Raw genomic sequence first — 60,948 nt, 5'->3', positions numbered from 1 at the left:
TACAACACAGCAGTCCCGGCCGTCTCCTAACTCAACTACTACTGGGCCTCCTCCCCGTCTCTACTCTGAGGCTGTCAGGCCTTGTGCTCCCACCGGTGCCCCCCCACAACCCCCCGTCATTGACATGACACAGATCATATCCCTCTTCCAAGAATTTACCAACCGTATTGAAAAACTCTTCGCTACACTCTGTACCACCATCTCCCACCTACTCCTGCCCTCTGTTGCCACCCAGTCACTCCTCTCTGCTGGTTTGACACAAGCTGTTGGTTCCCCTGTGAGCCCCCCCTGCTCACGGCCTACTCCACCGCCGGCGGCCTTCACTACTGGTGTAGCGCCTACCGGGCCTGCCCTGGTGTGTCCTGCTGCCCCCGAGCGAAGTCCTGCCCCATCCTCACAACACTTGGTGCCTCAACCTGTCCACCACCCACCGAAAGCCGCGCCCGTGTCTGAGCTGTTTCCACCAGGGCGACCTGGACCTGAGGACACCACCCCCGGCTACCTGTACCCCACCGACATGTCGCAATAACACTAAAAGGTGTGTCCCTCAATGTTGTCAATGCCTATGTGCCTCCTTCCACCCCTACTGTACCTGTCCCACCACACCATATCACCTCCACCCCCACTGTACTTCGCCACGCCTAGTACATTGGCAACCCTGAGCCTGGCCGCACTGTTTGTAAACTTTGTGGTCAACAGACTCTCACACCCTTTCACCACATCCTCATTTGCCCTATGACCTCCCCCTACAAGGGTGGCACCTCTACCCTCCCTGACCAGATATCCCTCCTCCTAGTGACAGGCCTGGCACTTGACATTATTAGTGACTTGCCACACTTTGCCATAAACAGATAAATTGTACCGGGAACTTTCCCCCCCACACACTCATCATAGTCACTTTATGTAACTTGCTGACAAAACCCATGACCCTTCAGGCCTTTTACGCCCTTAATGCATGAGTCATAAAGGCAAGCATGAACTCCGCATGCTTCCCAGTTGGGCACTGTAAACGCTTCTGCGCTTCACCTTGCACAGGATGTAAGGGGGGTGCCCAATAAACTAGCCCCCTCCGGGGCAATCTGTAAAAAAATCCAACCAGCTCTCTCTACATCATGCTTGTAACCACGCTGCCACTTCCCAGCACCAAGCTGCATTGTACATCCAATATAACATGTATACAGAGAGCACATTGTGAGTTTCCTTTCTCCAACCATCCTGAGTGTGAACCAAACATCCCATACCCCACAATAGAATATGGTGCAGTGTAAAGGCAATACAATAAATTTTTTATTTGTTGAAAACAATTTTAAAATATAACAGGACTATGTAATATTGATCTTTATATAAAAAGCATATTATGTAAAATATGAAAATTCCGTAAGTCTGTAGTGGACTTCTCCCCTACAAACGCTGTTTGTCGCTGAGTAGCCGACCCCACGAATTCCCCAGTGTATGCCTCGTGGTCTGGGTCAACCAGCGCCGCCATACATCACGGAGGTCAACTACTAAGCCACGCCTACCCCCCGCTATTTAAGACCTGACCTCGTGGTGACCTGCCCTCTTTCTACCTACACCAACCAGCCAGCAACACCTCCTCCGCCTGCCTGGCGGTCCTCTTCCTCCTCCTCCACCTGCCTGGCGGTCCTCGCTCCTGCCGGCGAGCATGGCGACCCACAAGCTGTCCTCCTGTGAGCATCCTCACCAACCAGCTCTCTCTACATCACGCTTGTAACCATGCTGCCTTCCCAGCACCAAGCTGCATTGTACATCCAATACAACATGTATATAGAGAGCACATTGTGAGTTTCCTTTCTCCATTCCATCCTGAGTGTGAACCCAAACATCTTGAACCCCACAAATGGTGACCCCCGGAGATTTGCACTCTCACAGGATGGAGGAGAAACTGATCACGCTCCCAGTCTTCAAGCAACATGGAAGACTGGCTTATCCAACCAGAAGAAGCTCTCATCAGCTCTACAGCTACTGCCTCTACACCGCAGGTTAGACACCCTAGTGCAGCTCTGCTACTCTAAGCAGACAAATTTTTCGAATGGTCTGAAAAATGGCAGATGAAATTCAACGTCGACAAATGTAAAGTACTCAGTATAGGAGATGTAAACAGGGAAACCAGATACCAGATGAACAACGATGCCATAGAGAAATCCGACTGTGAGAGAGATTTAGGAGTAATGATAAGTAGGAACCTTAAGCCAAGTAAACAATGTGTTTTTGCTCGTAACAAGGCTAATAAAGTACTTGGGTTCATACAAAGGAGTGTTAGTTACAAGACTAGCGAGGTCATCCTAAAACTGTATCTTCCTCTTGTGAGACCACACCTGGATTACGCAGTTCAGTTCTGGTCACCGTATTACAGAATGGACATAGAATCCTTGGAAAGAATTCAGAGGAGAATGACAAGACTAATCCCGGGCATTAGGAATCTTGAGTATAGAGACAGGTTAAAGCATCTTAATTTGCACTCCCTTGAGAGACGTAGAGCGAGGGGCGACCTGATAGATGTGTATAAGTGGAAGGCAGGGCTAAACAAAGGGGACATTACAAAGGTACTCAAACTATCCAACCAGGAGCGAACTCATAACAATGATTTTAAATTAGACAAATTTAGATTTAGGCGTAAAATAGGTAAACACTGGTTTGAAAACAGAGTAGTGGATGAATGGAACAAGTTACCAAATATCATCATTAACTCGAATACACTGAATTGCTTCAAACATAGGTTGGATGCTCATATGAGCAATAGGGGTTGGGTGTAAACGGGACTGCCCAGTATGGGCCAATAGGCCCACTGCAGTTTCCTCCATTCTTATGCTCCTCTTCCGACCCCAGCACACCCGTCCTGCCTCAGACGCCGACCCTGGCCCAACAGTAACCCCTGCCGCCCCTGATGCGGCCTCTGTTCCTGAGTGCGGACCCACACACCCCTCTTTTCTCCCTCAGGTACTCCCTGCTAATGTCCTGCACCCTGCTGCTGTCGTGGACCCAGCTGCTGTCACGAGCCCTCATCCGCTTCTGCTGACGCAGCCCCTGCTCCTGACCCAGGCCCACACACCCCAGCAGGCGCATCTGAAGACTCTGTACCTGCCATGAGGGAAGCACAACATTCATTGCCTCCACACACCCTTTTTCTCCCTCTCTTCTCCCACAGATAGTGTGTATCTAGACAGTTGTATCCAGCGACCGGCTCATCCACGCCATCGCCGTTGTCTCACATGAGGCATGAACCGCCCGTTCTGCCTCACATGTGCTATGCAACCCTGCAGACAACAAGTCTCCGACACCGCCTGGAGGGAAGGGGGAGTATTGTAGTGGATTTCTCCCCTACAAACGCTGTTTGTCGCTGAGTAGCCGACCCCACCAATTCCCCAGTGTATGCCTCGTGGTCTAGGTCAACCAGCGCCGCCATACATCACGGAGCGGGGTTCAACTACTAAGCCACGCCTACCCCCCGCTATTTAAGACCTGACCTCGTGGTGACCTGCCCTCTTTCTACCTACACCAACCAGCCAGCAACACCTCCTCCTCCTCCTCCGCCTGCCTGGCGGTACTCGCTCCTCCCGGCGAGCATGGCGACCCACAAGCTGTCCTCCTGTGAGCATCCTCACCAACCAGCTCTCTCTACGTCACGCTTGTAACCATGCTGCCTTCCCAGCACCAAGCTGCATTGTACATCCAATACAACATGTATACAGAGAGCACATTGTGAGTTTCCTTTCTCCAACCATCCTGAGTGTGAACCAAAACATCTTGAACCCCACAAGTCTACATTAAAAAAAGAAATGAGCGCTTAAGAACAATATTGATTTATATTTTAAGTACTGTACTGCCCAATATACATTATACATCATCAAGTCATTAAAGTTTATAATTTATAAGATAAATTAGACTCTATATTCAAGGGAGAAGAAAATGAGGTTTTATGTAAGAGTTGAGGTGGTATGGCAACAAGAGGCGGCTGTCTGGCTGGTGGTCGCAGACTCGCAGTGGCTGGCAGTGTTTATCATGGGTCAGCTGACAGTGGTGGTGGCCGCCTGATGCCTCACACAACACCATCATGGAACACAACTCTGTAGATGCCTGTATAGAAGAGTGGGAGACACTTAGTAATGAGTATCGGGCATTAGAGGTGAGTGAACTTAACGTTTCTTAACATTAGTAATTTCCTCACGATTTTACCTTAACAGTAGTGCAGTGGATACTCTTGGCTACAGTAGAACCTTGACCTTGTGTTGTCCCACCTTATAACCACATGTTATTGTCTCACCTTAACTACATCTTTACCATTATTATTATTATTATTATTATTATTATTATTATTATTATTATTATTATTATAACCGTATGGTATTGTCTTACGGGTACACCCCATTTTGTCGCCAATCCACATCGTCACCGACCCGATTCGTCACCAAAACCTCAATTCACCACCAATACCAATTCCGTTTCATCATCACTAACAGTCGTTGGTGCAGTGACAAATTGTAAGTTATTATTTTACATGAATAGAAATTACACATTCATACAGACGACTCGATAATTATTGCATTATTATCATACATGAATATTAATTGTTTAATAAAGAAAACGAATTAAAATTGGTAAATAAACAAAATACAGAGCAAATGAAGGTGATTTGGCACCAGCGCATCAACCACCGAGCAGTGAGATGATTGTAGGCTATTATCAATGTTTTTACTTTATATTTGCGTCTTTAATAAATTGTCTATGTTTTTCTATTTTTTTATATCCCAAGCAACAGTTATTTTTGTGTTCATATTGGTGGGAATGAATAGGGTGACGAAATGAGTAAAACAGTGGTTACAACTATAATAAGGCAGTGGTTATTTGTCCAGTGTAGCAACACCCCCAGTCTGAGTGTTCTTGCTATTGTTATTTACATGTGCGGAATCTCTGAGACCGTTGTATATGTGGCCTGAGAGCTCCTCCAGTTTGGTTAGGTTGTGGGGTACGTGATATTTGGTTCATACTCAGGATGGGATGGAGAAAGGAAACTCACAATGTGCTCTCTGTATACATATTGTATTGGATGTACAGTGCAGCTTGGTGCTGGGAAGTGGCAGCGTGGTTACAAGCGTCATGTAGAGAGAGCTGGTTGGTGAGGGTGCTCAGAGGAGGACCAGCTTGTGGGTCGCCATGCTCGCCGGCGGGAGCGAGGACCGCCAGGCAGGAGTGGAGGATGAGGTGTTACTTGCTGCCGCTGTAGGTAGAAAGAGACAGGTCACCACGAGGTCAGGTCTTATATAGCGGAGGTAGGCGTGGCCTAATAGTTGACCTCCGTCATGTAAGGCGGCGCTGGTTGACCTAGACCACGAGGCATACACTGGGGAATTCGCGGGGTCGGCTACTCAGCGACAAGCGTTTGTAGGGGAGGAATCCACTACAAGGTTATGTCAGGTCAGGATAGTGATGAAAAATATGTTTTTCCTCTGTGTTTTGAATGAATTTGATCTTCAAAACTGGCATAAGTCACACGTTATTTTAGTTTCCCCCCCACCCAAAAACCCCAGTTCTCACGGGGTCCCCCATTATTGTGACAGTTTTGAAGGTCAAATTCATTAAAAACACAGCAAAATACATAGGAAAAATATATTTTTGAGTCATTAGAAGATTCTAGGACTAAACGTAACATTACCCATAGGTCTTAAGGGCTTAAGTGCATGCAGAGGAGCGCACTGATTGGGGGAGTAGATAGACCGTGACACCGGTCATGGATCTTTCCATAATTCGGTAAAGATTTGTTTTATGACCAACTTTTTTTTTTTAATTACTAAATCGTTGTTTTCTTATGAATTTTGTCATTTTGACGAATGTGATCTTTATTTTTGGAATTAATACTTATTTAGTGAGCTATGACCCCATTAACACTAGTTATGACAATGAATCCTTCCAAACTGGGCCGGGCTTTGAAGATGAGGGAAAATGCATGATTAAAGCCAAAAAGCTACACCAATATAATCTTTGAGAACCCTACCTAACCTTTCCGTATGTTATGTTATTTGATATATGAAAATTCACCTAACAAATGGTTTTCAAGGAATCCAACCCATTCATAAAGGGAGGGATACCTGTATTATTATTATTGTTGTTGTTAATAATAGGATGAAAACATTAGAAAACCAAAAGTAGGAAATTTTCAATTACTCTACCCATTTATTCTTTATATTCATGAGGTAAGAAACAAGTTTTCTTTTATACAGTACAGTATAAAATTTTCCTAGAGTAATTCATTCCCATATAATGTAAGTCAGATGTGGATCAAGGAAAAAGACTTACTTTGAATTTAAGTTACCAAGTGTCAAGTTAGACTGAGTACCTGGGATCACTGTGAGAGGAGTACTGTACAGTATAATATTATGTTCATGATACCATGGTTCTTCACACACACACTTCTTAAATAGATTGAAATTTGTTTTTTATTTTCCACTGGAGTTGCATTTATGCATTAGCTATAGCAATTATTTTGGTGAAAGATCTGAAGGGAGATGTCATTGTGTTGAGTCTAAAAGACAGCTTCATTATACAGTAGTAAACCCTGACATTGTGTTATTTCTCACCTTGATGACACCTTCACCATCTTTAGTTAGTCATGTGCACTCAGATGGAATACTACCATGTATGGGCTGGAAGCAGTGTTAAGGCATTTTGCCTCCTCGGTTTATACAAAAAAAAGAACAACAAACAATAAGTCTTTATTCAAATACTTCCATTTGCACATCGTGAGAGATATCTCATCTCATCACTTTTTCTGGCAAGAGGATCCCTTGGTGACTAAATAATTATGACATTGACATTTATCTTTCTGTACATTTTTTAAAATTTAATGAATATGTGCCTTGAGTTTATGTTATCTTATCATAAATGCTGCACACCATCTCCATTATAGTACACTTTGACCTAGTGTTATCTTATAGTACAGTACTGTACAGTACAGTAACTGCACCTTCACCCCTCTGGCTAAATACAGTACAGTGGGTAAGTTTACAAATGCTTCACAGCTGCAGGGTTGAGTAAGCTTGGTCAGGTGTAAGGAACACATTCAAGAGGATCTAAACAAAATAGCAGAATGGTCAGAAACTTGGCAGACAAAATATAACACAGATATACAGTATACACATGTCTGCTGCAAATCCAAAACACAGATGTTTGATAGGCCATTAGACATTGTTACAAGAAAATGGTTTGGGTGTTATGATTGCTGATAGTTTCTAATCTGGTAGACATTGCCTAGGAACAAGTACAGTAACAAAGAAAACAATGTGTTAGGAATTTAGAGACAAAAAATTTTAGTCCAAGACCTAAGAAAATTTTGGCACGAAGCAATATCTTTTTTAGGGCTCAGAAGATGCAATTCAGTTCTGGTTGTCTTTGGAAAGATGTTGACAGGATAGACAGTGTATAATGATGTGTAACCAAACTCTTGCCTAGCTTGAGAAATAAGTCTTATGAAGACAGACTAGTTGAATTAAACTTATTCTTAGAGGAATGACATACGTACAGTGCAGGCATGCCCCAATCTGCAAAAGGATTCCATTTTTTTATGGGATTAGCCCACCAGGGCACAGGTCAATGACCCACATCAGGGCCTGGGGGCAAAAATGTAATAATAGTAATAATAATAATTAATAATAATAAAAATTAATAAAAAAATATTAAATAAAAAATATAATAATAATAATAATAATAATAATAATAATAATGATAATGATAATAATAACAATAATAAAGGACCATAAATAAAAAAGAAAAGAAAAAAGATCAATAGTGAGAAATGATATACTGTATGTTGTGTTGTCAAAATAAGAGAAACAATTGAAACCCTGCAAATGTGTGTAAATGAGGCAGAAAGTCAGATCAGCAACCTTGGATTTGGTCACAATTTTGGTAAAGCCATATGACATGTTCCTACAAAAAAAAGGCCTTCGCCAAAACATCTTAAATTGCGATAAAACATGTTTTTAATGAAATTTGTTTGTATACACACTGATTATAAAACCCAACCAAGTCATGTAATTTTAATGTGGTAATGACCCACCAACAGTAAGTCTTATACATACACTGTAAGTAAACACTGTATACATCTTGAGATGTTTTGCTTAATTCTTAACATACACCAAACAGAATAATTTTTTTATAATACAGTATAATAGTATCAGTACAGTAACTGTACAAGTACTGTTATGTTCCACACCCAACATGAATGTAAGCTTATGCAAGTAGATAAACTCAATGTAAATAAACTACAGATGGGGGAGGGGCCTCATGATCATAAATAATTTATGACTGTCTAAGACATAAATCAGCCAAAACTTGTTCCTCCAAATATTAAGACAAGTTTATTTTGTAAGCTTATGTTGATTTGTTTCATGTGCTGCTTTATCCTTTTGAAGTGAGAATGGATAATACTATGAAATAGGAGATACATAGTTAAACAGTAATAGTTACCTGAGAGGTATTGTTACTTATTAAAGTGAACAGGGTTTTGTTAGGGTTAGGGTCAGGAAGACTAGGAGTTGGGAGAGAAGGTTTGATTAAATATGAAGAGATAACAAAGTTGATAAGGAAAGTATTTGTGATAAATCTGGTGGAGTTAACTTTGGTATTATAAGGTGAGGTACCATACATGATACATTATATGACAGCCTTGGATTAGGTGACCACAGTTTCCCCTCGGAAATCTTAAGTACTCTGCCCTTCTGCGAGGAGCAGAGGAAAAGAAAATGTTGAAGATTTGTGAATTTGTTGCTGTTGTACTGCTACTTGCAGCTAGAGAGTTATGTTTAAGGCCACTAAATCAGATATATCATAATGCATTTGTCTTGATCAAGATGTTTGGTACCATCACCTCTGATGTGAAGCTTTACTAAATGGTCATTACAGGTACTATACAGAGTTATTATTATTATCGTTATCATTACTATTTTATTATATATTTTTTTTATTAAAAATTTTATTTACTATGAATTATTATTATTATTATTATTATTATTATTACTATTACATTTTTGCCCCGATGTGGGTCAGTGACTTGTGCCCGGGTGGGTTAATCCCCGTTAAAAAAAAAATCATCGATATGTGCGAAGACCCTATTCCTACCAGGAAATCAATTAATGCGAGCAAAATTTAGCCTTATGCAAGATGTCATACTCCCTGATTGGATTCCAACCCTGATGACTCTGCAGATGTCACTCCAACGCCATCAACCACTATGTAAAACCTCTACCACCACCATCTCGTCTACCAAAGTTGATGTACTCTATCTGCTTTTGTTGTTAAGTTCAGTAAACCCTTGATAACCCAGCACATATGGGGCTCTAGCCTTGCCACTTATCCCAAATTCCAACTTGTCGAGGCACTTCCCCCCTCCTACAAAAATACAATAAAAAATTATTGACCCATATATGTGTACATGTAATTACTAAATGTAAAAAAGTAACACTTACCAGCACTGCAGACGAAGAATGATGCATCATAGTAGGTGACACAGAGGCATGGTAGGTGACACAGAGGCATGGTAGGTGACACAGAGGCATGGTAGGTGACACAGGGTATCGTAGGTGACACAGAGGTATAGGTAGGTGACACAGAGGTATAGTAGGTGACACAGGTATAGTAGGTGATACATATAGTAGGTGACACAGAGGCATGGTAGGTGATACAGAGGCATGGTAGGTGACACAGAGGTATCGTAGGTGACACAGAGGTATAGTAGGTGACACAGAGGTATAGTAGGTGACACAGAGGTATGTAGGTGACACAGAGGTATAGTAGGTGACACAGAGGCATGGTAGGTGACACAGAGGCATGGTAGGTGATACAGGGGCATGGTAGGTGATACAGAGGCATAGTAGGTGATACAGAGGCATGGTAGGTGACACAGAGGTATAGTAGGTGATACAGAGGTATAGTAGGTGACACAGAGGCATGGTAGGTGATACAGAGGCATGGTAGGTGATACAGAGGTATAGTAGGTGACACAGAGGTATAGTAGGTGACACAGAGGTATCGTAGGTGACACAGAGGTATAGTAGGTGACACAGAGGTATAGTAGGTGACACAGAGGTATAGTAGGTGACACAGAGGCATGGTAGGTGATACAGAGGCATGGTAGGTGACACAGAGGTATAGTAGGTGACACAGAGGTATCGTAGGTGAACACAGAGGTGTAGTAGGTGACACAGAGGTATAGTAGGTGACACAGAGGTATAGTAGGTGACACAGAGGCATGGTAGGTGATACAGAGGCATGGTAGGTGACACAGAGGTATAGTAGGTGACACAGAGGTATAGTAGGTGATACAGAGGTATAGTAGGTGATACAGAGGCATGGTAGGTGACACAGAGGTATAGTAGGTGACACAGAGGTATAGTAGGTGACACAGAGGCATGGTAGGTGATACAGACTCATGGTAGGTGACACAGAGGTATAGTAGGTGACACAGAGGCATGGTAGGTGATACAGAGGTATAGTAGGTGATACAGAGGCATGGTAGGTGATACAGAGGTATGGTAGGTGATACAGAGGTATGGTAGGTGACACAGAGGTATAGTAGGTGACACAGACGTATAGTAGGTGACACAGAGGCATGGTAGGTGACACAGAGGTATAGTAGGTGACACAGGCATGGTACGTGATACAGAGGCATGGTAGGTGATACAGAGGTATAGTAGATGACACAGAGGCATGGTAGGTGATACAGAGACATGGTAGGTGATACAGAGGCATGGTAGGTGATACAGAGGTATAGTAGGTGACACAGAGGCATGGTAGGTGATACAGAGGCATGGTAGGTGATACAGAGGCATGGTAGGTGATACAGAGGCATGGGAGGTGATACAGAGGTATAGTAGGTGACACAGAGGCATGGTAGGTGATACAGAGGCATGGTAGGTGACACAGAGGCATGGTAGGTGACACAGAGGCATGGTAGGTGATACAGAGGCATGGTAGGTGACACAGAGGTATCGTAGGTGACACAGAGGCATGGTAGGTGATACAGAGGCATGGTAGGTGACACAGAGGTATCGTAGGTGACACAGAGGTATAGTAGGTGACACAGAGGTATAGTAGGTGACACAGGTATAGTAGGTGATACAGAGGTATAGTAGGTGACACAGAGGCATGGTAGGTGATACAGAGGCATGGTAGGTGACACAGAGGTATCGTAGGTGACACAGAGGTATAGTAGGTGACACAGAGGTATAGTAGGTGACACAGAGGTATAGTAGGTGACACAGAGGTATAGTAGGTGACACAGAGGCATGGTAGGTGACACAGAGGCATGGTAGGTGATACAGGGGCACGGTAGGTGATGCAGGTGGCCAGATTTTCCCAGATAATTTTACATATCTCGGCATTACCCAAGTTATACTTCTACATTCTGAGGCCATATCCATGCTGAGTTATATGAAATTCCAAGTTATCAAATGCCAAGGTATCAAGGGTTTACTGTATAGTACACTTGCTTTATCTATTATTTCAAAATAATATTGTATTGATTTGTTTTATAGTTTATTTGTCTTGAAAATGAGCCGAGAACATTTTCATTTTGAGTTTTGGAATGCAACCTATTTTTTCCACTTACCCCCGGTAACTAAGTATTCGATATGTGCAAGGGTTATCAGAAATGCATCCCTCGCATATATTGAGGACTTGCTATACTATACTGTGCTACACTATACTAAAAGACCTCCTGTCTCATGAAGGTAATTGTTACACTTGATCTCTATTATGGTACTGAAATAATACTGTTGGGTTAATGGAAAATGAAGTGTGATTGGTTTACCCATTTGGGTTATAATAACTCTGACTGAATAACTGGGAATTGTCTGAGGACATAAAACACCCCAATTTGCAACCTTTACTTTATTCTGAGAAGCTGCCTGACTATGGGCATTGTAAGTCGGGAAATTAATTTATATTATGTGAACAAAAGTAGAGGATATGAGGAAGTGTTCTCTTTCTACTCATTGTTTCAGCCTTTCCTGTTATTTCAATGCTTATCTTGTTTTACTTTCCTCTACATATTTATGTTTCTTAGATGTCTTTGTATCCCTTATTTCACCCAACACAGAAGTGAGAGAGGAGTAAAAGTAAGAATTTCATTGTTCCAGCAAAATTTTGGTAACAATATTTTGAGAAATAGTAAAATTATTTAATAATATTTTAATGTTCCTAATTCATTGCTCACACTTTGTTTATCTTTTCTTCAGAAAATCCATAAGGAGTATCGACAGAAATTGGAAGAATTGACACAACTTCAACAGAAATGCATCAAAGGGATTGCACACCAACGCTATCGCATAACTGTAATCAAGCGGTCCCTTAAAAAGTTAGTTTAACACATTTATGATTATCTTTTGAAATTTTGAGTACGAGATGTTATATATTGTACTGTACTGTATACTGTAACTCTAGATAGGCTTTTGAGAAAGGAAGTTGCATCACATAAAATTTCCTTGTACTTGTAAGAGGCATCTCCTTGATTTTTACCCAACTGTACAGTATATACTGCTGACTTGTTTATAAGTATGTATGTACAGTAATAATTTTAATTAAGATAGTCCATTATATTAATGAAGAAATTTGTTGACAGGTTAGACCACAGGGATGACCCAGACAATAATGAAAGGAATGAACTTCTGCAAACTGACCTCATTCGCCGTAAAGCTCAGCTCTATGACATGGAGAACAACATTCCAAAGCAGAGTGGCCTTTACCTTAAGATCATCCTTGGCAATATTAATGTTTCGATTCTAAATAAAGATGAGAAGTAAGTGCTGTAAATGTTATTATCAAAGGTATGAGGGATGCATCCCTTCTCAAATGGCTTCAAGTTGGGGAAATATCAAATGAGATTTAAAAATTTTAATTATTTTTCTAAAGGAAAATATTGAAATGGATTACTGTAATTTAGATGAAAGGTAAGACTGAGATATTTTTTAACATAATCATGTTCTGTACTGTACACAAGTTGGCCAGTTAAACATTAATAATTATCCACAGGCCGTATTTTACTGGGAAAGGCACTATAACAACCTCACGGCTCCTGCCAACACCTCTGCAAGCCCCTATTTGTCCACATTTTAGCTATGGTTATCAGTGTTGCCCAATCAAGGCAACTTTTTAGCAGTGTTTTCTTATTATGCAAATGGTGTCGCATACCTAAGCTGTCAAAAGACCTGTAATGTATAATAAAAATGTGGAGATTATTAGAAGGGTGGGAGAGGGGCAAACCTCACATATCCCTTAGATATTTTATACTGGAAACACTACATTCAGTAAAGTCAGTCGAACAAATACCTGCAGAACGAGAACTTGGTTTATTGATCGTAGTGTTTTAGGATGTGGAGATTCAAAGAACGAATTTGCATGTGATTTAGCGAGAAAGATTGATTGATCTAGCTTTCATTATCATTCATGGAGTCATTCTTTGGCACAGGGCTCAGCAGCCAGTCAGGTGAGTGCATTCAGAGATGCAGTCAATGACAGGCTATCCTAGTTTATCTAGCCATTGAGTCTAGACAACTTGGTGACATTTGTTTTCTGATCACATCACAGGCCAGTATCACCTGTGCACTTGTGCTGTCAACAGCTTGCTTTTATTACTCAGAAAGCTTTGTGGAGTATAAACAGGTGTGCTGCCCTTAAACTCTCAAAACAAATGCAAGAGTGATAGTACTGAATGCAGTAGTGCAAAAAGAAAATGTAAAGTGGTTGATATTTAAAGATCTTAAGATCCTTTGCCTCCTATATGATTGTATCTGCATATGCCTGCCAGCTGACTTGGCCTCCACTTATTCACCAATAAATGTTACTGTACTATATTTAAAAGTTGTGCTGATAAGCAAAGTCTTTCTTAGTACTGGTTAGTAGAGGCAGACTCTGATTTACAAAAGGGTTCTGTTCCTGTGAGAACCCTTTTGTAAATTGGATCCCATTATACAACCAATAGTTAAATGTCTGTGGGCACTGTACTGAATTGATGACTCACCTGGATTGCTTCTTCATCCCTCCCAGTTATAAAAAGTTGCTTCCTTTTTTTTTTCAGGAATAACTTTCATATCCATTAAACCAGTCTTTTTGTAATTGTACTCATGTGTTTAATATTTTCTGTCTTCAGGTACCGATACAAAGATGAATATGAGAAGTTTAAACTTGTCATTAATCTGGTAGCTTTTGCCATCTCTACTTTCAACATACTCACCAATATAAGGTAATACAGGGAACTGTAATGAGAGAGATTTATAATGGAACCCATAGCTGTTGTACCTGATTGACACATGGACAATCTTGGCTGTAGTTCACAGGGGGGCGCCACCACCACTCACCAGTGACATGATACAAGAATTTTTTCTCGTTAATGCTCATAATAGTAGCTAATCTTTTGTCACTCCGGTTATCAATACATAATGTGTAGATATATAATTATCTTAAATTTTAAATGTATTATTTATACTGTTATTTTAATGTTATATTACAATTTCATTTATTGGATTCAGACAAAATGACTGAATTTACTGACCAAATTCTGACACTGGATAAAATTTGAACCCTTTGGATAGCTCAAGTAGGTTAGAGACTTGCAGATGTTGAGTTAAAGGAATTCAATTGTGCTTATTTGTAAGTTTCTGTGTTGGTATGATAGAGATGTTTAACTAATTTTTGTTTATTTATTATTTATTGTTATTATTATTATTATTATTTTTTTTTTTTTGCAGGACTGCTGATCTTGTTCACATGTTTCTTTTGGTGTGGTACTACTGCACTTTAACCATCAGAGAAAGTATTCTTAAGGTTTGTATTCTGAGTGTGGTAATACTGCATCTTGGAACAGCACCAGGATATGTCCAGATGATGATTAATTTTAAATAGCAGAATGTTCCCAGATTATTTACACAGTTATAAACACAAGAAAATCTTCACAACCAAAAGACAATTAGCTTTTACCAGTTTTTACTAAAAAGAAATAAGAGTAGCTTAATATTCTATCATCTTATAACTTAAGAAGGCTGAATTGATACAGCACTGTACTTGCCTCTAGTTTTAAGGTGGCACTCCTACTTCACCCAGCTGTAAATAGATACCAACATTTACAAGTACGGGAAGTGAAGGAAGCCGAGTGTAATGCTGGACACGCTGCCTCCTTGTAGATCTTACAGGGATGCAGCAGTAGGTCATCTGGCCTTCATACATTATTCATAGCAAGATAGATCTTAAACCAATCACCATTTTATCATGAAAATATATAGCACTGGATAGACACATACATACATTCTTACATACAGGTATCCTTCGTTTAGCATTAATTTTTTTTACCCTTTCTCACTTAATGTTAGGTCAAAATTCAGTTTAGTGATAGCATGACTCTTTGTAATGTCAACCACACTATATCTGCAATTCATCCTTCTTTTACTTCTATTATTCCTCCATTTTGTCTCTGCCTCCTCTTCCTTATTCTTCTTACTCCTCCTCTTCATTTTTCCTGTTTTTTGGTTCTTCAATTCTTCAGACTTGCTTTTTCTTTTTTCTCAAAGTTAACATCTGAAACTGTTTTACAGAACAGTTTTAAAACAGCAAGCTGGCACAAGATGACTGTTTGTGAGGTTAATTAACTTGTAGTTATTGATTGTAAAAATTTTGTAATTTATGGCATTCCTGAGCATTCATTTTCCTCCATCTCCTTGTTCTAGTTAGCCTTTGCAAATTGATAACCATTTATGAACATTTGTAATCATGAATGGGGGATTGAATTCTGAAACCCAATTTCATAATTAATAAGTGAACTAATGACTTATGTTTCCACTCTTCTTCCTAAGATTTAATGTGATTTGGTACTGTACTGGGTCCTGTTTACAGTGAACAGGAGGGGAGAATTTGTAGGGATAATTTCAGTTATCGAATGACATTATCTTAAATTGCAACATTCTTATCAAGGCAGCAATCTTTTCTTTTGAAACTGAGAAATTCAGGTATGGTTTGGAGTAGTAGCTGTGTAAAAAGTTTTTCATTTTATTTCTGGAGTATGGCATCATGGCTCTGTTGTATGGATCAAATGAATTTCATATATTACATATCACATGCGAGTGAAAGTGGATCCCATAGGCATGCCTGCCTGTTAGAGACAGTACAGTATACTATATTAAGCCTTCAGTATGGATGTAGGCAAAGCTGCCAGCACTATACTCAACTACCTTCTCTTCCTCAGCTAGTAAAGTTTGGTACCCATTTACATCTAGGTGGACTGGGAGCATTCCAGGATTGAACCACTGGCCCTTGGGACAGGATGCAAGTGTTATATCCACTTGACTACTGTATCCCTTTATATTACTGTACGGTGTTAACCTTACAATAGATATTAACTGAGTTCTTGGAGATAAATGCTCTCAATTAATCCATTTTAAGATAAATATATTGGAAGTTTATGATGCTTTACAGGTGAATGGTTCAAGAATCAAAGGCTGGTGGAGAGCACATCACTTCATATCAACAGTATTGTCTGGTATCTTACTGATATGGCCAAATGGGGAAACTTACTATGCATTCCGCAAACAGTTTATGTTCTTCAATATGTATATTAGTAAGTACATTAAATATAATGGTTTCATCTTCTTAAGATAAAAAATCTGTTCCATGATATATTGAAGTTTAAATTGAGCCTGCAAGAAATATATCACAATACAGCCATCATCAATGGAATTTAGCTGTTGGGACGGGGGTCATCATCAGTTGATGTTTCATGTTCTTGTGTTCACTTTTTGTGCATATGGGGGCAGAGCAAGGAAGATTTAGTGGCCAGTTAAGAGTTAATAAATACTGTATGCAAGTGATATCTCCATTAGCCAGAACAATTGGTGCAGAGCACTTCCAGGAATGAGAGATTTTGGGTAACGAGATGACTCAAAGCCGGAAAGAAATCCCTCATCCCCGGACTTTTTTGGGTAACAGAAAAATTTTCTTGGAAGTTCAAGAAATTGCACATAATCGTCTCTCGAACCCAGAAAATTATCCCCCATCCCTGGAATTTTCTGGGTACCAGAACATTTTTCTTGGAAATTCTTGAAAATGTGCCCGATTTTCATCTCTCAAACCTGGGGGGAAAAAGCTCACCCCATCAGCGGAATTTTCCGAGTACAGGTACTGGGAAAATTTTCTTGGAATTTTAAAAAAAATTGGCTCCTCGGAAAATCTTTCCCAAAGCTGTAATTTTCCGGACAATTCTGGCTTTCTGAACGATTTTCTGAGAAAATTTCAATTCCGCCTATCGGAAAGTTCCAGTTAAGCAGGAGTCCAGCTAACGGAGATATTACTGTACAGGTAACTCGCATTTGATTTAAGCGTTAATGGAATAACGCAATTGTTCGATTAATACCAAAAGCTAATTTACGCTCACCTATATTTGAAATGATGCGCTCAAGACAGTTTAAATTTGCCATGCGTATTCGCCTGGTCGCCTGGCAGTGGAATCGCGTGTGATACCTGGTGAGGTGCTTGTGAGTTATTACTATAAAGTCGCAGTCATATCAACATCAACGATTTTAATATTATTATTAATAATTAGTATACTAATGTAATTATAAAGATTATTACTACTAATGATGAAGATAATGATGATAATGAAGTATTCTGTACAACAACTGTGATGACGTCCAACAAGCTTCCCATGTATCACTTTCTCAGTTCACACCAGCACTACCTTTTCTCTGTGCTCTCATTTGCATTGTGTGTTTATCACGTACCCTTTTAGTGTTAAACGCTGTTTTCCCCATTGAGCATGTCTGGAAAACGTCCATCTGCCTTCTCTGGGGCGCCTAAAGCTAAAAAGGCACGAAAAACAATCGCAATGGACGTGAATTAAATGTGATCACCCACCTTCAGAGAGGAGAGTGTGTGTCGGAGGTTGGCCTCATGCTTGGTTTAAGTGAGAGCATTGTTCGTACCCTGTGCGGTATATGATGGTTCCCCTAACCTGTACTATTTACATGTATTCTTATGGGAAAATTTATTAATTTACGCGTTTTTGAATTAAGCAGTGATTTTCAAGAACGTAACCCCCACGTAAAACGAGAGGTGGGTGGGTACAGAAAACCTATATTGCTAGGCTGTATACTTATCACATAAATATTGTAGTGTTAAATGTACCTGGGCTGTCTACAGTGTAACTGGAGAGGGTTGTGAACTAAACCTGAACTCTGAAACTTTGGGTTGTGATAGAATGTTTTTGGTCAGGGAGGTTCTTGGTGTGGAAGGGATACACCGGCGTTTTACTTGAGCCTCGTGTTAGCAGTTTATTCGGGTACTTTACTGCTGCTATTTGGTAAAATAGTAATACTGTATTGTGATATTTATAGGTCAGGCCTTCATCCTACCCCAACCATAAAGTAGGATTTCACTCGGTCATTGCAGTGTCTCCAGGCATATGCTCATGTATTCAGTGCTGAAAGTGTTGTTTTTTTCTGTTGTAGGTTTTGTACAGTACCTGTTGTTCATGTACCAGCGTGGCTGCCTCTATCGTCTCAAAGCTCTAGGGGAACGACACAATATGGATATTACTGTTGAAGGCTTCCACCATTGGATGTGGCGAGGTCTTGGCTTCATCATCCCATTTCTGTTAATAGGATATATATGGGAGCTATATAATGCCTACACTCTGTACCTCCTGTCCTTCTCTGATAATGCAGAGTGGCATGTAAGTAATTTAACAGGAAAGTTTAATTTATAGTTGGCATATTATGTTTCGTCATATTTTCATGGGAATACTGTATTAGCTTACTAACCATTCAGGCGGTTGGTCTATGCTTTATTACTTTGTTAGTACAGGAGAAAACTGGAGTACAGTACATGGAGGTCACACTGGATAGCACCCTTACGAAGAAAAACTTTAAAAAATTTAACCATTTACATACAGTAATGCTTTATAATTAATAGTACAGTACATGCTAGTAAGTTTAGACGTATTGTATTCTATGGTTTTGTATAATGTGTACAGGTATTGCACTTCACAAATGTAACTACAGTACTTTGATATGTGAGGGAGGTTAGAGTGTACTGGCTTGAAGTGAGAGGTGGCACAAATGCTTAGTTAAGCAAACATTTGGGTTTAATTGTGGGACTGTTGCACCTACTGCAGCACCATATACGATAGAGTACAGTAGTATAACTTCATGTCCCTATATTAAAATAAAAAGATTGAAATACTGTACAGTAGCAGGAAAAAAAATATTCACTCTTATTGTTACTATATTAATACAGAGTCTAGAATACTTTGTCCTAAGACATGTGGCACCACTGTGCTGCCTCCCTACCACCCAATGCTCTCCCCATTGCAAGATGCTGCTCACAGATGCCTCAAATACCTGTGTCAGCATCTTGGCAACTTTTGATTTTACAAATATAAACTTTGTAAAGGTAGGATTATTATTTTTTTCTTTAAAGAGTGAACCTTGGGAAACAGAGGCTTCATAAACCAAGGTATACCTGTACTTTGCAACTGCAATATGTATTTTGTTGACACTTTGTCTGTATTTTAATTTAATTTCAGGTTTCAACTCTGGCTATTCTGTTTTTCCTCCTGTTTTTGGGAAACACCCTCACAACCCTGTCAGTCATACCTCAGAAGCTCAAGGAACGTATGAAATTTAAGTATCGTTTCACTCGCCTTGATAAGTATATCTGGACACACAAAAAAAGACGAGTTTCTTTCAGGTATGTTGTTCCAACTGTATCCTTTAATTTTTTTTAATATTAGAAATATCACCATTAACTTTTAGACAGCATATCTGTGTACAGTATAGTGGAACTTGGCTGGAACATGAGTTTCTGCATCATAATTGGCTAAATTTTTTCTGTTTCATTGGGGCGATATAGTACTGTACAGTATTTCTGTCATGATTTACATAGATGCCTTGAAAGCTGTAGAAGAGGCTCCAGCACAAAGAACAATACCAATCAGTGGTCTGTTTTTGTATGACTTAAAGAAAATGTATTGTATATGGAAAATTTTGTTTTAATCTTATTTGAACATGAAATAGAAGCTGTAGAGCCAGTACAGTGATTGAAAGAGTGTGTGAATAAAGTTATTGACATACGAAATGAAGATTGGAAAGGCTGCTGGTAGTTCTGGAATAGTTGCCAAAATGTTGAAAGCTTGAGACAATGGTGATGGTAATGGAATTGACTAATGTAATTATGATGGAATGTATTGCCCCAGTTGAGACTGAAGAGCACAATTGTAAATCTGTACAAGGGTAAATATGGAAGCTTCAGTGCCTCAAGCTGTTAGATTGGGTTAGGAAAGTTTTTAAAGTGTGATTGAAAAATTTATTTGGGTTTGTATGAGGTTGGGGTACAACAGAGGCAATATTTACGGCCTAGAAACTACAAGAGAAATATCTCGGAAAGGAAAGAAAATTGTACTTTGTACATGTAGACTTAAAGAAGGTCATATCTAGTCAGGTTCATCCAGTCACTGGAGCACAAATAAATGCTCTGGTAGTCCAGATAGACCTAGGACCAAGAAGCAGTGTGTGATATTTTATCAACTTGTATTACGAGCTTGGAAACAGAAATTTTAACACAATAGTTACTACCGGTAAGTGTTTTGGAAAAAGAAATTATGTTATTAACACCCCCTCTAGGTGCTTTGTGAAGTGTAGGCAAGTGTACGTTGAATATACTGTACCACTATTTGTTTAGGATATTAGCTACTTTTAGGAAAGTTTACTAATTATTTAGATTAATCCAAACCATTAATGTCAATTCACCTGAGTCATAGACTGTTGGCTTAGTGTGCAGAGCACACTACTGTACGTACATTACTGTACATGGAATTAATGAGTAAGGAATAACCTACCAAATTTTATGTAATTGTATATTGTTTCTGACAGGAACCCTGAGTCTCCCCAGCGACGTACCCCAGCTGCTCGAGCTGCTTCTTTCTCAAAAAAGAGACCAGAAGTGAAGGAAGAAGATGAGGTTCTTACCATGAACCTTCTAATACAGGTACTTGGTGACTTCATAAACAGTGTACAGTGTGAACTTGAGTCTCGGTAGCATGAGTGAGAGTATCAGTACTCATTTTTAAAAGTGAATGATATGTGTTAAGAATGATAAGGAGTTCAATGACCAGTGTCGTCGTCTTTGATACATTCAGTGCCTAACTAACATGCATGGGTTGTGGGTGTTGGAAATACAAAATTAGCTAATTGGTACACAAAAAGTGTACAGAAATGGAAGATGGGTAAATTGCAGTAACTTCCTGTTCATTGAGAAGCACAAAGGAGAATGATGTTGTAATTAAAAATTTCTGTAAGGTGGAGTAAAGCAGGTTATCTCAGGTAAAGGATTATGCACCTGTGTGTCAACCATGACATGCCATTTGGACTACAGTCTTCCACTATACCTTAATCTATGGATTGTGTTGTGGTCATATTAGGTGTGTCGAGCTGGAGCCAGGTCTTGCTGCAGTCCAACTCTTTCTTCTGTTTAGGACACAACTAGAATAAATTCTTTCTGGAATTGGAAAACTAAAATATTATAAAGTTGTTAGACACAGTGGTGGGCTGGATAGAATCATTTGGTGTGCCAGATATAACCTTTGGGCTGTATTTTGCCTGCCTCTGGTATAGATAAATGATGCCGGGTGGTCAGTTGACAAACAGCTGTAGGATGCTCATTATGGACACTCTGTAACAATAATTTACCCTATAATTGCTGCAAACTGCTTAAAATTGTCTTTGTATATTATGATTGTGTTTCATGAAATATTGATAGTTCTCTAAAAATATTAATATTTTTCATATTTTGAAATACTGTACATAGGTAGGTAGTCCCTTTGATTACTTCAGAGAGTTGTAACACTGCTTTGCTAGCCTGTTCCCACCCTGTGGGTTGGCATTATCTATGGCCTGGTTGTCATCTTGACCCAGGTCCAGGTTTATTTAGATTCATTCCAACTGGGTTGAACTCACTTGGTTTTATGAATGGATGAGCCAATCATCATTACAATCAAGTGCTCAGTTGAGAGGTCATAGTTCTAAATAATGCTAATGTTTATCAAATGAATCACTGTGTCATGTTCTCTCACTTGAGCCCGATAGCAGAGGAACAAAGTTAAGTTATCATTGCCCAGTGTTATAAGATTTGCATATCAAGAGGGAATTTAGGATCATTCCTACAATTTTTTTTCATAATTTCTGTATCTTTTTTCTTTCATTTTTTCTCCAGGGAGAATCATTTAACATATCATGTAAAGAATATCAATAATACAGTACTGTACAGTAATGGGGGGCTTCATTGAAGTTTAGGAAAATAATTTATTTTTGTTTTGTTTTTTCTTCTCAGGGTGACTCACTGGGTAGTGGAACTAATGCTTTGGCAGTTGATCAGGAAATAAGTTCTGAAGAAATGCAGTTTAATGAGATGCTAGACGATGTCACCAAGGATATTGACTTTGAGAAGATTGACAAAGAAAATGATATAAAGTCTAACATGGAAGAAGTGAGTCGAGATGGCGTGGAAGACAAAGACATTAATGAAGAAGCAACTGAACTTGAAGACACTTTTCCTGTTGAAACAAAGAAAGAAATATAAGAATTAGTTGAGAAGAAGCACTTGAATATCAAATGTTCTTAGGTGACTTACAGCCTTACAGCTGTCAGTACAGTACTGTGAAAGAGATTTACTTTTAATGAGTGCAGCATAATTTTGATTTATATAAAAAGGATTTGAGATTATTTTCCTGAAGTTATTCCCAAGAATTTTTTTAAGATCAGATTTTATTCTTTTACTGTTGAGCAATTTCTGGTTCAAGAAGGATATTGGCAGGAAGTGAAAGGGTATTGTGAAATATTTTTTTTTACTGTAAACATGGTATTCAACTGATGTAATTATCAATGAATATATTAACTAATTTTCTTCCTGATACTGGAGGGAGATAAACTACAATCACACTACCCCTTCCAATGCCTTTCCATCTGGCCTCACATACAGTAGCTCAAAATACATCATAACCACACCCAGTAACAAAAGAGTGTGTGTGGACTTGCCACTTCGTTTTGTTTTCCGTACAATCCTCAGGTAATCATCTTAGTGGTTCCTTTTGTCTACTTGCCTATCTGGTTTACAGTAGAACTCCAGTTATTCTCTGTGATTTGGGGTGTGAAAGTGTGTCAATTTTTTGTTTTATCCTTATTTCTCTTTAAGTAGCTAGTAAGAGTTTTCCTTCTCTGGGTATTTCAAATATTATTCAAAGGGGCCAAATTTTCAGGAATGTTGTAATGCATCTGTGTAATATGTAATGTTGGTTTTGTACATTGAAAAGACTTCATCTTGGGAAAGCTCTCTCACGAAATTTCTTTTATCTGATGCTTTTTGCTTCAAGGGTCAAACTGATACAATGTGTGTAGATGTGTGTGCATATATTTTTCAGCGAGAGCTGCATTATTATTTGAAAGATTGTTAGCAAGAGTAAAAGGGGAACTTTTTCTATACTGTACTCATAATGTGTGTGGTAGAGTTTTGAAGAGAAATATTGTGTTGTCAAAGAATAATACCAAAATTGTGCCTGGATTTTTTATTTATTTTTTTATTTTTTTCCTAATAAAATATATCCTGGATTTACAGGATATATACAGTGCTGTATATACTGTTTATATATGGTATAGTGAAAAACAACCTTGAAATTATATTCTGGATGCAAACTGTAGAGGTAAAAATACAACCATTCTTAAAAAAAAAAAAATACAATATTGTGCAATGAGATTTTATCTCAGGTTGTGCATTACAATGAAAACAAAAAGGGTACATTGCCAAGCATTTTATTTGAAATGACACTGGAATACAGAAATGAGACTTGGTAGCAGAGAAAAAAGTTTTATTGAGGTAATGGAATCTGGTTGATTTATAAAAGTTGGAATTATTATGTTATAGAGTATCTCCGTAAAATTTCTGAATGTTGTGTTACATTATTTTTTGAGAGGATATAGGTACACCCACCAGAAAAGTCCTGTCAGTCCTCTCCCATCCATGAACCTTGTGAATCACGTCTCTTTGAGTCCAAAACAACACACAATGCATCATGGATGGGAGAGAGATCCGACTCGCCATTTTATGGTGGGTGTACAGTCGGCCAAAGATCCAGCGACCCCACCCTGGGTCTGGAACTGGCAATACTTGGTAAAGTAAGGCTGTATGTGAAGGTGATTGTGACTGGTGGCTCTATTTTCGACTGGATAACTGTCAAGATAAATATTAAACAATCCAAAGGCAGAATTTTAATGATAAACTATTCATTGTTATTTAAGATCATGAGAAATTTCCAAATGTCCGTATATTTACTTAAAAAATGAAGAAAATTTGATCCGAGAATCTTATGGCAGCCCCCGTTGTAGTTGAGCTGCCAATTCATTAATATAATTTTTTCATTATTTAAGCAAATATATGAACATTTGGAAATTTCTCATCTTAAATAACAATGAATAGTTTATTATTATAAAAATTCTACCTTTGGATTGTTTAATATTTATCCTGACAGTAATACAGCCGAAAATAGATCCACCAATCACAGCCTTACTATACCAAGTATTGTCAGGTAAAATTGCCAGTACCAGACCCAGGGTGGGGTCACTGGATCTTTGGCCGACTGTACATAATCATGATATAATGCTCGTCCCAAAATCAATACCTACACTTTTTTTCTCACTTACAGTACTTATAATACATTTACAATTGGTTATGCTTACCAGCAACAAATTACAAAATTAACTATAATATTATAGTTTGAAGTACAGTACAGTATTTTGGATTGGATCACTATACTCATCAGGTCCGAAATGTTTAGATGAAGAAGAAACACGTATGAGTACAGTATTGTATTGTACTTAAGACTTTTCATACTACAGTATTTTCAATTAATGCCTGGTAAACTTAATGACGATTTTTTTTTATTTCGTGGTCCCCACAGGAAGGTAGAAGCAAGAAGAAAACCCCATAGAATGTTGCGAGTGAATGGAGTAAAACATAATGGAATTTTTATGAAAATAAGAGAATATGTGGGCTACTTTATTCCTGGATATATTTTAGAACCAGTTTGCACAAATAAGAAATTACCCTTAACATAATACTGTATGTAGCATATAGGTACTGTACTACTCTATTTTGTAGGGAGTGATTTGACATTAGACTCTGTTGTATGGTATTATAATAAATGTGCACAAATGTGTCCTTATTGTGTAAAATAATTTCCTCTTCCATATGATTGAAATATTGTACTTGATATTAAGAAGTTAGCAAAGAAAACCTAAGCTTACAAAAATAAAGAATATGTTAATGCAAAAGGTATTGTGTTATACTGTAATGTATTTTGGATTAAGTTTAGGCAAGCCAAATGTACTCCACACGCTTTAATAACCCAAATAATGTTTACCCTTTATCAGAGTTATTGCAGCTAAGAAAAGTTTCGATTATTATTGCTTTATTATGATTGTTGGTCAGTTTGTATTGGATCATTCAAAATTTTATAAGATTGGTTTGTATTTTAGACAGACTTGATATTTTCACAAGATTTCCAGAAAATAATTATTAATCCTATGGGCTCTTTTGCTTCATGTTTAGTGCAGACATACTTTTAAGGTGTGTTTTCTGAGAGAGAAAGTATGTATGTATGATGGAATGGAACAGTGAAGCAAATAGTTAAAAGATATTGGACTACTTTGTTGTATTGTGAATATGAAGAGGCAAAGGTGACAAGTTTTGTATTATGTATACTGTATTTGTTAAATCTCTATTACTAATTGTAAATTGAAGATGTACAGTAGCTAAAACAACTATCTGTGCAGGTGGGGGTCGATATGCTCCGAAATTTTATCGTCCGTGGTCTCATATTGTTTGCCACAAAGTATGCACAGATAGTTATTTTAGCTACTGTACATAATTATGTGTGCTATTTGTAAATTATTGAAAAGTTGTTTGAGCACCTAAGAGATTGTTTCACAACCACAGGAAATAACCATGTTTAATATATTGAGCTTATATGTCGCTGTCAAGCCCATACGTCATTCTTATAAGTTCCTATTTATGTAGATAATTTTATTTTGATCCTTTGGTAATGTGCTATGGATGTGTGTGGCTTTATCTTTTGCTTTTTCACTAGACAAGGAAGACACAAGTAAACAACAAGATGAGAGACTAGAATGACAGGTGAACAGATACTAGGAGTTGTACTGTAATTATACTGCATATTAATCATTCATGTTGTCTCTTGGCATCACCGGCATTTCTTTCCTTGTTCACTTAGAGAGGGGTGAATAGAATGTTAAGAGGAATTTAATTTTGTTCTGCAGAATACAGAATTTTTGAAAGGGAAAATGAATACCCTGTATATTAGTAATTTGAAACCAAATCAAAGGTAGCATATATGTAATGTTTTTGTTGTTTTTTCTTTGACATCTAAGGTTTTTAAATTGCACTATTACGTATCCCATCCTCTGAATGGTAGGCCTTACTTTCATTATTGTAATCATTGTTTACTTTGTTTTCAAGTAAATTTGTTTAACCCATTTATTGCATTGGCTGATTTGAGCATATCCGAGTTATTTTATTCATAAAACCTTCCAACTGTTCAGAAAGGACTTTTTCATTTCATCAATTTCACGGCTTTTCACTTTTCATGCAGTGACACACAAGAATTTTCTATAAACATGTTTGTTACCCAATATTACACATTCATTTAAGAGAAACTCAATACTAGTACTGTACTGTACTGTACAATACTCAAAATAATGATGATGTATTTTTGAAAATTGAATTAGCACATACAGTGGTCCCTTGGTTAACGAACACAATTCGTTCCACAAGGTCGTTCGTTAACCAAAACCATTGTTTCAATGGGATTTTGAGTAATTGGTTCCAGCTCACCAAAAGTTACATACAAACTAAAAATAAATGCAGTAAAGTACACTTACTTTGAGGTGTGCATGTAGAAGGCTCCTGATTGATGATGATGATAATGGGAATTAGAAGTGGGGGTGGAGGAGAAGGGAGAAGAGAAGACATTGGGGTGGAAGAGAAGTCACCCCATGCTTCATGCCACCATTTCACCCATAAAATTTTAAGTTCACTTGGTGTAATTCAAGATTATTTTCTTTAAATCAACACTGCACTGCATTATATATTGTCAATACAGTATATGAAATAAATTTCAGAATGACCAATAATTGTACTGTAAAAATAGTTTATGTTCAAGAGAGTCTCAAGCAAGATGCTTCCTCCACTGAGCAGGGACACACACTGACGCCATTTTGGGTGAGTCAAGTGGCTGTTTGGTGCGCTAAAAACTAGTTCCCTGTACTTCAATTATGTTAAATAATTGTTAAAATGACGAAAAATTTTATTATAAGACTTAGAAAATTTTGAATACAGTTGTACAACAGTCTTGATATTAACTCAGATGGTAACGAATTTAAGCCCTAGAACCGATTACTGTATTGGTGGACTAACACTCCAGCTGGTGAGCAGGCGAAAACATGTTGACACGATTTCGTTAACCGAATTTTTGTTCGTTAATTGAGTTGAAGAATCTGAAGGAAGGTAATTTGTTAACCGAGGGCTCACTGTATATGACACAAAAGAAGCAACAGAATTGATGTGCTCGAGAGCATATTGGGTACATAGAATCAAAGTAAATACACAAATAAGAGATGTAGAAATGAAGGATGTGTTAGGCAGAGAACAAATCAGAATCAACTCGGGTGGTTTGGATATTGACAGAATGAATAGTGAATGATTGAGATAAAGATTATTGTACTACAGTATAAGCCAGAAGTGGATGATAAGAGGGAGAGGAACACCAAAAAGGAGGTGGATGAATGAGGTAAAGGATACACTAGAAAGGAGAGGAATGGACACCCAGCCAGCTGTGTATATACAGATACTCCTCGACTTAAGACATCCAGGCATGCGACCGCCATAGTCGTATTAAATATTTTTCAAATTACTTATTTTCTAGTACCGAAACGTTTGCCCCGTACAACAGAGTGGGCTGGGCCGCCTTGTGGTGTACAGCATCCACGCCGTAGCCCGCTCAGTTGGTGTTTGGTCGTTGTTGTTAGTGATCGCGCAGTGTACTGACAAAATTTTTGTTTCTAATTCCCTTTAAAATGGCTGGCAAGCATAAAAGTGAGAGTTCTCGTGGTGCTGATAAGAAAAGGAGACAGTCAATTACTTTTGAGATGAAAATGAAAATAATAATGCAATATGAAAATGGAAAAATGGTTAACAACCATTTCACGCGACCTTGGCTTCTCTCACTCGATGATATCAACAATTTTGAAGGACAATGCAGAGGCATTTGCTACTATTAATAAGGGGATGCAAATGTTTGAAGAAATGGATCAAAATGTTGAGCGTTTTGCAAAAGTTGACAAACTGATCCAAGATGCACTTGCTTGCTACAGGGAGATTTACAATGAAAAGAAAAGACAAACTGTGCAGCCTAAATTGGACCTATATTTTAAGAAGTCCCCCACTGCTGTCTCCTCACGCCCCACCACTCCTGCCTCTTCACTCCCTAAAGATGATCCAATACCTTCAACAAGCAAGTATGTTAGCCTGTCTGAAGAAAGCAAACTTGATGACCCACCCAGCCCTGTCTCCTCCTCTGCTTCATCCAATTAATGTAGTCTCCATATTTAATTTAAAAATTATTGAGGCCCCGTGTGCATTCAGCTGACTACATAAGGTAAGTGCACACTAACACTTTATTAATTTTTCATTATTGATTACTTTTACTGTACTGTATTTCATTTTAGAATTTCTATGTATTATTTTCGCATTTTCAACTTATGACGTGGTCATCGGGAACCCAGATTTACCTGGACCAAGTCGCCCCAAGTCCAAGAAGATACGACGCTCCCTTAGTTACAAAGTAAAGTACAAAATCGTCCAAGACTTAGAAAAGGGAACCCGACAAGTTGATCTTGTGCGTCAGCATGGAGTTAACGAATCTATGATTCGCACAATCAAGAAGGATGCCGCCAAGATAAAAGAACACATGAGCATCACAAAGTCTGCAGGTGCTTCAATGGTGAAGTATTGTCAGAATTAGGTGCTGCTCAAGACTGAGAATTTACTAGTGAGCTACTTGATTCGTCAGGCAAGACGTAACATGGCGGTCGACATGCAGGCAGTGCAGGACTACGCCCGTGAACTCTACAAATCAGTAGCGTGCAAGATGGGAATTGGAGAGCCCAAACCCTTCACTGCTTCCTCTGGTGTCGCTGCAAGGTTTTAAGAAACGGAACGAGATAACCAACATTAACATTGTTGGTGAAGGAGCCAGTGCTGACCATGCTGCCGCCATGGATTTTCCTCCATTCTTACGTGACATTATGGAGGAAGGACAGTACACCGACGACCAGGTGTTCAACATGGATGAATCCGGTCTATTTTGGAAAAAATTACCTTCCAAGACCTTCGTTTATCAAGTTTGCCAGCAAGTGTCGGGGCCGGAAGTTGCAGAAGAAGCCCATCACCGTCCTGTTTGCCACCAATGCCTCCGGCACCTGTAAGCTCAAGTTGTCGGTGATCCACACAGCCCGCAAGCCGCATGCCTACAAGAACATGGACATGACCAAGCTAAATGTCCACTGGCTAACCGCACGTAAGGCGTGGATGTTCACTGGTCTGTCCCTCTCTTGGTTTGACGACTGTTTCGTTCCCGACGTTAAGAAATTCTGCGAGCAACATAATGTTCCATTTCACATTTTGTTGCTCCTTGACAACGCACTGTGGGGTACGGGTTGTTTGGGTTCACACTCAGGATGGGATGGACAAAGGAAACTCACAATGTGCTCTCTGTATACATGTTGTATTGGATGTACAATGCAGCTTGGTTCTGGGAAGTGGCAGCGTGGTTACAAGCGTCATGTAGAGAGAGCTGGTTAGTGAGGGTGAGAGCGAGGGCCGCCAGGCAGCGGCGGAGGAGGAGGAGGTGTTGCTCGCCGGTTGGTGTAGGTAGAAAAGAGAGAGGTCACCACGAGGTCAGGTCTTTTATAGTGGCGATAGGCGTGGGTAGATAGTTGACCCCCGCTCCGTGGGCGGCGCTGGTTGACCTAAACCACAAGGCATACACTGGAGAATTCGCGGGGTCGGCTACTCAGCGACAAACAGCGTTTGTAGGGAGAAATCCAATACAATACTCCCTCCTTCCCTCCAGGCAGTGTAGGAGACTTGTTATCTGCAGGGTTGCATGGCACATGTGAGGCAGAACGGGCGGTGCATGCCACATGTGAGGCAGAACGGGCGGTGCATGCCACATGTGAGCCATAACGGCGATGGCGTGGATTAGCCGGCCGCTAGAGACAACTGTCTAGATACACAATATCTGTGGGAGTAGAGAGGGAGAAAAAGGGTGTGTGGAGGCGATGAATGTTGTGCTTCCCTCACGGCAGGTACAGAGTCGTCAGATGCGCCTGCTGGGGTGTGTGGGCCTGGGTCAGCAGAAGCGAATGAGGGCTCGTGACAGCAGCTGGGTCCACGACAGCAGCAGGGTGCAGGACATTAGCAGGAAGTACCTGAGGGAGAAAAGAGGGGTGGGTGGGTCTGCACTCAGGCGCATGGGCCACGTCGGCAGCAGGGGCTGCATCAGGAGGAGCGGCAGGGGGTACTGCTGGGCCGGGGGCGGCGTCTGAGGCAGGACGGGTGTGCTGGGGTCAGTAGAACGTGGTGCTTGGGGCAGGAAGAGGAGCTGGTGTCTGCTTAGAGAAGCAGTGTTGCTCTAGGGTGTCTAACCTGTGGTGTAGAGACAGTAGCTGTAGAGCCAATGAGAGCTGCCTCTGCGTGGATAAGCCAGTCTTCCATGTTGCTTGAAGACTGGGAGAGTGATCGGTTTCTCCTCCATCCTGTGTGAAAGCGAATCTCCGGGGGTCACCATTTGTGGGGTATGGGATGTTTGGGTCCACACTCAGGATGGGATGGAGAAAGGAAACTCACAATGTGCTCTCTGTATACATGTTGTATTGAATGTACAATGCAGCTTGGTGCTGGGAAGTGGCAGCGTGGTTACAAGCGTGATGTAGAGAGAGCTGGTTGGTGAGGATGCCCACAGAGGTCCTTCTGCAGCTCTTCACAGTCAGCTTGGTTCTTAATTTCCCGAAATAACTTAGCGTCATCGGCAATGGAGGAGTGTACAACGTCAGGCAACTCATTTATGAAACAAACAAACAACAGTGGGCCCAATACACTGCCCTGTGGTATCCCATTTGTGACAGGTACGGATGACGATTTCGTGCCATTAATCACCACACACTGCTTGCGGTCATGTAGAAAGTCTTCTATCCATGCTAGGACATTTCCCCGAATTCCGTACCCTTCCAGTTTGATTTTCTGCCTTTCATGGGGTACACTGTCGAAAGCCTTGGCAAAATCTAGGTAAATATTGTCGATATTACCATCCCGTTCCAGAATATGGGTCCAAATATCCAATACCTTGAGCAGGAGCGCCCCGGCATAAAACCGTGTTGGCAATCCTTTACAAGATTGTTTCGTACTAGATGTTTAATTGCGGCATCTCTGATAATACTCTCAAGTACCTTACATATTATGCTGGTCAGGCTCACCGGTCTATAGTTGTTCGTGGAGTGCCGATCGCCCTTCTTGAAGATAGGACTCACATAAGCCACTTTCCATTCACAAGGATTGAGGCTCGATAGTTTGTATTTTGTTTTGTGATTTTGGGAACAACCATTTTCAGTAATATTTGAAAATCTGAAGCTGTTGTTCTTAAAAAGTTTCTAAACCCAGCTGCATCTTCTAGTTTCAGGTCCGTCATTAGTTTTTTCTCCATAAGTTATTCCTTCATCCACCATCGTCTAGGTCTTTTCCTTGCTCTCCGCAGCGCCCACTTTTGCATCCACCGACATGACGACGTCGACTGCTCTTCCCACTAATTCATCGCTCTACCTTGGTCAGGCCGTGCAACAATGTTTCTGGACTCTCGTGACTGTCGCGAAACAATCGTGAGACAGTCCAGCAACAATGTTTACCGATTGTTTCTGGGCTGTTTTGCAACTTTTTTTACTTACTTTTACTTTTATCCTCTTCACCATTGATCGGCTCGTTAGCCGCTTGGCCGATCGGTCACGTCTCTGTCACGCACTGTTGGCAAGTACTGGCATGCACCAGCTCCTGAATGTACCTGAACCTGCTCCAGTGTTGGTCAAGTCTTGTCTTGAAAGAGCTCACACTCGGTGCCGTCACAACACTCTCTGGTAGATTGTTCCAAGAGTTTACAACTCTAACTCCGAAAAAGTTTGCCCTCACAGTTTTCTGGACTTGCAGCTTCTTCAATCTTGAGCTTTGACCCCGCTAGATAGTCCAGAAACAATGTTGCCGTGGTTCCCGAGGGTTTCTGGACTGTCTCGCGACTGTTTCTAGACAATGTATCTTGGTGTGTACGAGGCTTGAACTTTACTAGTGTGGATTCTTAGCAAAATTGGTACAATAAAAAAGAAAATTGCAACAAATATATGTTTGCGACTATAGTGCGAGAACACGGCCGAAGGGACATCAACCAGCTACTAGTAATCTGATAAGTGGTGAAATTATTAGTAAAAAAAAAATCTCACTGGCTAGACTAGAGTGGAGATGATAAAGCACTGTGGTCAGGGGCTGCGCGCTTCTCAATATGAGACCCGGGTTCGATACCCGATTTTGTCTGATGTGAGAAGGGTGTTGTCCAATGTAACCTTACCGAATATCGCAGTTATCTCCTGTACTGACCCATGTAAAATGGTAAGTCATCAGCCAAAAGGTTTTCCAATGTAAATAAATCAATCTGCACACAAGAGGTCAGTTTTGTTTGTGATCTGTTACCCTACTGGGCAGAGTAGTATTTGTATACTTAAACAGTAATTGTATTTTATATCCGTACTGTGGCTAACAGTAATAATATTAAACAAAATATTTCCTGCCATTATGGATGCGTTTAACAAAGCCATCAATCATTCAAAGCTCAAAGTTTCGTTTGTTTACTTGCGAGGATACTGAACGGCTTGGCAACTGTGCAGGAAACTCCCATCTTGTTAATATAAGTGGATGTAGTCATTATTATTGGGTAATAATAATTTCATCGCCAATTTTTCCTAGAAATCAAAATGTAATTCATACTACAGGCGGGCAAGGGATGACCTAATAGATGTGTATAAGCATCTCACGGGGCACTACTCATCGAGTGTCCTTACTTGGAGCTGGCGGACGCTCGCCCCACAAGGGGTCACAGCTCAAGATTGAAGAAGCCCCAAGTCCAGAAAACTGTGAGGGCAAACTTTTTCTGAGTTAGAGTTGTGAACTCTTGGAACAATCTACCAGAGAGTGTTGTGACGGCACCGAGTGTGAGCTCTTTCAAGACCAGACTTGTCCAACACTGGAGCAGGTTCAGGTACATTCAGGAGCCGGTGCATGCCAGTACTTGTCAACAGTGCGTAACAGAGACGTGACCGATCGCCCGGGCGGCTAACGAGCCGATCAATGGTGAAGAGGATAAAAGTAAAAGTAAATACAAACAAATTATACGAAATAAATCATGAATTTTCTTCAACCAAGTCATGGCGTTTCCAATTTTGCTTGTTCAGTTTTTAATTTTAAATAATATAATATATACAAGGTTTTCTTATTACTGTGCCAATCAACGATATTTAAATTTTTCTCGTTAGATATGTCTAACAAACCTAGTTCAGGTCCACCAATCAGAGCTCAGTACAGCTGAACGCACCCACCTCCAGAAATGACAACAAAAGCCGAATTCTGCTTCATGCTCATGATAACCTAACGTCACCTTATTCCTCTTCTGTTGACAATGAAGCTGGTAGATCACGTCGTTAGGTCGTTCAGGGTGGCAAAGCTTTTCCGCGACAACACAGAGCGCATAAATAACATTGACTTCTCGCCCAGTGGAGATCTGTTGTTAACATCTAGTGACGATGACCAGATCGTGATATATGATTGTGAGAAGGGCACGTAAGTATGGGAGGCACAAACCCCCTTTGTCTAGTTGTTGTTCTCAAGTTATGGAAGATACAGCGGATTTCACCTCTATTCTGTAGGTTAGTTTGAACGTACGTAAAGGTGTGATGGGGTGCCACCTTATTGCTGGTGCTATAACTTTGCTCCTCTCTGATCTATCAGAGAGTGGGTCTCTCTCTCTCTCTCTCTCTGCAGCTTTTTAAAACCCTAATCTAAGTCAAAAAAACAATCGGTAGAGATGAACCACTGAACTACATTAATTTACATATAGGAATAGAGAAAAAAAGAATGGTAAATATTTACGACTTCACAGCCGCCGGTTTTTCATATTAAGCAAATTTAAAAATACTGCAATATCACTGCATGTTTTATACAGGACACTGTCATAGTTATGGCAAATGTGTTAGAAAGTGGGGTATAACTGCAGTTTTGGACAAAATGGATCTCGAGTTGAGCAATGTTTTTTTCCGATGGTTTAGACAATTTTAAGACACTTCGATGACGATTACCCCGGAAATTACCTAAATATACCAGGGGGGACAAAGCCCCTGGTTAGGAGTTTAGGTTAGGTAATTTTAGGCCATTTGTGACAGATGCTTCATAGAAAAAAAGTGTCTTAAAATTGTCTAAACCTTCGGAAAAACACATTGCTCAACTATTAGGGCATATTGTCTGAAACTGAAGTTTTACTAGATATGGTTATTTCTAAATTAAACCTAAGTTGATAAGAAAAACAAGTGGCAGATGCATTGTTAGAAGACCTCACTAACCTAACTAAGAAACCAACCTAACCTTACCTAACTTACTAGCTGTGAAGTTCAACTCTCTGAACCTCCAGCATATTGAACAGAAAGAACTTACTTTTATATGGTGTTATTTTAATTTTTTTTTGTGGATGTGAGAGCGGCGACCCAATCCGTATGGCTTATAAACATACACTGGCGACTGGTGTCGAACACTGGCGACTGGTGTCGACCGGAGATGATTGACTGTGTATTGCTGCATCATGCCAAGAAAGACAAAGTATCGTGCACCAGACAAACTAGTATATACATGGTAGGTTAATTATCTACCAACTGAAGCAATTTCCATAAAAATGATTATTATATCAGAATTCACCGATGAAAATATAGTAAGAATATCAACATCAAAACAAATAACGTGTTGTCTGTGAAGTCCTTCATATTAGCCAAAGATTTACTTTATAGTATTTTTATTGCAAATTTATATTTGTTCATTATTTACATTTTTAATTTTTACCTGAGAAATTAAAATTTTGAAAGCGCAAAGTGATAAAGGGCTTTGAAGTAGAGGTAAATTGTGGGTTAAAATATGCAAACAACTAACCAAACCTTGTCAAACTTGACCTAATCTAACCAAACATAACCTAACCTAACCAAACTTAACCTAACCGAACCAAACCTAACCGAACTTAACCTAACCTAACCAAACTTAACCTAACCTAACCAAACTTAACGTAACATAACCAGACTTTACCTAACCTAACCAGACTTTACCTAACCTAACCAAATTTAACCTAACCTAACTTTACCTATCCTGACTAAACTTAACCTAATCTAACCTAAATTTGCCTAACCTAACTTAACCTTACTGCACCGCTCTTTGGACACGTTATGGAAGTTTACACAACACCATAGGCCTTGAAAATGTCAATTGCAGTGGTGTTATTTACAAAAAACACATTAGTTACTTTACTTTTTACTTTTATCCTCTTCACCACTGATCGGCTCGTTAGCCGCTTGGGCGATTGGTCATAGGCGATCGGTCATGTCTCTGTTACGCACTTTTGGCAAGTACTGGGCATGCACCGGCTCCTGTGTTGGTCAAGCCTTGTCTTGAAAGAGCTTACACTCGGTGCCGTCACAACACTTTCTGGTAGATTGTTCCAAGAGTTCACAACTTTCACTCCGAAAAGTTTGCCCTCACAGTTTTCTGGACCTGCGGCTTCTTCAATCTTGAGCTGTGACCCCTTGTGGGGCGAGCGTCTGCCAGCTCCAAGTATGGACACTCGACTGAGTAGTGCCCCTTGAGATGCTTATACACCTCAATTAGGTCGCCCCTTTCCCATCTGTAGTATAAGCTAGGCAAGTTCAGGCACTCCAATCTCTCAGGGTAGTTGAGGTGCCGAAGTGCAGGCACCAGTCTGGTGGCCCTCCTTTGAACATTTTCAACCAACTGACAGTCCCTAGCATATCTTGGGGACCAGACGGGGTGACAGTACTCCAGATGGGGAAGGACTTCACTCTTGAAGATCGTTACAAGGGACTGACCGTCTAGATATCTGAACGACCTTCTTATAAGACCTAATAATTTATTTGCCTGATTTGCCTTCTCGCAATGGCCCAAGAACTTCAGCTCATTGTCAACATACACACCTAGGTCCTTCTCGCATTGTCTCAAATAGTGCAGTTTCTTCATCCTCTTGGGACATATGATATGCCTCCTTACCATTGGTACGCCCCAGGTGCATCCTCTTACACTTCGTGACATTGAATCTCAGCAGCCATTTCTTCGACCATTCTCGGAGCTCACAGAGATCCAAGTTATTTCCCGAAATAACTTTGCGTCATCCGCAAACATTTGTTTGAATGTTTGCAATTCTGAAAAAGAGTATCCTTCACATGGAGAAACTGTCTTACTACTGATAGATTCCAACTCAAAAGTGTGAGCATGCTCTTAAGTGAAATAAAAAGAATAGCTAAGTATATAAATTTGCAACAAAAATGCTAGAGTAAAGTATTCTTACAGTATTTTTTTATCTATCTCCCTTTATGCAAATCAATACATACAGAGTTTGGTGGTTGTCTTCTACTGGGTCTTTACTGTATTTTCTTCTCCAGTTTTGTATACCCGGTAAGGAATCTTGGGAAAATAAGTTTGAGTAATTCAGGTACCCTGAGATTTGACTAGATATGTATTAAAATCAATTTCTTCCTAATGTCAAGAACACTGCAAATTTGTTGCAGGAATTATTGTTTCTCTATTTATATTTTCCTGATTTTTTCGTCCTGACGACTAATCTTCCTCCACTTGCATTGTCCTGCCGACAACATTTTTCTTGTTTACATACAACCGTTCCCAGTGAATGCTACATTTCATGAACCAACTTAACTTACCTATCCTAACCTAAATAAAGTTCAGTACAGGGTGTCTCATTTCATTTCATGAAAATATCAACCCGAGAGCCAAAACTGAAAATCTACCGTAAGTAATAAATTATATGTTTTGAAAGCTAAAGCATTGATGTTTGAGAATCTGAAAAGATAAGTCTTTAACACAGCCACAAAAACAGCTTCAGTTTAATCATTATTGTCACAACATGTAGCAGAAGAATCAAAACTACTTAAAATGGGACATTTACCATCATCATTTGCAAAAATATCTATAGGTCTAAGCTTTTTTAGAATGGTATAGAATGACAAGGATCCCATTAGGTTGTGCATCATGCATTTACAGGAGTGTAAGATTGTGAAATGGAGTACCATCATACGATATGTTTTCCCATGTGTTGAGGTGGGAGCTTGTCTGTGGCAGCGCCTGGTTGTCAGTCACCAGCTGACGCTGTAAGAATAAAGTCTACAAAGAACGTGGTCTATCATTCAAACCTCTCACAAGGAGCAATGTTGATTGTTGTACAAGTGGAAAAAATTTACAGCCACAGAGAAATGTTATATTTTGTTGGCAATAAGTAGAAGTTTTTGTTTGACTATAATATGTACTGTACTGTATAGTGAGTAAATGGACAAAAAATGTGACCTCCATTATATATATTACTGCACTGTTCAGTATAACAGTCTTTAATCATGTTGTGTACTACTTTGTCTAAAAAAAAAGTGCATTACAGTAATAGGTTTTAATTAGTATACATTTCCTGTCTTACAGATCTAAGCGAACTTTAAACAGCAAGAAATATGGAGTTGATCTCATTCATTTCACACATGCCAAAAATTCTGCAATCTACAGTTCAACAAAAATCGATGGTATGTAGACTGGCAGTAAATTATATTTTTGTGATTATAAGCTACCTGTATCTTTTTATGACTGAATTATGCCTTCCCATTTCAACCAAGTTCCTGAAGAAGGAACTTTAAAAATATTAGTGACCACTCAAGGTTAAAGCCATTTAGTTATACTGTAATGTATCTTCAAATTATCCTTTTTACACCAGGACAGAAGTGGTCAATCTTAGGTCACAAGCACTATGAGTCTACCCATCCACATGCCTGACGCATGTCCCTGCATCAGAAATTTAATGCAATCTCTTGGAATGCTAATATATATACAGGGTGTCTATAAAGTCTGTGTGCAGTTTAAAATGTTACTAACTTCAGTTCTATAGGAGACAAAAACAATCTGTAAAATGTAATAGAGAGGAAATTTATTCAAGATTTAACAACTGTAATCTTAGGATTTTAATTTTCAACATATCCACCATCATTACGGATACAAAGCTTAATACGATTTTGAAGTTCCATGAACACGTTCCGTAATTGTGTTTCCGCTATGGCACCGATCACATCAGTTATCTTTGCACAAAGATCGCCTAAAGAGCGAGGTTTTGATGAGTAAACTAATGTTTTGACATGTCCCCATAGGAAGAAGTCCAGTGGAGACAAATCTGGCGAGCGAGTTGGCCAAGCGGTTGATTTACCTCTTCCGATCCATCGGTCCGGGAAAACCTCATTTAAAAATATAAATAAGAAATTTGAATAAATAAATTTCTTTGTTCGTGTTAAACTTGAATAAATTTCCTCTCTATCACATTTTACAGATTGTTTTTGTCTCCTATAGAACTGAAGTTAGTAACATTTTAAACTGCACATCGACTATATTATATATATATATACAGTGACCCCTCCGTTAACGAACTCAATCTGTTCCAGAAGGTCGTTCGTTAACCGAAAAGTTCGTTAACCGAAACCATTGTTTCAATGGGTTTTTGGGTAATTGGTTCCAGCTCACCGAAAATTTCCTAAATTCAACAAAAATGGTAGAAAAGTTCACTTACTTTGAGGTGTGTATGTAGAAGACTCCTGGATGATGATGATGATGATGATGGGATTTAGAATGGGGGTGGAGGAGAAGGAAGAAGAGAAGGCATTGGGGTCACCCCATGGCGCCATTTCACCCATAAAATTTTAGCTCTCTGGTGTAATTCAAGATTATTTTCTTTAAATCAACACTGCACTGCATTATATATTGTCAATATATAAAATATATTTCAAAATGACCAATAATTTGCTTGGAAACACAGAAAAAAAGCGTTTAGTTGAATAGAGTCTCAAGCAAGATGTTACCTACAGTGAAAACAGAGAAAGACTAATGCCTGTTTGCTGTGTTAAGAGGCTGGATGCCGCGCATTAAACTAGTCACTTTACCTTCAATTATGTTCAATAATTGTTAAAATGACTAAAAAATTTAATATTAAACTTTTAAAATTATTGAATAGTATAAACTTCTTGATATTTACTAAAATAGTAAGGAATTTAAGCCCTAGAACCGATTAATGTATTGGGACTGATACTAAAGCTGGTTGCAGTCAATGCAAGCGAAAACATGTTGAGGTCGGTTCGTAAGAACCCGTTAACGAATTTTTTACGTTAACTAATTGAAGATCCTTATGGAAGGCAGTTCGTTAATGAAATTACGTTAACGAGGTGTTCGTTAAACGAGGGGTCACTGTGTGTGTGTGTGTGTGTGTGTGTGTGTATATATATATATATATATATATATATATATATATATATATATATATATATATATATATATATATATATATATATATATATATATATATATATATATATATATATATATATATATATATATATATATATATATATATATATATATATATATATATACACACATATATATATATACATATATATATACATATATATATATACATATATATATACATATATATACCGGTACTTACGACCTGCTCTGACCTTACGACCGTCTGGACATACGACTGCGGCAGCCGTGACCAAATATATTTTCTAAACCGAAATGTTTCTGTCCCGGGCGAGAGGGTGGCGCGTCTCGGGTCGCCGCGTGGGTACACTCACTCAGTGGAGCGCTTAGTTGGTGTTTGGCTATCGTATCCTATACTGATCGCGCTGTGAACTTTCATTATTATCGTATTTAATTGACTTTATAATGACTGGAAAGCGTAAAAGTGAGAGTGCTGGTGGTGCTCCAAAGAAAAGGAGACAGGCAATTACTTTTGAGTTGAAAATGAAGATAATAACACAGCATGAGAATGGAAAAACTGTAGCAACAATCACACGTGACCTAGGCTTCTCACGCTCGACCATATCCACTATTCTGAAGGGCAAGGAACGTGATGTAGTGAAAGGAACAACACCTATAAAGGGAACTATAATTTCAAAGAAAAGACAAGGTCCTATTCACGATATCAAAAATTATTGGTGATATGGATAGAAGACCAGATACAGAAGCGTGTACCCTTAGGTCTTCTAACCATACAGGCTAAAGCAAGAAGCCTGTTCCAAAGCCTGAAGGAGCAGGTAGGAGATGAATGTGATCAAACCTTTACAGGAAGTCATGGGTGGTTTGATAGATTTAAAAAATGCTACAGTCTACACAATGTTAAGGTGAGTGGAGAGGCAGCTAGTGCTGATGTTGGTGCTGCCGAAGCTTTTAAGGAGGAGTTAGATGAAGTGATTGTGGAAGGGAATTATTTGCCTGAACAAATATTCAATGTGGATGAGACTGGATTATTGTGGAAGCGCATGCCTGAGCTTACATGCATCCACAAAGAGGTGAAAACAATGCCAGGATTCAAGGCATTCAAGGACAGAATTACACTTCTGTTGGGGGGAATGTTGCTGGTCTCCAGCTAAAGCCCTTCTTGATCTATCATTCAGAGAACCCCAGGGCTTTTAAACATGTTAGCAAGCACACACTGCCGGTGTTTTATTGCAGTAATAAGAAAGCCTGGATGACCTTAGTACTGTTTGAGGATTGGTTCATGACTTGTTTCATTCCACGAGCCAAGGAGTATTGTCTGCAACAACGGATTCCATTCAAGAGTTTGCTGATTTTGGATAATGCTCCGGGACACCCACCACACCTGGACGACATGCACCCTGATGTTAAGGTAGTGTACATTCCACCTAACACTACCTCTGTCATCCAACCCATGGATCAAGGTGCTATTGCTGCCTTTAAAGCGTATTATTTACGCACGACCTTCGCTCAGGCTGTTGCTGCTACTGAAGGTGAGAAAACGCTCAGAGAGTTTTGGAAGGAGTACAACGCTTTGTCATGTATAAAGAACATTAGTGCAGCATGGGATCAGGTTACAAAACATTGCTTGAATGGAATGTGGAAGAAAATCCTGAAAAGATATGTGAACAGTTTCAAAGGATTTAATGAAAATGAAGTTATTTCGGATATTAGTAACAAGATAGTGGAGTTAGGTAAACAGCAGGAGTTAGAAATTGATAATGAAGATGTTGAACAGTTGGTTGAAAGTGTAGCAGAAGAGCTCAGTAACGAGGATCTTATTGAACTAGATGCACAGAAAATTGCAGAGGAAGAAGAGAGACAAAATGTAGAAGAAGAACCTGCACCCCCGAAAAAGTTTTCAGTGAAACAAATGGCAGAGGCATTTGCTACAATTAATAAAGGAATGCAAATGTTTGATGGCATGGATCAAAATTATGAGCATTATGCCAAAGTTGACAGAATGATCCAAGATGCACTTGCTTGCTACAGAGAAATTTATAATGAAAATATAAAACAAACTGCAGTCTACATTGGACATCTATTTCAAGAAGTCCCCCAGTGTTGTCTCCTCACGCCCCACCAGTGCTGCCTTTTCACTCCCTCTAGCCTTGGTCATAATATATGGTACAGTATAGGTTCAGTTTTTCAAATTTATTTTTCACTTCAGTATTTAATGAGTTATTTGAAACTGACAGTTATTAATACTGTATTAATTTGTGCAGCATTTGTTAATGTTTCTTTGCAGATACCATCAGATACCTATCTCTACACGACAACAAATATATCAGATACTTTCCAGGCCACACAAAGAAGTAAGTCTCTTTTAAACGTTTATTTTAAATTCCACATTCTATGTGGCAGTACAGTATTTCAGAGAGTACTGTACTGTACTGTACAGTCATTTTCATAAGTTATTAAACTGTTCAAAAGAGAAACAAAAGTGTTTTGATTCATTTGTAATTTTTTTTTTTTACTCTTTCACTGCAAGTGTAATACAGTACTACAGTATTGAGAAATGTTCTTTACGTTTGTGATATGAATACAGGTACTTTATACACATTTTGTATAGATAATAAGATAAAAAAGATAAGTGAATGGTTGAGACGTGCTCAATACAGTAGACCTCATGCTAGGTAAACAAGTAATATAACTTATCAATACAAATTCACTCAGCATGATGAACGTGAGTATTTCTTATTGTAATGTGAAGGTACAGTACAGTACTGTAATTTGCCTTTATCAGGATTAGGCCAGTTTATGTGAAGGAAGAGAAGAAATTGTATTTTAAATCTATTTGACCATGAAATTTTTTAAGTACGTATTTCACAAATTATATTTATCGCTAATCCATAGTACTTTCCACAGTACAATTCTGTAATGCAGATAGCTCTCTGTAGAGTAATGTACTAGGCTGGATCTTTCAAGGTGTTCTGTTTTGCATTCTCGCAGGTGATCCTGAGCATAAAATGGGATTTCATATGACATTAAATTTTTTTTACTTCCAGAGTGATAACTTTAAGTATGAGCCCCATTGATGACACTTTCATCTCTGGTTCTCTGGACAAATCGTTGAGACTGTGGGACTTGCGTTCTCCAAACTGTCAGGGAATGATGCATGTTGGTGGTCGTCCAGTTGCTGCCTTTGATCCTGAAGGTCTCATTTTTGCTGCAGGAATCAATTCTGAAATGATCAAGTTGTATGATTTAAGGTAAGGTGTATTAGTGAATGATCATATTGTATGATTTAAGGTAAGGTGTATTAGTGAATGATCAAGTTGTATGATTTAAGGTAAGGTGTATTAGTGAATGATCATATTGTATGATTTAAGGTAAGGTGTATTAGTGAATGATCATATTGTATGATTTAAGGTAAGGTGTATTAGTGAATGATCAAGTTGTATGATTTAAGGTAAAGTGTATTAGTGAATGATCAAGTTGTATGATTTAAGGTAAGGTGTATTAGTGAATGATCAAGTTGTATGATTTAAGGTAAGGTGTATTAGTGAATGATCAAGTTGTATGATTTAAGGTAAAGTGTATTAGTGAATGATCAAGTTGTATGATTTAAGGTAAGGTGTATTAGTGAATGATCAAGTTGTATGATTTAAAGTAAAGTGTATTAGTGAATGATCAAGTTGTATGATTTAAGGTAAGGTGTATTAGTGAATGATCAAGTTGTATGATTTAAGGTAAGGTGTATTAGTGAATGATCAAGTTGTATGATTTAAGGTAAGGTGTATTAGTATCTCATAATCGTAGACTTGTTAGCCTCAGTCCACCCACAGGAATGATTCTGTAGAAAAAAAGCAAAAATAATTCATGTTCTTTTGGTGATGATTATTGTACTGTGCTCTTCAGCATTCAACAAATCTATCTCACTCATCAGCTACATTGTAAACTGAATTATTTTAACTGGACTAACTTATTCATTATATAGTAGCAAGAGTTATTTAACATCTACTTTTCAGGAAAACTTTTTATTTGCAGTAGATTATGACTTTATTTTTTGCCATGAACACTTTGTTTGCTGTTCCATTAGAAGATACATGTACAGTACAGTAAACATGTACAGTACAGACACAGAAAACCGGAGATTCTCGAAAACTGGACATATTCCAGTACAGTACAGGTTGTACCTCTCTAGTCCTGCAACCTCGGGACCTGATCGGTGCCTGACCATGGAAATTCACCCTTTTCCTGGATAGATAGTGACTTGTGCTTATGCTTGGAAGCACTAGCACCACTTTCTCTGCATCATGGTCTCTTTGAAGACATATTGAAAGGTTAAATGTCGTATAGTAGCTTCTCAAATTTTGCGAGTTTTTAATTCTTAATGTATTTTATTGGAACACACAAAAAATAAATAAATACAAATTTTGACTGCAGAAACTTGTATTTCGACGGGTTTGAACGGCTCGCCAACGTGCAGACGACGTGCATAATCGTGTAAACAGCGTCATTTCTCTTAAGTACAAAAGATTCATTATTGTTTATTACTGAATGTCTTTTTTATTGAATTATTGTTTTTGTGTGCAAAATGAGCAATACAATTCATTAATAATACGTAGAATATTAAAACACACGAGGAAATGACAATGCATTGTTTTCGTTGATTACAAAACCAGTGACTGACTGGTTCTACATATAAAACTGAAGAAAATAAAACCTTGGCTGTAGCTGTAGTAAAATTAATATGGTTGTTTTAAGTAATGTTATTTAATGTTAATAAATGGAACAATAGAAGTAGCTAACGATAATGGTAAAGAAAAAAGAGAGATCGCGTATGTAAGTGCGCATGCGCACACGTGAAAACATATCGTCATTACTTTACATAAGAATATGAAAGCAACACTTATTTACTGTTCATATATATTTTAATTAATGTTTCTGAATTTGTTTTTATTGAATTAATGTTTGTGTGTGCAAAATTAACAATACAATTTATTAATAATACGTGGAATATTAGAGGAGACGAGACGGCTGCCGGCATTGTTTATGTTAAAGCTTACAAAACCAGTGACTGATTGGTTCTACATATAAAACTGAAGAAAATAAGACCCTGATTTTAGCTGTAGTAAAATTAATGTAAAAATATTAATATGGTTGTTTGAAGTACCTGTAATGTTATTTAATGTTAATAATGGAACAATATAAGTAGCTAACCATTAATGGTAAAAAAAAAGTGAGACTGCGCGTATGTAAGTGCGCACATGTGAAAACATATCGTCATTACTCTACATAAGAATATGAAAGCAACACTTATTTACTGCTCATATATATTGAAGGGTTAAATGTTGTACTCTGTATAGACAAGCAGAGAGAGAGAGAGAGAGAGCAGCCGAACTGCCGGATGTAAACAAACCTTAATTTCCCGCGGCTTTGTTGTTTTTTTTAAGGGGATTAGCCCACCCGGGCATAGGTCACTGACCCACATTGGGGCCTGAGGAGCAAAAATTTAATACTCCTGTAATAATAATAATAATTCAGATAAGTAAAAAAAAAAAAAAAAAAAAAGCTGCCTATCTACCTATTGGACAAACTAAAATCGTTCCGGACCACAGAATGCCGGACTAGAGAGGTACAACCTGTACTATACACCACTGTTATGGGCACAGAGAAGAAGTTTGGTAGTTGTGTTCTCTGATGGATCATTCGCATCCTATGTGGGATTTCATCATTCAGTTTTCCATTTTTCATATACTATTGGCTAAAAATCTTCCTGTTGAAAGTGAAATTCTATTATCAGGAGACTAAGCATTTTATACCTGCACATTTTGATTACATTGAAGCACCTGTTAATTTTTGCCAATCATCCTCATAATATGTTTTGCATTGCCATGATTTACAGTAGTATTTGCCTCCAAGGTCCTGATAATAAGTTTGGTGTTGCAGGTCTTTTGACAAGGGTCCATTCAGCACTTTCCAGCTATCCATGGAAAAGGAGTGCGACTGGACGGGTATCAAGTTCAGTCCTGATGGCAAGACAATTCTTACATCAACTAATGGTTCAGTCATCAGATTAGTTGATGCTTTTCAAGGGACACCTCTCAAAACATTTGCTGTAAGTATTTGTAGTGATGAAAGCTTGAAATTAGTTTGTTGAATTATTTATCCTCTCTTGCTAAAGTGCTTTTTTGCTGTGTCAATGCCAGAAATATTGCTGGAACATTGAATGTTACCCAGAGATGGAGTTAAAATTTCTCCTTTTCTTGGACTCGTATTTTGGGGCTCAATCCATTCTGAATTTGTTTATTATAGCTAACACTTGTAAGCTATCTGGGTTTTACTCATCCACTCCATAGGTGGATTGGGCTCTTGTATTTAGACATTGGACTCCTTGATTATCTTAATGGATGACTTGGGATACTGTACTGTACTGTACTTTGTTTCCCTTATTTATTTGGAGCTGTTGGTTAGATAATGTTGATGATTGGATCCTTCTTTGGTTACTTTGGTGTAGTATTTTTCTCCCTTCTTTACTGATCTGCATGGATGGTACATGGTTCATACTTCTTATTGAACCTGTAGATTTTGAAAGATATATTTATTTTAGAAGGATTCTCATTAATACCAAATATATTTTTATTGAAAGTTAGGAACAACTTATGCACTGGGGACTTTTGACTTTTCCTTAATGGTTTTAACTGCATTTATTTATTTATTTTTCATATAGATTGTATGCTAATGTTATTTGAAGTAGCACAATTGTTAAATAAGACAAGCTTAGGGTTTACCGGTTCTTAACCAGGGGAAAGTTACAAGATATAGATATATTCCCGTGTTGTACTTGTAGGGTCACCTGAACAATAAGGGTATCCCACTTGAGGCATCCTTCAGTCCAGACTCACAGTTCATCTTCAGTGGCTCTACAGATGGCAGAGTCCATGTCTGGAATGCTGAAACAGGCTACAAGGTAAGACTTTAATATATATTCTGTATTACCAATTCTGGTATGGGATTTTATTCTAGCATCTTTTTAGATTTCTAGTTACCCATAAAATTTTTATTCAACAGAGTTTAAGTCTAGTTTTGATGCACTACAGTATACATGTAAACCTCGATAAACGATGGGGTTAGGTTCCTGAAAACCCATCGCTAAGTGATATATCATAGATAGGGAACATTATAACATGGGGTTCAATGGGATACGTTCCCAGCCATTCCCCAAACACACATCTATCACCAACAAAAAAATTCCTACACTTATTAAATCAATAGAAAACAATTAAACAACGCTCAGCACATCCTGAAGAATAAGCCTGGTCATCATTACGTGTCCCCTTCAAGGTTAAGGGGTCTCTTTTAGGTGGAGTGAAGACGTTACTCTGACTCCCACACAGCGTCTGGGGAGTATCACGCTGCTTAATGTCAAGTTTCTACTCAGAGACACCATTGTCTTGGATGCCTTGGCCTTGTCAGACATTTTCAGTCACAAAAACAGAGCGAACGATGATAACTGCTTACATAATTTTCACAAAAACACAGAAAATATCACATCACAGTCACCATAACACAGTTCAATCTGATTATAAGATAAAAAACTGATAAGTACAGTCTACGATGCTGACCGATAATCATCGAACAATGCAGTGGTGGGTTTACGATTGACAAAGAACCAAGAGGAGGGCTGTAGTGCGCTGGTTGGCTGTGTGGTGACGTGTGGGTAGGCTGACAAGTGAAGGGAGAGATGCGCGGTGCATTGGGTTAAATATTGTTTCCTTATAAAATGTCCGACGATGTAGAAAATTATAATTTGCATTGCTTGAATCCTTGCAAGACAATGATTAATTTGAGTACAGTATATACAGCTAGACCCCGACTTACGACTGCTTCGACTTACGACCGTCGGGACTTACGACATAGATAATTTTTTTTTTTTTTTCCAAATGACACACGCATTTTCTATACCGAAACGTTTCCAGTTAATGTAGTGTCCATGTATAATTAGAAAATTATGGGGGCCCCATGTGCATTCAGCTGACTACATTAAAGGTAAGTGCTCAGTCTCACTGTATCCATTCCTCATTATTTATTACTTTTACTGTACTGTATTTCATTGTAGATTTTTTATTATTATTATTATTTTTTTTTTTTGTCTATGTCGGACTTACGACCATTCGGACTTACGACCATTCGGACTTACGACCATTCGGACTTACGACCTGGATTTGGGTCCCTAACCCCGTCGTAAGTCGGGGTCTAGCTGTAAAATCCATTATTTGTACTAGAGATAAAAAATTCCAACCAATGGATATTGATGGATACTGATGTATAGTGTATCGTTAAAGCTAATTTTTTTTATCGAACTGTTTATAGCGAGGTGGTCTTAATTTATGCCCACCGTTAAAGCAAAATGACGCTGAACGAGATATCGTATATTGAGGTTTACCTATATTGGTGAAACCACAAAAATATATACAGTGGTCCCTCGGTTAACGAACGCTGCGGTTAACGAATTACTTTCCATAAGAATCTTCATTTCGGTTAATGAACAAAAATTCGGTTAACGAAATTCTTACGAAAATGTTTCGACATGCTTTGGCTTGTTCACCAGTTGGAAGATTAGTCCGCCAATACAGAAATCGGTTCTAGGGCTTACATTTGTTAGAATTGGAGTAAATATCAAGAAGGTTGTACTATTCAATAATTTTCCAAGTTTTATATTAAAATTTGCAGTCATTTTAACACTTATTTAACATAATTGCAGTATAGGGAACTAGTTTTTGGTGTGCCCATCAGCCACTTCACTCACCCACCAAGGCCTCAGTTTGTATCTCTGTTCAGAGGAGGAAACATCTTGCTTGTGGGTCTCTTGAACACAGAGTATTTTTACGTTTTTACAGTACAATTATTGGTCATTCTGAAATTTATTTAACATATTAACAATATATAGTGCAGCGCAGTGTTGATTTAAAGAAAATATTCTTGAATTACACAAAGTGAACTTAAAATTTTATGGGTGAAATGATGGCATCAAGCATGGGGTGATTTCTCTTCCAACCCCACTTCCTTCTCTTCTCCCTTCTCCTTCACCCCCACTTCTAATTCCCATCATCATCATCATCATCATCAACCAGGAGCCTTCTACATACACACCTCAAAGTAAGTGTACTTTACTGCATTTTTTTTTACTTTGTATGTAATTTTCGGTGAGCTGGAACCAATTACCCAAAATCCCATTGAAACAATGGTTTTGGTTAACGAAATTTTTGGTGAACAAACGACCTTCTGGAACGAATTGTGTTCAACACAAGATGAAGTGCCTGATTCCATTTTCAAGCTTTCCCATCAAAATTATTTGGCATATGAAAACGAAAGGTCATAATTGGAAATGGGTGTACTGTATATTGTAGTACAGTATTTGTAAAAGAATTATATATTTACATTGTAATTTGAGTACAGTACAGGTGCCAGACCATTTATCCAGCTTCCAGGAAACCGGATTTACCAGAAAACTGTTTTTCTTTTTAACCTGGTTAGTTTTGAAGCTGGCAGGTTTGGCTGGCCACATTGTTTTCGTATTGGTGTTGCCACAGTGGCCAACCTCAGTTTTAAACCGCTGATGAGTATTTGCCCCTCTCTACTTTTTGTGGTTATTTACCCCAATTTATTATCAAATCATCTTTTAATGTCTAAAAAAGCTACCAGGAAGTCCACTTGCTTATGTAAAGTCCAAAATAATTTTTTTTTGCACTAACACCATGCATTACCGTAGTCTTTGTTTGCCATGATGGGTGATTCTCCTCACTCTCTCTCACCAGCATTTTTATGAGTAGCTTAGGACAGTATACTTACTCCCTAACTTCTCAGTACCCGAGAATGACTTATGAATATTGTGAATAGCATCTAATATTATATAAAATAACCATTATAAGTAATAATACAACTTCCCAAACACACATTGCCAGTCAGCTGCGAGATGGCTACATGTGTTGCCAGTGTTAATATAAAGAAACTATAATAGTTGTAGAAATATAATTTAATTACTCTAATGTGAATTAAAAATAAAGAAAATATAATATAAAACTAAATAAAAAAAATGAAAAGCATGGGTGTGTAATAGTGGAAAGTGAATATTTATGTGTGGAGGCAGTGGCAGTGGGCTGCCGTGCTGCCTCCTCCTCCCTTCCCCAGTGTCAGTCAGCTGGGTGACTGCTTGGCTGAGTGGCTGAACTGTGTCGCATCACTCAGAGAATGGTTTGAGTGTAGCAGGAGCTATTCTTTGTACCTAAAATAATAAATACTGCACCAATATCGTACTGTAATTTCTAACTACAAATTTTGTACCATAACATATTGTACTGCCACCCTTGGTGGAGGGCCATGGTCACCAACCCTCAGATGTAAGTATGGTGCCTTGATTGATTGACCGAGTGGCTCATATCTCTTGTAAGTGTTGGTCTCCAGTTTCTAGCCAGATTATAGCTTCTAATGCTGTTTATCTCAAGCAGGTATGTGTGCTGAATGCTGATCACACAGGACCTGTGCAGTGTGTTCAGTTTAACCCAAAATACATGATGCTGGCCTCAGGATGCACTAATATGGTATGTGGTGAAATTATTTTGTTACAACTATTCTTACTTCCCATTTTCTTCAATTTACCTGTGCATCACTCATTATTAGGACACTTCATCAAAGATGAAGGAATGCTATAGCAATCACCTCGTCCTTATGTTTGTCTACAAGTTCCTGTCACTAACTACTATTATAAAATGTTTCAGACTTTGTTTGTTCACTCTTTAAGGTATGTAGATGTGCCTTTTTAGGTCATGTGCCAGGCCTCCAGATTATAGCCACTGGTACTATTTGAGTGGAATCATGCTCATAGTGATTTTTTTTACAAGGCATGCACTCTTAGAGTGGGAAAATATGTGATAACACTGCAAAATTAGTAACTTTTTGTTACAAAGTGTCATCATTCCCTTTGTAAACCCCATTGCAAAGAGACTCTTCTAAAATGTATTTTGCAAAGAATAAGACATTCAGCTTCAAACTAATGGGTCTCCCCTATTATAGACTGTCTCCTAGAAAATGATCAGGCTTGTAGCTAAGCTAATTTGATTTTCAGAAAATGTGAAAAAAAATAATTGTTATCCATTTCAGGCACTGATAACACAATGCAGTACCTATACAGTACTGTACATTGCAGAAAATATAATTTTGTTTTCATAAAGGCTGTAACAGGAAAGTTTCTTCAGTGCATATCCTAAGGAATGGTTACAGTATACAGTAGAACGTCGATATAATGCATGATATACGTTCCAAGAGAGGTCGCTTTAAACCAAATGCGCACTAAATCAAAGTGTTGTTTCAATGGCAGAATTTAGTTTGGTACTCGAGAGAGAAACAAAATACTAAAAAGACTGAGAGTTTACCCAGATGCACCTCAGCTCATCTTCTAGAATAAACAAAATATTGTTTTTTGTTATATTATGGTAAAACAAACACTCATAAATCAACACAGCTAAAATTAAGGGATGCAAAATGGTCTGTTTACTGGCTGGGAAGATGTGGCGAGGGTGGGAGGTGAGGTGATATGTTTGACAGTTGATGTCAAGGTCTAGTTCTTATTTATTTATCTGTCCGTAAGAGTGACTTTAAGTTTTTCTTTTATAAAATGTCACTGAACTGACATGGGAGAATATAATTTACATTGCTGGAATTCTTATAAGATAGTGATTAATTTGAATATAAACATGCTATAGTTTGCACTAGACAACAATTTTAATAATCATTTAGTACATTATTTTGAGTACATGTACTTTACAGCTTTGCCCTTAGGACAGTGTAGCGTGCCCAGAGAAACATTAGGCGCAAATTTTAAAATATGATGAGCCAGATTGACTCGCTGAAAATAGGAAAGATTCGCTTTAAATTAAAACATTGTCCTTAATTGTGGGTGTCTCTTTAAATCAATAATCTTAAATTTAATCGCTTTAAATCGACGTTCTACTGTACACACATGGATTTGAAGAAAATATAATAAAAAACTCACTAGAAAAAGGAATTGCATGTGAGAAGTTCATGTTATTGTTAAAATTGTTACCATTACCCCAAAACAGAAAATTTCACAATTCAATGAAAATCTACTAACTCCACCCTCCTTGGATGAGCTTGAGCAAAGCTAGTGATCACTACCGGTATATTTATGTTACCCAGACTAATAAGGTTGCACTGACTTGGAGAATACAGTAATACAGTACAGGGTATATATATTTGGATAAAATAAAGGGGGAGGGTTTTCTGAGTGTAGCTGTCAGGAAGTATAGGAGGTCAGGCTCCCAAGCAGTCCATTTTTGCCGCCAGCAATCCAGTTCTGTTTCAAGACACTCTGTTGATGGAAGATCATTTACCATTGATTCTTTGTTCTTCAGAACCTTTTTCCTCCATTCTGAGTCATTCAACAATAAAGATGGAAGAAGACATAGCTTCAGAAGAACACGTTGTTGAGCTGGCAAGAAACGAGTTTGGAGTTCACAGAGAAAATGGACAATGAAAGGAATTGTCATGGTGCGATGGAAATATTCTTTGGGAAAATTTGTTGGCATGTTAGCTCTATTAAATTGTCTTCTACTTATACAAGATAGTGATGATGTAGGGGCATTGGCTGTTTCGACTAAGGCAACAGCTTTAGTGTACAGCGGGGTCGTGATAATTTGGAGGTTAGGTACCAGAAGACAACATGATTAATTAGGTTCCAAAAGCCAAAAAATACTGTAGCAAAATTGCTTTAATAAACACTAACATCATATATAATAAATACAAAATACAGTAACACATAGATATTATACAAAAAGTACTGTAGTTCTACACTATACAAACAGCTTCTTCTCTTCTCTTAATCATCTTCTGGGTGACACCATTACACCAACATGGAGACAGGCAGGCTGGCTGGTCACCTGTTTCCCTATGATGTAAACAAACTCAGTAACTCATCTAGGCTCGAGTGTGGGATTTTTTTCTCAGGATAATTTAATATTTTATGATCATGTTTTATAAACTTGGCACCATATGAACTTAAATAGTATAGGAATTATAGAGAAATTGCTACTGTCGTTATAAAGGGGTTGGGGGTCGATAACAGCATTCATACACAGTAGAAACTGCCCGAGGTGCAGATTTCTACATCATGATCACAGCCAGTATAGTATCACCTTACCCATAATAAGCAGTTTTAATTGTGTTTTGATTAGCTTTGTAATAAGTCATCCTATATTTAAGGATATGTATAAATAATATATGTTTGTAAGATATCTGTGTACAAGTGAAACCCTCACCCTGAGGGAGGAAATACCCAGTCCTGTATACAGGTACTCCTCGACTTACAAGCACCCGGACATACTACCGCCGCAGTCATATAAAATATTTTTCAAATTACGTATTTTCGAGTCCCAACGTTAGTGATCGCGCTGTGTACTTACAGTTTTTTTTTTTGTAATTCCCTTTAAAATTGTGCTAGCAAGCGTAAAAGTGAGAGTTCTCGTGGTGCTGAGAAGAAAAAGAGACACCCATTTTAGATTTTCTCTGTATTATTTTCACCTTTTCGACTTACGACCTGGTCGTCTGTCCGGAACCCCGTCGTAAGTCGAGGAGAGACTACAGTATATTGAGTTTTCTTTGCCTGTTCATAAGTCATATGCCATGTTGGTTGTTTGGTGAGTTACTTTGGTCTTTTTCCCTCAGAAGATGAACGTTGGCAAAATGAAAAGATGTTTTTAGGATTTTTACTTATTTTTAAATTTTGCATAATGATGAATTCAAAGTTATAATAACTATTAGTACTACTAATAGAAACATCTTTCCACAGGCATTTTGGTTGCCAGCTCTTGATGACATGTGAAGAGAGAGCAGACCTGCAGCTATGTATTTCCTCAATAAGAATGAAAAAAGAAGCTATCCGAGTTGTGTTAATCTTCTTGTGAGCTACTTGTTCATCCTTATCAGAAAATTGTGGGACAGCATTTGGATGCAGACTCTTGTTTGGTATTGGAGATGAGACATATTTTTTTGGATGGCAGCCAATTCCTTTAATGCTTTGGAAATAAACTGTATCAAGCAAGTTCAGGTTTAAGTTAGCTTTCATAATGACTATGATCATTTTGGGCCTTAAGGAAAATTACTCCTCATACAGTATGGTAATAATAAATGCTTGTAATCTCACAGTGATCTTAAATTTATGCTGATGAACAAATTTTGTCTAAATGTCCTCATTTTACCAAGTTGCCCTATTTGGGTACTTGGCTTACCAATGAACTTTTATGACCTATTGGTCATTCAATAAGTGACTTGTGAGATCCTCCCCACTAAACCCCCCTTCCCCCTGTAAAGGGCCTTCCTTGTTCAGAGGTTAATCTGCATTTTAGTAGCAGGTCTATTGTACTATTGAATCAGCACAGACTGCTATGGAACAATTACTTGTCCAGTTGAATGGGGATTTATGAATCAAACTCCAACTCCAGCCTGGTGGTTATATTATATGCCAGGGAACTATTAGGTACACTGGGTTGGTCTCAAACTCCTCAGTTGCTGTCATAAGTTCCATTCCACAAACCTCACGGTTCTCCTGCTGCTGGTGTATTGTCTGCATATATTTCCTACATTACACAATACTTCCTGTTGATCTCTTTGATGACTGAGTGTCATTTTCACACTTCTTGTAGCTATGCCTTAAAGCCAGGCAGCTCACGTAATACCAGTACCAAGTGGGGACTGGGATGTACCTTTCCTTCCCCACTAGGGGTTTACCAATCACCCTTCACATTCTTCCCATCACACTATCTGCATGTTAGGGTTTGCCTCCACTAGTTAAAGAGGATGACATAAATAGACTTAAGCAAGCTGAAATGATACTGGTGAGGTGGAAATGTAATGTGACACTGAAAGACAGGAGGTCCTGTTCAGAGGTAAGATATTGAAAATACTGTATTGGCAAAGTCCTGCATCAAGGCAGGTTGAGATGGTTTGGGAATGTGGAGAGAATGAAGGAGACCAATTGGGTCTTTAGGTGTATGAGCCTAAATATGGAGGGGTTTGGCCAAGAATGACATGGGGAGAAGGTGTAAGAAATAATATTAGAGTTAAGAACTTGACAAGAAAGACTGCAAGAGACCGTGCAGCATGGAGAACTGCCATCAGGTAACAGCATTTGTGGAAAATGGCCATAGAATGATGATGATGAGCCTGATTCCAGATTCAAAATGCACACAGCTCCAAGCTAACTAGGTGACGGTCATTAACAGTGCAACACCAGTCTTATTCTCCCCTGACTACTGCTACAAAAAGCTAAATGTCAAAGACCCTTTTGATAAAGACATTTAAGGTTTAGTCTGAAAGAAATATTGCAGTTGTAGGTGTTTTCTCGCATAAGACTGATACGATAATCTCCCTGTAAGCGGGAATCTACGTTCCCGGACTTTCCATTACCCTGAAAAAGAAAATTGAACATTCTGAGAAAAATCTGTCCGTCCCGGTCATTTGCATGAATTTCTGAGACATTGCATTTTGCGCCGATGGCTAAGTCAGGTAAGCATTTTGGGTAGGGATGATCTGTAAATTTCTCTGAATATATAGCCATGAATTTTGAGTACCACCCATGTTTGTATTACTGATAGGTGGTTCAAAGGCCTTTCTGCATCCCGGGGGAACATAAGCTGAGATTATTACTAGAAAATGCACTCACTGGATCAGAATGTAACACTTAAAACCTTTAAAAGTTGATATAATGTACAGTTATTCTTTCATTCATTATGGCACTACTGGTTCATTTGAAGTAAATTATGATAAGTTCTTCATTGGAGATGAACTACTGTAGGTTGTATTGCATTCCTGGTTTATAACATTCTGATTTGTTAGAATTCTGATTATTTACTTTTGGAAGAGCCAGTATTGTGCTGCAAATCATGTGGGGTGGGGATAAATTTTGGTCACTGTATAAAAGTACCGAACAGTACGAATTCCTATGATAAGTAGCATGAAGAGTTAGATGGTTGTAGCTTATATACTATAGATTGAGAGTAGAATCTGCATGATGTTTGCTCTACCAAATATCTTAAGGATTTATATGAATCCCTAATCCAATTGGTTATGTGATCTCATGACTTTCACATACTTTTCCTGATAATAGTGGTGCTGAACGGGCTAAACAGTGTGAAACTGTCACTACTGAGTTCTAGATGAACTGGAATAGGGGGCTATTGGAAATGATCTTTGTTTGACAGGTATTAGAAAATATTTTTCTAATTAAAATAAATTTTAGAATCAGCATGACTTCATGTGAGTGCTTAGATACTTGAGGTGCTGCTGCACATAATACAGTACAGTTTAAATATAATGTTTCAGATGTCTCCAGAGTTCAGAGAGTTACTTGACAAAGGTGGTTGAATGTTTAATTTTTTATTTGTTTTTTTAAATTCTACAGTACAGTATAGTCTTCATTTACGCGGTCAATTGAACCCGTGGAGGTCCGCGTAAAATGAGAAACGCGTAAACGAAATAACAGAACATATGGGATTAATTGAAATAGAGACTGGGCCTACCCCCAAACTACACTTTTTCCGACACAATACTTACGTTGTAGTAAAAATAACATCTTAATTTTATGATGGTATGCACACACAATTAATATTTAAGAGAAATATCAATAATATTAGGTTTTTTAACACTTACGTTAGTAGAAAAGATGGCTGGGCACACGGGGATGGGGGGTTGGTTCCGAGGCAGAGGGCAGATTATTGGCCCTCACCTGTATCACTTGTATCAATTGTATCACTATCCACCACAGAGGCTTGCAGGGCCTCTTTGTCAAACCCCTCAAAGTCCATATCCTCACTATCACTGACTTGGGCCGGCTGTGGTGGGTGGCGGGTGAAGAACTCGGTAATGTTTTGTTGACTGGGCGACCTTGTGCGCACCCTGCCCGCGCCGCTTCCCACGTAAATGATGGAATGAACCGTGTAAATAAAAATTGTCTGTCTGGCAAGGTGCTACGTAAATGACCAAACACGTAAACCAAATCCGCATAAATCGAGACTATACTGTACAAGGCTTCAAGTGCAAAAAAAACAGAAGTTATCTATGCCTATGAAATGGTTTAAGCTTGAAAATATAGTTGCCTGCAGATTTAGTGTTCCACCCTTTGGTAGCCATTGTCTACATGTGGCAGCATCACGTTGTAGGGTGAGACATGAGTTTCTAACAACATTTACAAAAGAGATTTATTTATAAAAGGGCTATTGAATGTAACATCATTTATGGAAGTAAATAATGTCTAAGTAATAAAGTCTTAATAAAATGAATAAGTAATGTGACAAGCTTTTAAGTACCTGTGGTCTGTATAACACAACTCATCATACATTAACTTGATTTTATTCACAGCCAGGTGAGTGGGGACGTTTATGTGAGCTTAGTATAAGGGGGTGGATTATGCCATCAACGAGCAATGTTCAAGTTAAAGAAAAAACAATCTAAAACTAATAAAATCTTAAGTAATAATTCATCGTAGGTAAAAGTATTGTACTGTACTGTATTATGAAACAATTAGAAACACAATGAAGTCATAATGGTTACATTGTGTATCATATTATGTACTAATACCTGATAATTATTGAAATATAGAAAACTAAGACTAGCAGATATGCTGACAGAGTGGGGTTAAGATATGTAGCTGCGGTGATGGAAGTGTCTCAAGCTTCGGTTTAACTTTCCTTTCATAATTTTAGTCTGCGATATGATGGTAAAACTTGTGGATTTTGAAACTACCTGCACTTACATATTTTCATGTATTATTCAAGTAAAACCTTCCCAGTATTGGTTTGCCTAAGTCCACACCACCTCTGCAATCCATCTCATTACCCAAGTCTCATTTTCCAAGTTGTTGTTAATATTGAAACAATGTTTATACAGGAGGAAAACTGTATAAAGGAAATGTAGCCCAGGGGTTAGGGGTTAAGACAAGTATGTACTGTACCTGGCTTTAGGGTTATTTTCAGTGTACCTGTTGCTCTTTGACTTTCAAAGCAACCCACTGGCTGGGGTTGGAGCTTGCTTCATAAACTGGTTCTATCGAGTACGTAGCTGCTATGGCCTCTGCACTGTTTGATAGAACAGTTTGCCTGCTGCTTGAAAGCAGTTTAACCATATGAACGATTGTATGCAAGTGTGGAGATCTCACAGGTCATGTATCTCTTCACCTTAGCCATAAAATGTGATTTCATGCTTCAGTTCATGTTTCGTTTCTTTGGTAATCGAACATATATTTACAGACTTTTATTTATTTTTACTGTAGATCATGAAACATGATCATGTCCTCAAAAAATGTTTTTGGTTGCATAAACCACCATGTTTTACCTTACTAAATGTTCAAATTATTAAAATAGCATTAAAACTCAAATGAATAATTACAAGGACTTATGAAAGATGCTACAGTATGCTTGTTTATATTGAAGGATTAAATAATATGGATGAGTAATAAATATATAATAGTATTGAATATGCAAGCTCGGTATTGTTTTTGCAGTTCATCTTAACTACATTATAAAAACCCTTCTATTGGATGTTTCTACTGCCATTCCTTATGGTACATTTCATCTGTAAATTTTGTATTAAGTATTATATAGATTAAAAATTTTCCAATTTTTAAATGAACTTAAGATTGCCAGTGATATTTTCATTACCTATGGAATTTCATGAAACAACCTCAGATTTCTTTCAGTGATAAAGGTTATCCATCTTCATCATTATACTGTAATGAGAAACAACATTAATGTTGATTGAAAGATGATATGTGTTTGCCCTCTTATTGTCATTTCTGTGTACTGTATCTGATTTGGTGGTATATGCAGAACCTTTGCCACTTACCACAGTTTCTATCTATGGATTCTAAACATATAAGACATACTGTAGTGATATCATCGAGTAACTGGTATACAGTGCTATGGCTATAAAGGTCACCTGCATTACCTCATAAAAGTTTTGAAGGAAGTTATTATCTTTCACACTACAGCCCACATTAACCAAAAACATTCTCACCCTAGACAATTATGGGACATTCTATAAAACATGATTAAGGATGTTAAGAATAGGATTTGATTATACTAGCTAAATTCTTAGGAAATGTTGTGACAGTATAAAGGAAAAAAGAGAAGAAGCAGTTGCACAGTACAGGCAGTGTAATTATAAATATATATTACTGTATTCCTTATTGGAAGATTTTATTATCTAAAACATTCAGTCATCACTGATACAGTGAAACTTCTATTTAACTGACCATAGGGAGAGGAAAGTCCATTATATTGAAGGTCCGACCGTTAGATGTGAAACCTCCATCTAATGAACTTCGAGTATATAGAGATGAAAGTCCATTATATTGAGGGTCTATTAGATGTGAAACCCCCCATCTAACGGATTAAATGGAGAGAGAAGTCCATTATATGGAGGTTACGCTGTACAACTATTTAAATACATTAAGAGAATATGTAAAGTATATACAGTACAGTGCAGTAATCCTTCCACAATTTGGAATACAGAATAATAGGAACTCTGCCTCTTCTGAATTTGGATGAATTCCAAATTAGATGGAAGTTTCTAAATATAATGTAATATTTCAAAAGTGATATCTCCATTAGCCGGAACAATTGGTGCAGAGCACTTCCGGGATTGAGAGATTTCTGGATAATGAGATCACTCTCAAAGCTGGAAAAAAATCCCTCATCCCCGGAATTTTCCAGGTAATGGAAAAATATTCTTGGAAGTAACAAAAATTGCGCATTACATCATCTCTTGAACCTGGAAAAATATCCTTCATCCCTGGAGTTTTTCAGATACCGGAAATTTTTTCTCAATTTCTGGAAAATGTACATGATTTTCATCTCAAACCTGGAAAAAAAATCCTCCATCCCCAGAATTTTCCGGGTACTGGGAAAATTTTCTTGGACTTGTTCAGAAAATCGTTCCCAAATCCGTAATTTTCTGGAAAATTCCGTCTTTGGGGATAATTTTCCGAGAAAATTCCAATTCTGGCTATCGGGGTTTGAGGGATTCCGGCTAATGGAGATATTACTGTATTTGGTAAAAATTCTGTTTTTGTATAGCTTAAATCAACAATTAATTCAGTATAAGTGTAAATGCATGACATAAACTACTGGATATACATAGATCAAATACATGCATCACACACAATTAAGGGGAATATGAAGATGTGTTTGTACAATGAATCACAAAAACACAATGCTGCTTGGGACTGTTAGCAGGAGTGGGAGTCACAAACAGTATATATACATTTACAAGTACAGTGCAATATAGTACAGTATTTATCTTTGAAAGAGGGCACCAATTCTTGAATCTAAATATAATTGTACAGTAATTTTATGAAATTAAACACATTGTAAAAATGTTGCAGATATGATAAATTACTCATACAGTGCAATGTCTAATTGTTTGCTGTGATGATGTCATATGATAAATACCTGTACACTGTATGCTGCATATATTTTTTTAATTTATTGATTACAAATAGCAGAATATTTATTCAGAATGTACACACATTGAACAGAATTAGCCGATTCATCATTAATGTTTAACTATTTTTTCCCACTCTTGCATGGATTAGTCATGAATGCTTAATACTATGGTGTCCCACTTGCTATCAGGCAAATTTGAAGCAAGTTTTACAAAGTTAGTACTAGACATTATATGTAGGACTTCCAAGCACCCACCTTAGCTGACAAGGCAGAGGGTTGCAACTCCCCGAGGAAATGAAATACCTTATTGTTATTCAGAATACTTATATTAGAAGTAATTGTTTTAGATATTTCAGTAGTAGCTTTCAGTACCTGTACCACCAAAATGTTGTGAATTAGGAGGTACCATAATCTGAATTCAGGAATACCAATTTGTGGAGGGATACTTGTTATAAAAGTTATTTTTAGATCATACAAAACTGATTGGTTGTCCTTAAATAATCTTAGGAAATGCCCTTTACAATAACCATTTGTATTTAAGATTACATGCAAATGCATAGAATAAATAGGCACAATTATGTGATGGAAAAGTCTAATACACTCTGTTGACAAGGTTGAAATAACAGAAAATTATCAATATATTTCTGCCAGTTTACTG

The 60,948-nt window shown here is 38.3% G+C and overlaps 2 protein-coding genes and 1 long non-coding RNA gene across 3 annotated transcripts; 2 read left to right on the top strand and 1 right to left on the bottom strand.

Moving 5' to 3' along the window:
- Positions 1-3,958: 3,958 nt before the first annotated feature.
- On the top strand, positions 3,959-26,618 carry LOC121854252 (transmembrane protein 120 homolog). Its single transcript, XM_042348789.1, has 10 exons — positions 3,959-4,144; positions 12,249-12,367; positions 12,632-12,808; positions 14,159-14,251; positions 14,757-14,832; positions 16,474-16,615; positions 18,501-18,724; positions 19,577-19,740; positions 20,922-21,036; positions 22,378-26,618. Exons 1-10 carry the CDS (start codon positions 4,073-4,075, stop codon positions 22,624-22,626), a joined length of 1,431 nt encoding a protein of 476 aa, XP_042204723.1. The 5' UTR covers positions 3,959-4,072; the 3' UTR covers positions 22,627-26,618.
- LOC121854253 lies at positions 5,197-8,549 on the bottom strand. Its single transcript, XR_006086517.1, has 3 exons — positions 8,482-8,549; positions 7,535-7,622; positions 5,197-5,236 (listed from the first exon to the last, which is right to left on the bottom strand). It is a non-coding gene; the product is annotated as an uncharacterized LOC121854253 (long non-coding RNA).
- A 7,092-nt stretch (positions 26,619-33,710) lies between the features above and the next one.
- Positions 33,711-53,716, top strand: LOC121854266 (WD repeat-containing protein 82-like). Its single transcript, XM_042348810.1, has 8 exons — positions 33,711-34,047; positions 37,957-38,054; positions 42,080-42,146; positions 42,840-43,043; positions 45,727-45,895; positions 46,628-46,747; positions 50,286-50,378; positions 53,642-53,716. Exons 1-8 carry the CDS (start codon positions 33,887-33,889, stop codon positions 53,672-53,674), a joined length of 945 nt encoding a protein of 314 aa, XP_042204744.1. The 5' UTR covers positions 33,711-33,886; the 3' UTR covers positions 53,675-53,716.
- Positions 53,717-60,948: the final 7,232 nt, after the last annotated feature.

Source organism: Homarus americanus, unplaced genomic scaffold (genome assembly GCF_018991925.1).
Source record: "Homarus americanus isolate GMGI-L3 unplaced genomic scaffold, GMGI_Hamer_2.0 scaffold54443, whole genome shotgun sequence".
NCBI classification, from domain to species: domain Eukaryota; kingdom Metazoa; phylum Arthropoda; class Malacostraca; order Decapoda; family Nephropidae; genus Homarus; species Homarus americanus.
Note: the sequence above shows the minus strand (reverse complement) of the source record. Positions and strands in the feature narration are given on the sequence as shown.

Excerpts from the sequence above, each read along its gene's own strand:
- LOC121854252 (XM_042348789.1), top strand. The coding sequence starts at position 4,073 with ATGGAACACAACTCTGTAGATGCCTGTATAGAAGAGTGGGAGACACTT. Across the intron at positions 19,741-20,921 it reads AAAAGACGAGTTTCTTTCAG|GAACCCTGAGTCTCCCCAGC; the intron begins GTATGTTGTTCC and ends TGTTTCTGACAG. Across the intron at positions 21,037-22,377 it reads CCATGAACCTTCTAATACAG|GGTGACTCACTGGGTAGTGG; the intron begins GTACTTGGTGAC and ends TTTTCTTCTCAG.
- LOC121854266 (XM_042348810.1), top strand. The coding sequence starts at position 33,887 with ATGAAGCTGGTAGATCACGTCGTTAGGTCGTTCAGGGTGGCAAAGCTT. Across the intron at positions 45,896-46,627 it reads CACCTCTCAAAACATTTGCT|GGTCACCTGAACAATAAGGG; the intron begins GTAAGTATTTGT and ends TTGTACTTGTAG. Across the intron at positions 50,379-53,641 it reads CCTCAGGATGCACTAATATG|GCATTTTGGTTGCCAGCTCT; the intron begins GTATGTGGTGAA and ends ATCTTTCCACAG.